This window comes from Gossypium arboreum, chromosome 3, assembly GCF_025698485.1.
Source record: "Gossypium arboreum isolate Shixiya-1 chromosome 3, ASM2569848v2, whole genome shotgun sequence".
Lineage (NCBI taxonomy): Eukaryota > Viridiplantae > Streptophyta > Magnoliopsida > Malvales > Malvaceae > Gossypium > Gossypium arboreum.
Window position 1 is genome coordinate 38,437,382 of NC_069072.1, and position 72,089 is coordinate 38,509,470.

A 72,089-nucleotide genomic window follows, 5' to 3' on the forward strand; every position below is an offset into this window, starting at 1 on the left:
GAAACGACCATATGAGCTGTATTTTAAGGGATAATCAGGTTTTCGCGAAATAGGGCCAGAACGGTTTCTGGATCCCCTGCTCCGACTTTGAAAATTTACTATAAATTAACCAGAGAGAATTAGAAGTCATGCTCTATATGTACAGATTCCCTTATGAGTCTAGTTTCTCTAGAAACAAACGGCATAAGTGTTGGAGCCCTGTACAGGAAGATATCCAAGTCGTAGTGCACAAAGGTCAGTGTAGTCGAACCCTAAAACAGGGGAGACTTTAACTAATAAACTGTACTAATTGGCTCGACCAAAAATTCTAGGAAAAAATGTGTAGATGGGATTATGAGTCTAGTTTCAGGGAAAATTTACAAAACTGATTTTCGAGTTCTGGAACTCGAGATATGATTTTTAAGAGGACAGTGGACGCAGTTAGCTAGCCCGCTCGAATGTAAATTAAATATTTCCAAGAGAGAAATAAGGGAAGTAAACCCGGTAACACCACGTGGTCAAATCCGGTGACAGTCACGGGTTTGGGGTGTTACAAAATACTTTTAAACTGAATAAGAAGTTGGTATAATGAATTAATTTAATTAAATGCTGAAAACAGAAAATTGATATTGGAAATAAAATATCATGGCAAATTACAGAGAAAAGCAAGAGTACTTCTGTTGTTGAATGAACAAGGCTGGAATTATTCAGGTGAAATGGTCATATCAAAATAACGTCATGGCTAAACATTGTCTAATCAACTACTTAAAGAATTACAATTGTAACCTGCCTCTTTCGATAACTAGATTTAAGCTAGAAATCTAAGTTACTATATATCTATAGACTCCAGATTAATAACTGCAATGAAAGATCTTCTCTGTACAATTCGCAACATATATGTCTAGAGTGTTACGAGTATTAGATCCAGTATATTTAACCTTTTCATAATTCAAAATACATCTATGTCTAGAGCTTGCGTACATGTATTTTAAATAGGCAAAAATCAAATGAAACAGTGATATAGGCAATTTCAAATAATGAACATTAAATATGGTAAACATTCACCCAAATAACTCCAACCCAGAAAATATTTAGTTCATGGGTGGAAAAGTAAACACCGAATTTATATCATTCATCAACATTTAAAGAAATTTGAATCACAAAAATCAGGAAAACTAAAGGTAGAATTGCAAGATTTCTCGCCACACTCCAGCTTCTCTTTTAACTTTCAGTCATTTGTGAATCTAGGATAGATGTCTCTTCCCCTTCTTCACATCTGTATTCTGCTCTCTGTAGTTGCTACCCTTTCTTTCTCTAAAATTCTCTAATGGAGTTTTTTCTCTATGTAGAGAGAGGTTACTGTCACCAGTCTCTTTCTCACGCAAATTCTCCTCTCATTTTTCTTCTTCTCTATCTTTTTTTTATTGGGTAGATCCATCCCATCTCAGCACACACTTTTCATTCCTCTTTTCAAGTTGGTTTTTCTGGTACACATCCAGTTGGCTAAGGGTGATGTGGATAGAGTGCTGAGTTATTTTCCTTGAATTGCCATGGCAATTCTATTGGCAATGAATCTTGCCAATTTCCATGGCAATGTTTCACTTCCTTTATTTTCCCTCTTCATCTTCTTACTCTTCTTACACCTGTATGCACACAAAACTACACATTTCCTCCCCAAGTGATAAAAGTAAAAAATAATGGCCAATGTAGTGCAATCTAAGCTTTGTCATGAAATGCTCTAAACTTATCCTAAAAATGCAGATGTATTCACTTAATTTCAAACAATTAATTCCATTTAGTGGCCGTAAATATAACTCTTTACAAGAATTATCAATATGGTTTCGGAAGTTCTTAATCGATCTTGAAGTCATTCCTGGTATGAAAAAATCTATAACATTATATTGTGATAATAATGTTGTAATAGCTAATACCAAGGAAATGAAAAGTCACGAAAGGACAAAACACATTTATTGAAAGTATCACTTGATATGAAAGGCAGTAGCTGAAGGAATTATAAATGTGGTGAAAATAGCTTCTGAAGATAACCTTATAGATTTGTTTACTAATACTCTTGTAACTAGGAGTTTTAACAAACATGTTGAGGATATGAGAATGCAAAACATGACACATTTACTTCACTACAGCAAGTGAGAGAGTGTTGGGAAATATGTCCATATTATAATAAACTTGTAATTGTTTTCTATGTATTTGAATGATGAATAAATAAATAAAGTTAATTCCACATTTCACTATTATATCTTTTGTGTTTCTATCTTTCATATTTTGCATGTATAACGAAATTGTGACAAGTAAATATTAGCTCATTAATCTTTTAAGTTCTAATTGATGATAAGTGGCACTATAAGAATGTTTACATTGCAAGAAAGACAACTTACTTCAGTAGATAATCTAAACAAGTCCGTAATCCCCTAAAAAAATCAAAGTGAGCATTTGATTCAAATACTTAGAAAGATTATTATGTCGTCTACAATTCTAGTTGGGTGGTACTAGTCTTAGCTATCGGAGCAATTGACTCCACGGGTAGAGACATAGATGTATTCATTCGAAGAACAATACATTGGACTGGACCCAAGATGAATTAATTTTAAATCCGCTTGTAAATTAATTCACTTTTGACGTTCATGATGTGATTTACCTAAATCCTGAGTTAATCATTAATCATGCGTATATAACTCATGTGCTTTGATATAAGTGAAGGATTACGCTCTAAAGATGATCGAGCCTATAGTCAGTATGTTGGGTACATGACTTGTGTATGGCATGGCTTTACTAGAAACAATGGAATTCATAGCTTGATTAAAGAGTCAATGATATCTTCTCATTGACATTGTGCAGATTGATAAACATGGAAAGTGGTCACGGTTTGCTTGTTCTCAAACAAGCAATTTATTACAGTAATTTGTTGACAGTGATTATATTAATCATTAAGAAGAGACAATAGTGACAATAGGACAAAATAGGATTGTATTGAGTGAACGGATTTAACTAAAAGGAATTAATGATATCATATGATGGTATTAGCAATAAGGAATTTATAGCTCGATTAAAGAGTTAATGATATCCTCTCATTGGCATTGTGTGGATTGATAAATATGAAACATAACCACGGTTTACTCTTGTTCTCAAACAAGCAATTTATCATAGTCATTTGTTGACAATGGTCATATTAATCATTAAGAATACACAACGGTGACAATGAGATAAAATATGATTGTATTGAGTGAACGGATTTAACTCAAAGGAATCAATGATATCATATGAGGGTAACACACACATGACGAGGTCATTGAACAAAGCAGTTAGATGAATTGCTTTCGTAAAAAGTATACAATAAGGAGTTTTCAATCATGGTACTTCTTTTGAATTGACTCTATGATTAAGTAGATTGCGAATTTTTGAAAACGATGCTTTTTAACATAATTGCAATTACTCAAACCTTATTGTATATGTTTGATTAATTCTTCCGTTAGCTTAACAAAAGCTCTATTGGACTGCATTTGAACCAGAAGAAAATTTTACGACTTTAGAAATATTTTAATTGAGCCAATTTATTCGATGTGGAATTAAATTAGGTGGTCGTGAAAATTATTTAACTAGAGAATTTGATTAAAGAATTTTCTTGAAAAATTAATTTGGAAAATCTAAGTGATTTTTGGAAAGATTAATTTTGATCAAGTAAAATTAAATTAATCAAATTAATTAAAATAAATATGATATTTTTGGAAAATAATTTTCAAGTCAGACAATTGGTCTAATGGGTAATTGAACTTGAAAATTGGATCTAAGATCAAAAATTGGGACTGAGAACCCAAAACCGAGATTGAGACCCAAAAAATTGGTCGAACCATGCCTGGTATGTGAAACCGGGTTGACGGTCCAACTGGTAGCAAGACTAGACTAGTCGGGCTGTCACTAGGCCCAAACCGATCCAACTTTGGATGTCATAATGGTGTAACACCTATAATGGCACCATCGGACACGACAGTGACATTCTTGTGGTCGACGATTGATCCTTCGACGGTTAAGCAGTGGAAGAATCACACTCCTATTGGACTCTACCGGATAATTTGATTTCAAATTAACTATTCCAAAAATAATATTATTTTAATAATTTTAATATTAAATTAAATTTAATACTTATCTTTATAGTATTTTATTAATTTACTATTAAAGTAATTATCTTAATATTTAGTTTAATAGTTATCTTGTAGATAAGTATTATATTATTTTAATACTAAAGTGATTAAGTTTAATCATAATTAAACTCTCTAAACTCTCCTATATAAAGAGAGTCATGGATTATTATTTTTCACACAATTTAATTTAAGAGAAAGTTGTAGAGAGAAACTTCTCCGAAGAAATTATTTGAGAAAATTTTTAGAGATATTTTTCTTATTTACAACTTGACCCTAAAGTTTAGAGAAATTATAAAATTACCCCACTGATAATTCTTTAGAAAATTTTCTGATTCGAAGCAAGCCCATACTCGGCAGACGTGAGCTTGAAGATAGCGAAAAGACTACTCAACCAGAGCATTCATCTTAAATGAATTGAAAAATTACAATTTTTTATTAAGTGTTTATTACTTTAGATAACATAATCAAGTTTTAGTTTTGGAAACAAATTTAAAACTTTGATTTTTCCTTAAATTTAAAACTTTGATTTTTCCTTAAATTTAAAACTTTGATTTTTCCTTTTCATTGTGTTTTCCAATAGCTTTCTCATAGCCAATGTTGGTTTATTCATCAACTCTGGCGAACTCTTAATGGTTGATACTTATTCACAAATACTTTGAAGGAAATACCTCTTTCTTCCACGTATACCCGCGTACAAGATGGTTCCACCTGTTTCTCTTACCTTCACATTTTGGCAGGACTCTTATGGGCACACTTGTCTGGGTTCCCATACACGCCATGAAACAACCCGCCCGACAGATAATGTATCAATTTACCGTTTGGTGTATAGTTATTTATGCTAAAAATAGAAAATGAGAAAGTAAAATATTTGCTTTTGATTATATGTTTGGCGCATTTTGTGGGATTCATTATTTGGCTAACTTTAGGTTTTGTCGAACTCTAGGGTTTGGCGGACTCTTCTGTTAAGTATCCGCCAACCCCATATGTTTGGGTGAACTCATTAGTTTGCTGTTCGTTAAGTTTGTTTATGTGGTTAGTATATGTTATAATGGCATGGTAAGTGATGTTAGAATTTAATTGAGACCAAGTTAGAACTGAACTAGGATATTATAGATGATTTGATGCTTAATTAATTCTTCTCAAAATTTTAAAACAATCATGGATCTTCTAACTTTCCACTAAGTTTTGTTCCTGTGTGTCTCTACTATATAAGGACATCAGAATATCATGTTTGCATGTTTTGTTTCTTTTTCTTTTTCTTCTTCTTTAGACTTTCATTGAAGCTTTAGAAATTTTAAGTTAGAGTCTGTAGTAAGGAGTTCCTATATTTAGCTAACACCGTTGTTATCACCAAATTACTAGTAATTTCTAATAAACCCTTAGGTAATTATCGAAGGAATATACGTGTTTTCAGTAATGCATGCATAAGTTTTAGAATTGTTCTTAAGGAATAAAACTTCCTAATTCTAGGTTACATACTACCAATTGGGTTACATGTTACCGATTTATGCATGCATGGAAAATTTCGATGATTTGATGATTTGATAGATATTTTTTTCTTTCTTTTAACTCAAGAAGCTAACGAAGGTCCAAGTAACAAAGGCAAAGGACCTGCTGAGTAGATTACTGTAGTAGACTTTTTGGTGAGTTCTTTCTTACTCTATATATGTAAATTCCATCATTGTATAAATTTTATAAGGTAAGTGTTATTTATCCACAATGTAAGTGTGATATTTGGTTTCGTAGTGTTCAACCAGTACTATCAGTGTGTGTATGGTATGTTTATGTTTCGATGTGTAACACCCTCCTTAATGCACAAGGCAGTACAACTAATAGGTGATACTTGATATGTGATATGTGATATGCGATGATAAAGAATAGGAATATGTTTGTGATGCCTCTGGTAGGGCAGCTCTATTGAAAACTAGACTAGCAGATCACGAGAAAACATATACGACTAACTAGATATGATATGAAGAGTTAAGGGTGTGTGTGTTTATGAATGCAATTGATTCAATATGATCCTGATTCTGAATTCTGGGTATGAGGTTGGCATAAGGATGGGTTGTGTGTAAGTTATGTTTAAGTTGAAGGAGTGTAACTGCCCATGTGTTGTGTTAAGTTGGCGTCTTAAGTCTGTCTGTATTCTATGAATGCCATTGAGCATATTGTGATTATTACGTTTGAACGTCTTCAAATTGTTGTGTATCTATATGGTATTAAAGCCTAGTCATCAATTGTATCACTACATATTAGTTGTGTTTTTCTTATGGAACTCATTAAGTTCGTTAGAACTTACTCTATTATTCTTTCCTTCTCAGGCGTGCTAACTAAAGGAAGTGATTTTGTTGAAGGGACTACACCAGAGAATTGTTGATTGTGAGCCATCTATTAAGTGATTTTGTTGAAGGGACTATACCAGAGAATTGTTTATTGTAAGCCATCTATTTAATTTTGTATCATGCATAAATTTTGTGAGGGGTGGCGTGTAGACTTGTTTTGTAACCGACTTGTATCACTATTTACCATTTTGTCAAGATATGGTTTTATGAGAATTTTTATAAACCTTTTATGTATGTGTTTAACATATTAAATTTTGTTCTATAATACTTTCTCATTGGCGTACAGGTCAAATGGTTTTTGAATGTTAATTTAATTGCCAATAATGTACAATGAAATTATTATATGACATTAACCCATATTACATTTTATATAGTCAATCAATTTATATAAGGCTTCCTCTAAATGTTTTATTTGGTGTATTGCCAGTTTGATTGTTTCATAATTGTCATTCTGAGAGTTTTGCCAATAACTCTTTTTTTTTAATTTCAAATACTCTTTGATAAATTTGTATGGTTTAAATTGTAGCACTGTTTACTCGAATTCAGTAATCGGGTCGGGTAGGGAGTGTTACATGCCATAACTGTTATGTCAGGCTTTTCGCCACTCAAATCATATAGTGATTTCTACTTATATGCCTCAACAGCTTCCCTGTTTACTGTCCTGGCGGACTTCAATTCACCATAAGGTGTACCTGTTCACCACTGGATCATGCCATGGCTCGTCATGGACTTTCGACTCCGAAAAGTCAGTGAACCTCTTTCGAGGTGTCACTTTGTAAAACCTATAGACCCTTATCATGGTGTTGCTCTGAAGAGCCAGTAAATAACCATTTTCATGGTGTCGTTTCGAAGAGCCAGTAGACTATTTCCATGATGCCACTCCGTAGAGTCAGTAAATAATTTCCAACCAGTCCTCCTTAAATCCCTTTTCAATCCGCCCATTCCTCCATTACGCCAAATTTCCTATCTTTAACTAACCTGCCAATACATCCCTCTATACTCCATATTTTATAAACATATTATTCACACACATCACTATAAGCAATGCAATTTATTCATAACATATCATGCAGTACGCCACGTTTCATTTAACATACAACTATACTCGTTTAACCATAACATTCTTACAACTTTCATACTTACACAGACCTATGCATGCATATAATCTCCATACAATCCCAGATAACAATATTCATTCATAGTCATAGAGTCTGACCAAATTCAGTAAAAAACACACAAACAACACATCAAACAAAACAACCCGAAATACCACCCAAATAATAGAGTATAGAAACTCACCTGCTATCTTTTGTCCTAAACCCTAAACGCCATAGCTCTTTCGTCCTAGAAGCTAAGCACGACAACCCATATACCAATTAAGCCGATAATATTCAAACTTAAAAATCCATAATCCAGTCTCAAGCAGAAGTTTTCTCAAATATTTCAAAAATCCTTACTTCTCTTTTTCTCAAATTCACGAATACAAAGAGATTAAGAAGCTTAACAGCTCACCAGATTCTCTACGTTCCAGACTTAAACCTCATGATCACTGGCCCATGCAGAGCTTTCCTCAACTTTCTCTTCTTTGTAGCAACCGAAGAAGACGATGCAAAAGAGAAGAAAATAAAACAAAAATGAGAAGAATTCTACCTGCAAATATATATGACCCATTTCCACGCACGACCACCAAAGCCCCAAATAACCATCCATCAATAATCATTATGCCTCCCACTAAGGAACCAGCTGGTTCCAACTTAACTAAACTAAAATTGAGATCCAACTATTTACCATTCAGCCACTAGAATTTCCAATTTTTTTAGTAGAGTCCAGCAAACCTACAAATTCTTTCAATTAACTCTCAATCTTTCTTGATTTTAGGACCTTAATTAAAACTGGGTGTGAGATGTAGACTGTTAGAAGATAAGTCTTTACGTTCTGTCCCAATCTAACACCCTTAATCCAAGGGATTTGGCACGATCAATTCGATCCAATCATTAAGATATGTTTCTCCAAAGTGAATTGATCTTCATTGACAGGCTCGAATAATTCCATAATATTAGCATAACCCAAATATTTTGTGATAATAAATTGTCAACTCTAAATATAACAAGTAGTTACCTGTCATAATGGTGATAAAAGTAAACACTTTCATTTATGCATAGCAACCACTTAAAATACTTACCTGCGCATTGAGAAATGTATTCTATAAATGGTGTTACACAAAACATTACAAGATTTTAACAATGAGTCTAATGAGGTTATGCAATAGCACAAACATTAGCCGTAATAATTAAAGTAAAAAAGTAACCTATTGTATAATCACTCAAAATATTACGTAAGTTTCAAGAAATTGTGTAACTTGATAGTGTGTTTTACACAAAATATTAATAGATCTGATGTAATAAGGCAATATTTTGTGTAATAAAATCCTTGAAATTTTAAAACCGGATTATGAGACTTACAGCTTACTATACTGTGTATGGTTTAAGCGGGTAGTGGATCGAGCCGGGCTATAGTGATGCAGCCCAAAAAATAAGAAGTCCTAAACCGGACGAATCATTATCATCTCGGAAATCCATTCCTCAAAACCATAACACAGATCAATCATATTCTTCATTCATATCACGGAAACCCTAAGAAGACCCTCTCGTTTTTATTTTGGTTCTCATCATTCACATCCCCCATGAAAAGCCCATTTAATTACCTTCCAGCCACTCCCGTATCCCTCCTCTTTCTCTCTGCGATCTCAAACCCCAACCCTTTCTTTTAATCTCTAGGGTTTGTTTAAAACAAAAATTTAAAATAAAGGAAAAGAAACACAAAAAAGAACAGAAATGTCTCTTCCTCCTATAGAGTGTATATACGTGACAGAGGAAATCATTCGCGAGAGCAAAAATGGAAACTCTAACTTCTCATTCTCTTCACCTGTTCCCATGCTTCGCTTTCTCTACGAGCTCTCCTGGGCCATGGTATTTGCTTTTCTTTTTTGGGGTCAGTTTGTTCAATTTTTATACGTGTATATTCTTTTAGTTGTGAATTTGTTACTGCCGTTTGATAGGTGCGCGGGGAATTGCCATTCCAGAAGTGTAAAGCGGTCTTGGATGCCGTGGAGTTTACGGAGAGAGTGTCGGAGGATGAGTTTGCCTCCTGCTTTGCTGATATCGTCACGCAAATGGCTCAAGACGTGAGTTTTTCTTTTTGCCGGAGATAAATTGAAGCGTTTTTATTAAGTAGGTAGAAATAGGGAAAAAATTGAAGGTGGAGACTTGCTTTTGTTTTAGTTAGCAAATGCAACTAAGGAGTTCTTCTATCCAACTTGGTTCATTGTTGAATCCACTCTTCATTGTTTCTAAGCATGTTTAGAATGGTGGGTCAGTTATATTGTAATTCTAGAGCTTGAGTCCTTAATTTCGTTTAGTTGAGGATTAAAAATTGGTGAATGCAAGTTTACTCAAGAAATGCTCCTGGATAGAGAAAAAGTGTTAGTATGATTCATTAAGCAGACCCCACAAAGGGAAAACTTTATGCTCTTCTCTAATTTCTGTGCTAAGGTTTTATATGTCACAACAATGCTTTTCCTTGCTATTTCCTATGTTTTGCTGCTGTCGCATTTTCGCTTAAGTGGTATCTATTTTTCAACTTATCTTGTTAGGCCAACTCTAATCCTAATTGAAAATTCTTAGAATATAAGGTTCTATCTGTTTCATGGAAAACTGTTGTTAGAAAATATAGAGAACCCCTTGATGAATCTACCTGTCTACGAGGTATCTATTCCTTTCTTATTATGTACCTTCTTTTGACTATCGCACTATGCTTTATTTAGTAACTGCATGGACCCTTCTGGAAAATAGAATTTTTATTTGAAAAGTTGAAGGTTTCTGTTATTTGGATAATTTTGACTGTTTTTCAGATGCATTTATATAGAAAAGGATTGATCTCCACACTTAAGGGGCCATAATTTTTTCTTTGTTTTAACTTTTAATATTAGGGGTCCTTCTTTTTTGCATTGGATCTAGAAGGATCAGTTCCATAAAAATTAAAAAATGAAAAAAATAATATAAAAACTTTATTATTAAAAGAAAGCACTATTTTAAAATGTGTTTTGACACATTAAATAATTTTTATTGTAATTACTTTTACATATTAACACACACACAAAAAAAAAAACATAAAATAGGATCAGTATACATAAATTATCATGTTTATCAAAAACAACCTGACCCATGATTTTTTCACTTAATTTAAGAAGAAAAAATAATGTTATTTATGAACATATGGGATCAATTGTTTTCTGCTTTGCTTGAGCTTTTTGAAAATGGGTTAATTTTCGTTGACATGAAGCTCATTTTCTGTCGACCAAGTTAATTGATATCTTTTTAATTCTAATTTTTTTTAAAAAAAAGGTTGATTAGGTTTGCGAGTTAGTTGTATCAAGCATTAGGATAATCAAACTTGGTTTCTCAATAGCTCGAGCTCTGCTCAATGCTAGGTGATTTTGAAGTGTTTTTAGCCAAGCTCAAGTAACTTGCCACAGCAAGTGTTTTGGGTGATGGGGCTGGGGTATAGGGACTGACATAGAGTTCTGTATTGTTCCAATGTGGTTGTTTATGCTTGTGTTGAGAGGAAATAGGAAATTGAAGGAGGGGTAAGGAGTTGGAGAGAGAACTCTGAATTTTGTTAGTCCTTGGATTTTATGTTTTATGAGTTGGGCCCTTTTAGGCAGTTCTTTTTACTGTTTTGTAGCTCACTTCATCTTTATGAACCGCAATGGTGTTCTTGTTGGTTCATTGTATCCCTGCATTATATTGGCTTTGTTATAAACAGCCAATTACTATTTCTGGAATGTATTACTTGACATGTTTAATTGTAGCTTTTGGATTTTTCTTGTTTGCAGTTTACAATGGCCGGAGAATGCCGCATTAATTTGATAAAATTGGTCAGTATATAATCTAGATGCACATATGTTCCATGCAATTTGTTTATGTTTTCTTATTCCTTATTCTTCTCTTTCTCTTTCTTTTTACGTTTTATTGTTATTAATGCTATGTTTGTTGAATGTAGTCTTATAGGAGCTCTAACTTGATCTCTTTATAGTAAAGACCTTTTTGATACATTGAAAATATAGGGCTAAAGATTAAATGCTGTAATGCTGTAAGTTCTTCAATTTGTTAGTTTACATAAGTGATCAATAAATAGGTTTGTCCACAACTACTGTAGTGATTGATGAAAGTTATTTATGTTCTGATTTGATCCATATGGTATAAAAAGCAGGCAACTAAAACTTAAATAAATTTGCACAAAGAGTCATAGGATGCTTTGTGGAACTTTTCTACTAACACGAACACTTATTAGTTGTTAAGTACTCTGTTGGATTAGGATGCAAGAAGCATGGAACTTCTGATGCAACAATTTTATTTTTTGTATGAGCTTCTTTTGTTTTTGCTTAATTAAGTGAAGAATTAGTTGTTAGATTTCAAGGACCTATGAAATTTAACTTTGATGAGATGATATATCCACAGAATTAGGAGAGAGAATTTGAAACTTAGCTGAACCTAAATTTGGATATTGTAGATTGAACCTCGATGTAGAGCATTAGTCAGTAACCTTTACGGAATTGACCAAAAAATAGTAACTCTGTAGTTGAGTGTTGGATGAGTGGGTGAGTTGTCATTTTTTGTGCAAGAATTACTTGTTTGAACATTGAAATTAAATATATAACCTGTCAATTAAGTTGGGACTTGGAAGGTGAATATTTAATGCAGTCAAGACAATTCAGGTTGAATTTTATTATTAGGAGCTGAGAGGAGGAACTGAATGAATCTCATAAATGTCTAATATCTTTTTCATTATTTTTATCATATTTTATTGAATCTAATAGTATTTTATCGATGCACAATCATATTTTTACTCTGTTCGTCATCTGCAACCAGACATGTTTTGCATCTTTATATGACCTTTGTCATTGTTTATTAAGAGAAATTTCCTATTGCTTATCTGCTGGGTTTATGGTCTTTGTTTTAGGCAAAGTGGCTGGTGGAGTCTTCATTAGTTCCATTGAGGCTTTTCCAGGAGCGGAGCGAAGTAATCTTTTTTTTTTTTTTTTGGTGAACTTGCTATGTTGTTGGTCATTTGTTGTTTATTTCTTGATTTTAGACCTCTGGGATTTTTTCCCTGAATAATTAGATCTCTGTTGACATGTTAACTTTCTACTAATGGAAATTATTTCATTCCAGGAAGAGTTCCTATCAGAGGCTGAGATGATCAAGATAAAGGCTCCAGATTTGAAGGTTAAAGAGGTAAGTAAATTTAATCTTTTTCAACATAATATGTGTTGATTCATGCTTAATTGTCTGGTTAGGCCAGAAATTTCAACTATTGACTCACATTAAATATGGAAATATAAACTTTGTTTAGTTATGTGGATAATAAATTTTACTCCCATGAACTAGTCTAGGAGTCATGTATGTCGGCCTGCTAAACTGATTAAATCAGGTACTTGCATCAGTACATGTGCAAGAAATGAGGTTGAGGTAATACTGACTTCCCTTGTCTGATATATTTCTGTACTTATTCCAGGTCAGGGTAAATACACGTCTTCTTTATCAGCAAACAAAATTTAACCTCCTTCGAGAAGAGAGTGAGGGCTATGCTAAGCTGGTATGACCACAATTTGATAACATTTTTGGAATATATATTTTTTTATGTATCACCTTTGGTTATATATTCTAGATGATGTGGGGATGAAACCTATTGCAGTGATTTATTCATTGATCTTTTGCTGCCTGTTAGTAAAAAATGTGGTCTTGCATGTTTTATTCTTTGGCCTGTTTACTTGGTGCTGTTCCTACACCTATAGGAATTTTGATTATTTTTCCTAGCATTTTGATGGATATTTGAAATTAGGTTGTAGTTGGATTCTGCATGTCATATAGACCATCGGACTTTCTATTGGCATACAAACAGAAATCCTAGTACAGAAACCAGAATTGCTTTATAGGGAAGTGAAATTTGTTTGATAGGATACTGAGGTTTGCCTCGGTAGTTTTCATAAGATTTTTATTAGGTTAGGATTTGGACGGTTGGATATCTAGTATTGATTAGTGCTAGAGGCCCATGCCATTACTTATTTTTTGGTCCTCTGAATTACTTTGATGTGCATCTGTAGGTTACTCTCCTTTGTCGAGGTTCTGAAGATTCAACTCAAAATTCATCAACAGCAAGAATAGGCATCATCAAGGTTTGACCTGTCTCTGTTTAGCATTTCTTTAATTTTAGTTGTGGTCTGCATAGTGTAATTGTTGTAACTTCTGCAGTCATTAATTGGGCATTTTGATCTGGACCCCAACCGTGTTTTTGACATTGTAAGTTTTTTCTAATCTTTGCTGATTATCTTATTCGACCCTTGATTATTCATCCTATTTTGTTGTACATTGACTCTGTTGAATGAATTTTTTAAGACAATAATTTCCTGATTCATTAGGTATTGGAGTGTTATGAACTTCAACCGGATAATAATACTTTTTTGCAATTGATTCCCATCTTTCCAAAGGTACAGGTCACTCAATTCTGGTTTGAGATGAATGACAATTTATGTTATCCTGGATCTTGAGAACCTTTGGGTTGCTTATTTGTTTGTGAATTCCTGCAGTCTCATGCTTCACAAATTCTCGGTTTTAAGTTTCAATTCTATCGGCGCATGGAAGTAAATACTCCTACCCCATTTGGGCTCTATAAGCTTACAGCATTGCTAGTGAAGGAAGAGTTTATTGATCTTGATAGCATGTGAGTTACTTGATATTCATTATCCTCTAATCTGGTGAATCCTTTTGTTCTAGTTTGTTTCTAACAGCGGAGAACTAATCCAGTATTGCTTTCCAAAACTGAAGTTAGTATTGGAACGTGTTCTTTTTGTAATAGGATCCAAACACTCTTGTAGTTACCATTTGATATTGAAAATCCATGCCGTGAAGTGGCAAAGTGATTTGTGGTGTCTATATTTATGGTGGAAATATTTATGTTTACATTCTAAAAATTTGTATTTTCTTATTGATGGCATTTCATAAACTATTTCTATCTGCAATTTCTAGCTGGTCTGATTTATACATATGTGCAGCTATGCTCATTTACTTCCCAAGGATGATGAGGCACTTGAGGATTATAACGGTTTCTCTGCAAAACGGCTTGATGAGGTATTTTTACCACTATGTCCCCCTTTCCCCCCTTTGTACTTAAATTGCTATTATTGCAAATTTGTGCTCATAATTTCTTGTATAAAAATGTGTGGTGTTTCCTTTCTTTTTCTTGAATTGTTTTTGTATCCAAGTCGTTAATATCTCTTCCTTCCCCTGCCCCCTCCAGAGATTGGTGATCACCAACAAATTGTGGTTTACAAGCTGTATAGTTTCCTCTGGATATTGTTGACATATTTTAGCCTGTAATTCACTGTATGATTACCAAATTTTTGCAGGCTAACAAAATTGGAAAAATAAATCTTGCTGCTATTGGTAAGGATCTCATGGAGGATGAGAAACAAGGAGATGTAAGGATAGACCTTTTTGCTGCTCTAGATATGGAAAATGAGGCTGTTGCTGAAAGATCTCCAGAGCTTGAGGATAGTCAAACTTTAGGCTTACTTACTGGCTTCCTTTTGGTAGATGATTGGTAAGCTTGTTTGTGGTTTTCCACTTTTTGAGGTGGTTATTGTATGTTTGTCAGTTTCCATCTGTTTTTATCCCCTCTCTCTATCCCTCTCAACTTTTTTGCCAATTTTGCTTCTTTGTTATTTCCTTGATGTTGTTAGATTTAAATAATTTCCTTACTGGCTTTGAATTTGTTTTCCTCCTGACCTTATTTTGTATTTGTTCTGGGTGGGGATTCTAGGTTTTGGCTGAAACTTTGATTTGCAATTGTCCTGGTAAATCAATGTTCTGCTTTTCAGTAACCAGCAATGTGCTTAGGTTGTATATTCTCATATTTTAAAGCAGTGATATGTGTACCACCTGGTCATCGCCATTTTACTACTAAAAGCACCAAAAACTTCACTTGAGCAATAACTATGTTGTGTGTGGACAGTGCTGTTATTATTGTTGCCAGTGACCTATTGTAGAGTGTCATTCATTTTTTGGGTACTTACATAAGCTTCAAAGTGGAGTATATTGGTGCCGTTTCTGCTTGTCTTCTGTGTATGAATTTTGTGATTTACTATGCATAGTTAAAATTTTTAGCAAGTCTTTAAAAAAATTTCTACTTAAGTTGTCATATTTCTCAGGTACCATGCCCATATCCTCTTTGATCGCCTTTCACCTCTTAATCCAGTGGCACATGTTCGAATCTGCAAGGGGTTATTTAGGTAAACTCTATGTTCCTATTTCTTTATCCTGGAGGGTGGTTGGGGATTTGATATAAGACTCCTCAATTTAGTTGCCTGGTTGTGTATGCACTTTAAGAAAGTTTACTGTTTCATTCCATATTGGTTTGTTATTGTTCATAACTATTGTATACATATTCAGGCTCATTGAAAAGTCAATCTCTTCAGCATATGATATTGTTCGCCAGACACATCTCCAAAGCTTTGTGTCTCCCTTGGGTATTGATAGCGTGGATACAAGAGGTACAATGGTTAGTAACTCCTTTATTGATCTTCCTAAGGAACTCTTTCAGATGCTGGCTACTGTTGGACCTCATCTTTACCGTGATACACTACTGTTGCAGAAGGTATTGTAGTAGTGTTAATGTGCTCAGAATCAACTTTTTCATCTATTTTGTTTCCTCCTAGAAAGGCATTGGTCATCATGCATGCTTTCGTCATTGGCAGGTATGTAGAGTTTTGAGAAGTTATTATTTATCTGCCCTTGAGCTTGTAACTAATGCTGATGGAGCCTCAAATGGGGAAATGGTTACCACTGGACATCGAAATCCTCGTCTTCACTTGAAGGAAGCTAGATCAAGGGTAGAGGAAACTTTAGGAGCATGTCTACTTCCTTCTTTGCAACTTGTACCTGCAAATCCAGCTGTTGGGCAAGAGATTTGGGAAGTAATGAATCTCCTTCCCTATGAGGTTGGCCTTCCATCAGTTATTTCATACTTCCCTTTGAGAATTTATTAGACATGGTAGACAATCTTGCTAGATGAACCTCATCTGCTTAGGTGCGATATCGGTTATATGGCGAGTGGGAAAAGGATGATGAGCGGAATCCTACAATATTAGCTGCAAGACAAACTGCCAAGGTAAAGTAGCATATCTTCTTATTAGGATTCTTATTTCTTGTCAAATTTGGTTCATAAGGGGTTGTTTTGAACCTCTGCTATTTTGTAGCTGGACACAAGGAGGATTTTGAAACGGTTGGCTAAGGAAAATTTGAAGCAGTTAGGTCGGATGGTTGCAAAACTTGCTCATGCTAATCCAATGACTGTACTGCGTACCATTGTTCACCAGGTCTCGTGTTTTTATCATAGATTATTCTCAAGTATTATGCATTGTCAAAAAATTACATGGGTCCATTACAATTTGGACGTTTTTCAGATTGAAGCATACAAGGATATGATTACTCCTGTTGTTGATGCATTCAAGTATTTGACTCAGGTCTGCATCTATTTTACCTTTCCTTGTGATTTTTCTTCCATTGCGTTACCTCTTTCCTTTTTTCCTTGTTGGTAATCATTAAAGATAATTGATGTACATCTTGTCCCCTTTTCTTGGTTATGGTTCCTTGTTCAACATGTCAAAACTAGCACTGGAATTTGGCACTTCAAATGTGGTGAAAATAGAGAAAACAATATAGAAGAATAGATTGAAACATCATAGGAGTGGAAAGGAGATAATTTAAAAAAAAAAAAAAGAAGAAAAAAAGGGTGGAAACTCTGCTAGCCACTTTTTTTCCTTTTTATTTTGATTTAATTCATAAATGACCAATTTCTTGACTGGATTAATGTATATTAGGAATTTTATCATGTATTAATTGGTAGATCACCTTCTGTTATTGTATTATCTTGTCTAATATAACAAAATTTGCTATAATGAAATCACAATATGAATCTAAGCGCAAACCAAAATCTTAGCAATTCAAATGAAAATTAATTTGTTTAAAATATAAATTTCTAAATTTGGACTTGTCCAAACATTTCTTTATTCAAGAATTTCAAACTCAAATTGCAATCAATATTCAAGTACAGATCCAAATTAGACTGAATCTGTACTTTGATTGGGATATATTCTTTTGGTTGTTGTGCACCATATAGTATCTTGATTTTTTATTTTAAATCTTTTCTTTCCGTGCAGCTTGAGTATGACATTTTGGAATATGTTGTGATTGAACGACTTGCACAAGGAGGACGAGATAAACTAAAGGATGATGGTCTAAATTTGTCAGATTGGCTTCAATCTTTGGCATCATTTTGGGGACACCTGTATGTATAGTTATCTCTTTGCAAAAGTCTGCAGTTTTTTATGCAGTTATGTTCCACCAAGATATGTTACATTTCTTGTTTTCCTGTTAGAGGTATATTGTCCAAATTATTGCAACATGAGTCTGATTTCTTGTGGTCTGAGCCATTTGTGTTGCTGTTGTATCCTCATGGTTTTTAGTGACTTTTTTTTGAAGGGGATTACTAGTTCATAACTGTACGAACTCTTTCCTTGCCTGCATTTTTATGTCCCTTTTGGTATTTTTGTTGCTGAATTTGTTAGAACATCTGAAGTATGGGTTACAATCTGTATGGAATGTAGATATGTGTTGGGTTGAGATACTTTACTTCAGTTTCCGGGTTGCAGATTAAGCTGGGAAAAGCAAGGTGACTGGAGCTGGTAGTTGGTGGACATTAGCGATTTTGACTCCCTTATTTCTGATGTCTGATAAGTTTCATCATTGTGACTTGCCAGTTAGGCAGGCATTACAAACAGAGCCACATAGACTGTAACTGAGGTTTAACATTGAAGACCATTAATTGTGAAAAGATGTTATTGTTAAACTGTGAGGTTTTCCATAAGTATCTTCTCCAGTTTCAGCCATGCAATTGAAATGCAATAAAATGAGAAAGGCACTCCTTAGAGAATTCAAATATGATACAGGACCATGAACCATGAATTCTGTTAAGAGAAAAACTGTCTCTGAAATATACTGGTATAGTGGTTCGTATTCAATCCCGTATGTTGGTGATGTTTTGCAAAGCTGTTAAGTGAATGGAAGATGTTGGTGATTAGAATGCAAAGGACGTAACCGTTTGCAATTTGGAGCTTGTATTACTGATTAATTGAAAGTTCATGATGAGTTATTTTGGTGATATAGATAAGGCTTGTTTGGCGAGAGATGTTGGTCAAAATTCTACTGTTTACAATGTGCAAATTTCCATCTGTTCTGCTGGCACCTAGATGATTAGAAATGGGACTCTGTTTTAACGTCCTGGTTTTGTGAACAGCCTAGACATAGGTTGGGCTAAGCATAGAAATCAGCTGTTTCTTTGGGTTATTAATTCTAATGCCTCCCTCCTTTGTGTTGTTCGTTCTAGTTATTGGTTGGATATGTCCTGTCAGTAGCTGCTGGAATCTTCCAGGGAACATATACTGGGTCAAATTTGATTTTTATTGGAAATTGCAGCACTGTTTAGGCTGCAAAAGAGGGTTATTCTTTCGGGAGAGATGTTGATGCGCTTACCAAATATATAAGTGATCAACAAAGCAAGCAGAACTTTGGTTCTAGCTGCCTTAACTGTTGTTTTGGTGGTGGTTCATTGGTAGTTCATGAATTTTTGGGTCCTCATAGTTGTCCAATGCTTAGCACAGCTGTGTTCTCCTGCCATTCGTAAAGGAAATGTAATGAAGTTCTTCGCCTAACATGTGAGATGGAAGAGTTTTGCAACTCTTTGAAGTAAAATTCAAGTTCTGTGGAGGCAACAATCAGAATTTTGAGGGGCGCATTTTAATTGTTAAGGTCTGTCTATCTGAGCTCGCAATGTTGTCAGGGCTGGTCAGTTACAATTATTAGGCTAGTTCTTAATGGAGCTCTGAAAATTTCCCTTGCTATACTATTGCTCTCTTGACCTGTGTGGTAACATTTGCTTTGTGTGTAAGTTTTCTGGTCATGTCAGCTTCTGTCTTGCACATATTTTTACCACCTGTCTTTCTTCCCCTCCCTTTTCTCATTTACTCTCGCTTTCCCAAGGGTGGCTGATTCTTATTGTAGTTCAGTAGATGTATTCATGGTAGCTTGTAGACTAATGATCAGCCAGTTGACTGAGTTTACCTAAATGTTTATGAAATTCTGCTCCTAAGGTGGTCTGTTTGGGTGCTATGGTTTCATTTATGAATATGGGATCTGACAGCTTTTTAGGTTTGTGTTTTTTTCTTTCTTTTCCTTTATTTAGGAGGTGGTGGAATTAAATTTTGACCACAATTTGAGGCCTGAATGAAAAGAATATGATGATAAGCTGGTGACAGACTATTAACATATTATATGGCATCTATCTTTTTTGAGTTTTGAACAAGTCCTCTGGCATGGTTAGATTCTTTCTTCTTAACAAGATTAGGATATCAAGCTGGTAGATTAGTAGGTGTCTCACCTACTCTGTCTGCATTTTTTTTTTTTTCAACGTGTTAGCATTAAGTTTACATACAGCATTGCATGGTAATATTTTCCAAATTTCTGAGGGTTTTAATTCAAATATAATGCAATTTGTTCCTTTTTCTACTGATAGTTTTATAGGCATCTGCATGCATCCTCGCACACAGACACAAAATTTGGAAATGGAATAGCACATGCACAAAGTTTCTGTGGATAACTTGAATTAGAGTGATGCTTTTTTTTTTCTTGTCATTTATACAAAACTCTGAATTTGCCTCTTTGCACGTCAGTCAGCTCCAAAGGCCAACCTTTAGCTTATTATTCAGTTGTCATGAAACCTTAGACTTTATTCATAAAGCTGTTTTGTTCGTTGGATTTTAGAGTGTTACCTTTAAAATTCATGAGATTTTATAGAAAATAAGTAATGAAACCCTTGCTCTTCTATACTTTCTGCTTGTTGTTTCATGCAGATCTTTTTTACTGTTCTATTTTTTCATTTAACAATGACTTTGATTATATGATTTTAAATTTGAGATATTTCATTATTACTTGAAATTTTACTAGATCAATTTTCTATTTGTAGGTGTAAGAAATACCCATCAATGGAACTGAGAGGTCTTTTCCAGTACCTGGTTAATCAGTTAAAAAAGGGCCAAGGAATTGAACTTGTTCTCCTGCAGGTACATAAAGATTTAGAGCTCAAGGGTTTTTCATCATTAAGCCTGAAGATTAAAGTTGCTAACTGGAAGTTTTATGATTGGGTCAGGAGCTTATTCAACAAATGGCAAATGTACAATTCACAGAAAATCTGACCGAGGAGCAGTTGGATGCCATGGCTGGAAGTGAGACTCTTCGATATCAAGCCACTTCATTTGGTGCAACTCGAAATAATAAGGCAATTACGTAAACTTTGATATTGGGCTAGTTTGTTACACAAATAATGATGTATTACCTTGTTCTCTATTATTGTTGAATTGTTGACCACTTAGATGTGTCAGCATGTGTAAATGCTGTACTCCTGTTAAAGCATATTGGTTTCTTATGATTATAAATTGTTTATGCAGGCATTGATCAAATCTACCAATAGGCTCAGAGATTCGTTGCTTCCAAAGGATGAACCTAAGTTGGCTATTCCACTTTTGTTGCTTATAGCGCAACATCGTTCTTTGTAAGTTGCACAACTTTTCTTTAGATAGTTGATACTATAATGGTTAATTGAATAGATACTCTAGGGTGGTGGTTGTTGGTTATGCAGGGCCTCTGGTGTATCCATGCATGCATGCTATATGCTATTCTCTGTGATGCAATTTGTAAATATATCTTGCACGTGTTATTTCATTTATATCCCCCATTTCTGGTTTATTATTAAGAATTTGAGGTTTTTACTGGATAGTGAGAAGTTCCAAAATTTCAAGATTTGTTTGAAACATTTGTAAATTGTTTCTGTATGCTGCTGACTTTCATTTGGCAGAACGAAAATGTTCCATGTAAACATGGTCTTCTTTCCTCTTTTCCCTTTGCGTTTCTATTGTTTTCCCTTTGTCTTTGCTCCACCTCTCCTTTAATTCCCTTTTCTTTCCTTAATTGCTTCTCTTAGTTTTTTATTTTTTGTTTTGTTCACCTTTTAAGCTTCGTCTTCGTTCTTCTGTACAGTTCTATATTATTTTGCCTCTTCCCTTCTCTTATTTCCTCCCTTTTTCATTTTGGCCCTTTGCCTTTCACCCCTGTCCCTTCCATGGACCTCTTGTTCTATATCTTCTCATGGTGTATGAGCATCACTTGTGTCTTATCCTCTTCAGGCATGTCGTATGTTCTCTTATTTCTTCTCATGGTACCCCTTTTTCTTTCATAACCTCCTTGCTTTCCCTTGCGAAAACTCCTTGATGTCTTCCATACTTAAGGGAGCAATTGACTTCTAGTTTTACTTAATTCTGTTTTATTTTCCTTTTCTTTTGTGGCCAATTGACTCCCTGTTCTCTGTTGGCAGTGTTGGTAATAGTGAAAGAAGTCTCTCTTATGTTGTTTTCCTTCCTCCTTTACCTTCTTCATTGTGCTGTGTTGGACAAGAGAGTGGGAAGAAGACTAAGAGGGATTGTAGTTAAGTAGTTGTTATTATTGTAGGACAGAAAGACCTATCCCAAGGTATCACGTTGCTCTATAAAGCTTTGTGCCAGCTTGTTCTTTACACATTCTTGTTTTCCATAATGTTCATGGATCTATGATACATGGTTATCTCAACAAGATGATCAAGAAAGAATGCTTATAAGGTTAATTCTCAACGATAAGGTTAATAGTATTGCATTTTCTCTCTCGTCTGTTTACACTGATGTTTATAACACTTCTGCAAATGCGGTTCTTGATGACTAATTATGTAGTTAGATTCCAGTCCTGCGTAAATAAATTTCAAAGAAAAGTATCTATATGATTCCTGGAATCAGTTGTTTAACCTCATTTCTTTTATCATCTTTAGGGTTGTCATAAATGCAGATGCTCCTTACATTAAGATGGTCAGTGAGCAGTTTGACAGATGCCATGGGACTCTTCTTCAGTATGTAGAATTCCTATGTAGTGCAGTGACACCAGCTGCTGCTTATGCTCAATTAATTCCCTCACTTGATGATCTTGTTCATATGTACCACCTTGATCCTGAGGTATGTTTAGTTCCCTCTGAATCGATTTGTGTTCTCCACTCTTGCTGCACCACTTTAGAGGTCTGGGAATCCGCAACATGGTTAGAAAGAACAATGTACAAAATATTTTGTGAGGTCATTTTTCTTGTTGCAGGTTGCATTTTTGATATATCGTCCTGTGATGAGGCTCTTCAAGTGTCAAGGCAGTCATGATGTTTTCTGGCCTTTAGATGCCAATGGAACTGCAGATATTACTGTGGCATGCTCAGAGTCTGAAAGTAAGGATGATTCTAGCCGAGTGATACTGGACTTGGGTCCTCCTCGGAAGCCCACAATGTAATAGTATTATTTCCCTTCCTCTGTACATGCACATTTTTATGTTTCTGAATAAAACAGCTCAACAGACACAGTTCCCAAATTGTTTTTTAATTTTATTTTTCTCTATTGCTTTCCAAAACTGTTAATTGTGCAGGTGGTCTGAACTTCTTGACACTGTTAAAACCATGTTGCCTTCTAAAGCCTGGAATAGTCTCTCTCCTGACCTCTATGCCACTTTTTGGGGGCTTACACTGTATGATCTTTATGTTCCTAGAAATGTTTATGAGTCTGAAATTGCAAAGCAGCATGCTGCTCTTAAGGCTCTTGAAGAGCTTCCCGATAATTCTAGTTCAGCAATTAACAAAAGGAAAAAAGACAAGGAAAGAATTCAAGAAGCCTTAGATCGTCTAATTAGTGAACTTCATAAGCACGAGGAAAATGTTGCATCTGTCCGTAGGCGACTTACTCGTGAAAAAGACAGGTGGTTGAGTTCCTGCCCTGATACTCTTAAGATTAACATGGAGTTCCTCCAGCGTTGTATATTTCCTCGATGTACCTTCAGCATGCCAGATGCGGTCTATTGTGCAATGTTTGTCCATACTCTCCATTCCCTGGGCACACCTTTTTTCAACACAGTGAATCATATTGATGTTCTGATATGCAAAACCTTGCAACCCATGATATGCTGTTGCACCGAGTATGAAGCAGGAAGACTAGGGAGGTTTCTGTATGAAACACTAAAGATTGCATACTACTGGAAGGTAGGAACATATTCTCCATTAAGCTCTTTCTCATATTATAATGTTAACTGAAACATTTCGTTTTATTTTAATGGTTTTTGTGGACCACTGCTTCTTTTGCAGAGTGACGAATCCATCTATGAGCGGGAGTGTGGAAATATGCCAGGCTTTGCTGTGTATTATAGATATCCAAATAGCCAGCGTGTTACATATGGACAGTTCATAAAGGTAAGTTATTATGTATTTTGGTTCCCTAAGATGTCCGTTTGGTTGATAGTGTTGTAATCTTCTTAGTGCCTCAGGTTCATTTGGGGAAACATTTAGTAGGTGGGTGTCCATTTCATGTCCTCTCTAATTCTATAGAAGTACATGAAATAATTTCATGTCTTGAGAATATTTCTATTAGTTTCTTCTAAGGATAAAACAGATGTACCAAATTGTTGTAAATGTTCTTTGTGCCTTAGGTTCATTTTGAGGAAACTTTAGTAGGTAGGTGTGCATTTCAATTTGCAGCTGCTGACTTCAAATTGGTCTAAACTTTGTCATAAGAATTTGCTTACTTACAGTGTTTGACTGAAACTTGACCTTGTTAAAACTGATGACCTGTTGGATTGATCACTTAACCAGTTTTTCCCTGAATGCTTGTATTGAGTGTGTACATGTGGGGGTTTTATGTGCACTCTAATTCTATAAAAGAACATGAGAACATTTTATGTGCACTCTAATTCTATAGAAAAACATGAAGTTAACTTTCTCATAACTTAAGAATATTTCTATTGGTATCTTCTAAGGATCCTGTCTTTTAGTTTTTTGTATGGCATTTTACTGAGTAATATTAATGATTCATGTGACACTTGCTCATGGAACAAACTTTAAACATAATTCTTTTATCCTGTCTTATTTTGGTATTTACTATTCAGAATACTCCAAAAAGTTTTGTTATTACTCAATGGAGTGATTTCACAAACATTAGACATCTACATAGGAACCTCTACTACTAGCTGTTTTCTGAAAAGCAATGCTTCTGTTTTACATTTCTAAGCTTATCTTGTGTTTTGAGAATAATTCTTGTCTGTGATTGAGTCAGAATTTTTAATTCTTTATTTCTTTTGAAAGGTACATTGGAAATGGAGCCAAAGAATCACAAGGTTATTGATCCAATGTTTGGAATCAACCGAGTACATGGAGATTCGTAATGCTTTAATAATGCTGACAAAAATTTCAAGTGTTTTCCCTGTTACCAGAAAGAGTGGGATTAACCTAGAAAAAAGGGTAGGAAACGTGTAGAACTTTCAATGGCTAATTGGATTTATTGTTTAGATCTATTTATATGGTCCTTTATTTAACCTTTTGGTTGCAGGTTGCTAAAATTAAAAATGATGAAAGAGAGGATCTCAAGGTGTTGGCAACAGGTGTTGCTGCTGCTTTGGCTGCTAGAAAGGTAAATTGCTTTCTTAGTTTTCTGCCTAGGAAGCACTGATGCAAGCATAAGATGATATGGGCACCATGATATAAAGAAAAGCTCAGGTCAAATGACTTGTATTTATGTGTATAAAGCTTAAACAGTTGGCAAAAAAGTACTAAGGTTTGATTTGTGGCTGTTGCTTTTGTTGATTGATTTTTGCCATTAAATGTAAAAGGTGAAAAGCAAAATTATTTAAAATGTAGCTAATAGCTAAAGTGGAGCATTGCATGAAAGTAAATTTGTTATCTAAAGAAGTTAAAACTTTTTAAGTTTTTGGTTATTCAAAACTATTATTTGCTTTTTGTAGCAAAATGCTCAAATACTTTTTGCCAGTTTCTATTTTGTAATTGAGAAAAATGGAGGAAAATGCAGTAAGGCAAACTAATGTGTTTCTGTTTGCTCGTGGTATCCATTCAATGCAAGAACATGTCAAATATTTTAGTTCTTTTCAGAGACAACAACAATGTCCATTTTGGCTATCTAGTGCATTTGGGGCTTGTTGGATACAGATAGAATACTTCTTTGATCCGTGCTTATTCTTATTCATATTTAAAACATGATGTCTATTCTTCCTGTTTATTCATGTGTGTACCTGTGTTGGCCATTTTTATACCCTGCAGTCTTCATGGGTTACTGACGAGGAATTTGGAATGGGATATCTTGAGCTGAAGCCTGTACCACCAATTGCTTCAAAATCTGTTGCTGGTAACACAGTTGCTGCACAGAATGGTTCATCAGTTAATGTTTCCCAGAATGAGGCTGCTGGTGGCAGGGCAGTTGCCCTTGGAACCCAACAGTCGGATGTGAATTTGGTCAAGGACCAGGTTTCAAGAACAAAACCTGATGGGCGATTGGAAAGAGCAGAAAATGCCCCTCTTGGTAAATCTGATTTGAAAACAAAAGGTGGTACATCAGCCAATGGCTCTGATGCTGCGTTATCTGTTACATTAGCTGCTTCACAAGCTGGAACAGAAAAATCACATGAAAATCAGAAACAGCCAGATGATTCTTCTAATAAATTGGATAAGCATGCAGCTAAAACTCCTGCGAAAAACTCTGCTGAATCAGAGGTATCTAATGTTCCCTTCTGGATATTTTGGGTTTTTTATTTTAGTAATTTTATTTGGTGTTTCACATTTCACAATTTTTCTTCTTCATCAGTTAAAGGCCTCTTCCAAACGCTCTGTCCCTGTTGGATCTCTAACAAAGACACAGAAGCAAGATCATGGAAAAGATGATGGCAAGTCGGGGAAAGCTGTTGGAAGAACTTCTGCAATCTCTGTCAATGATAGAGATGTTCCCTCTCATACAGAGGGTAGACAAGGTGGGACTACAAATGTTTCTTCAGCTATCACTTCCAATGGTAAAACTGTTTCTGCTCCACCTAAATGTTCATTGGAATAGATATCCTTGGTTGAGTCAAATGTAGATAATGTAGATTTTTAGCCTTCTGATATGAGGTTTTCTGCAGGGAAAGATGATAGCTCTGAAGCACCAGATGCATCAAGGCCATCTTCTCGAATTGTTCATTCTCCCAAGCATGATTGTTCTGCTACTGCTTCTAAGTCCAGTGATAAGGTGCAAAAGAGAACTAGTCCAGTGGAAGAGACTGACAGATTAAGTAAGCGCCGTAAAGGGGATGTTGAAGTGAAAGATCTGGATGGTGAAGTTCGAGTATCTGACAGGGAGAGGTCCACTGACCTTCGATCAGCAGATTTTGATAAGCCTGGAACTGATGAAGTAACAAGCTACAGGACTGGGGATAAGCCTTTGGATAGATCAAAAGATAAGGGAAGTGAGAGACATGATAGGGATTACAGAGATAGATTGGAGCGCTCTGAAAAGTCCCGGGCAGATGATATTTTGACTGAGAAGTCAAGAGATAGATCAATAGAGAGACACGGAAGAGAGCGTTCTGTTGAGAGAAGCATTGATAGGAATTTGGATAGACTTGGTGATAAAGCTAAGGATGAGCGCAGCAAAGACGAAAGAAGTAAAGTACGATATGCTGATACATCCATAGAAAAGTCTCATGCTGATGACCGGTTTCATGGGCAAAGCTTGCCGCCACCACCACCTTTACCTCCTCATATGGTCCCACAATCTGTTAATGCTACTGGTAGAAGGGATGATGATCCTGACAGAAGGTTTGGTAGTACAAGACACACTCAAAGACTCTCTCCAAGACATGAAGAGAAGGAGCGGAGACGGTCAGAAGAAAATTTGTTGGTTTCCCAGGATGATGGAAAGCGCAGAAGAGAGGATGACTTTCGAGAGAGAAAGCGAGAGGAAAGAGAGGGATTGTCATTGAAGGTATTGAACTGGTCTATTACTTTTATTATTACTTTTTTGTTTGTTTGTTTTTATGTGGTTATCCTACATCTATTATGTCTTACTTGTGGTCTTATATTCAAGTTGAGTCTCTCTACCTATTACTAATGGGTTTTAGGTTGGATGCTTAATATGCATGTCTTCCATTCTTTCTGCACAATCCCATATGAGGTTGTCCACATGTGATCCTTGTTGGAGTTTACATGTGATGGGGAGTGTTAAGTAGCGTGATCCCATATCCTGGTAAGTCTTAGGTTTTCTGTGGTCTTGTATTAGGTTGAGCCTCTAGATTACCAATTGGTGTTTGGCTGGATGCTTAACAATAATCATCAACCAATAACTAGGCATAGTTTGGTGTTCAAATGTCATATGAGCTATGATACTTGTTTGTATTCTTGGAGTATTTCGAAGATATTTGCTTGTAAATCTGGATCTTGTGGTGGTTTATTATTTGAATGCAGTTGATATCACTGTGATATCCGACAATCTACCAATTGGTGTTTGGCTGGATGCTTAACAATAATCATCAACCAATAACTAGGCATAGTTTGGTGTTCAAATGTCATATGAGCTATGATACTTGTTTGTATTCTTGGAGTATATCGAAGATATTTGCTTGTAAATCTGGATCTTGTGGTGGTTTATTATTTGAATGCAGTTGATATCACTGTGATATCCGACAATCTAGGTCATGAAGGTAAATTGTTTATGATGGGCCCTGGAGGAATGGCTGTAATTCCCTACTACTGTTTCTTCAGATTTTGCTTGCCAATTTGGATTGAATCTTTGGTCTTTTATGTTTGGGTAGTGTATGCACTTGTGACCAGACATTCACTTTAATAGGTCATGGAGGTTGCCTGTAATTCCCTACTATTTCATGAGATTTTGTTTGCCAACCTGGATCTATGCTTGTTTATATTTTGATAGCATATGCATTAGTGACTAATTCGCTATAATGTTTGGATCTTCACTGACAATCAGAAATGATAAATTACTTCATGTAGCTAAGCCAAGATTTAATGGGGCTTGGAGTGTTCCTTCGGAATGCCAGGTCTATAATGATGCCATACTAGATGTAGCTGTGTATTCTTGAGAATGATACATTACTGTATGTGCCCTTACATTGGGAGGTTGATGGGGTGTTTCTTTTGTTTCTCTTAAAACTTGATAACATATACGATTATGTATTATAACTGCCTTTGTAAATTTTGGCAACTGTTAAGCTAGAAAAGAAACAAAACCGCTCTTCTAATTTGCTCATTGGGTGAAAATCAGGGCTTTGATATCTTATAGGTAGCTTATATTTTTGGGCAAAAGTTTTTGCTTACTTTGGTAAGTGGCTCTATGTAGGTGGAAGAGAGGGAAAGAGACAGAGAGAGGGACAGAGAGAAAGCAAATGTTGTGAAAGAGGATGATGTTGATGCTACTGGTGCCAAAAGGCGGAAACTCAAGAGAGAGCATTTGCCATCAGAGCCCGGGGAATATTCTCCAGTTGCCCCTCCTCCCCCACCTCTCTCCATTGGTATGTCACAATCATATGATGGAAGAGAGAGAGACCGAAAGGGTACCATGATGCAGCGTGGGGGTTACTTGGAAGAACCAGGGATGAGGATTCATGGGAAAGAGGCAACCGGCAAGATGGCTCGTCGAGAACCAGACCCGTATCCTTAACGTGAGCTAAATTATTTGTATATTTGTTTGAGCATAACTTCATATGTTGTCCTGTGAAAGTTGACAAATTCGTGTGTTATCCGAGCTGCATGTTCATGCAAAGAATAAATGTGAATGAGCCTAGTAAATTTTGGCCTTCACATAAACTGTTGCCCTATTGCAAATAGAAAAGAAGCTATTTCCTTGATGAAAGTTTAGATTGTATGATCGGGAATGGGACGATGAGAAAAGACAGAGACCTGAGCAGAAGCGGAGGCATCGGAAGTAAGATAGGAGGAAAGGTTGTTTAATGCATAAAAAGGTAGTTTTTTTTTTTTTTTTTCTCTTCATTTACAGACGGTTGATGTTTGGTGCTGCAAATTTGGCTGTGGTTCCTTACGGCTCCTTATCTATGGTTGCCTACAAATTTTCAGATTTCTGTTTAGAATTTATGGGGCGCTTTCTCTAGCAAGAAGGTTTCATGAATGAAAAGGGACTGCTAATTTATACATTTCTTGTAGTAGGGATATTGTAAATTCTTCAGCAGTCTGTACTGTAACTGTGTAACTATAGTATGCTTTTAACAATTTTGTTGTATTTTTTTTTTTTTTGGTTATCATTTCCTTAGAAAATGAAAAAGCTGCTTATTTTTCTGCAAGCGTCAAATTAATTACTAATCCTTAGATATTAAAAAGAGCATGGCAAGCTGAGTTGTGATTGCAATTAAACTAGAAAATTTCATCAACTCTTTATTTATATATAAATACGAGCATTTTAGCGTTAATTAGTTCAATTTTGACATTAATTATTATATATGTAATAAAAAGTATTTTCTAAAGCAATAAACGGATTTTCCAGAGTCAATTGGTTGAATAAATTGCGCATTAAACGAATAATGTTTAATGAACAGATTTGCAGCACATTTCACTTTCCATGAGATTTCCAGCTTTCAATTTTCTTTATGCCTCTTCCTACCCAAGAGATCATTGTATCATAGAGTTTTTCAAGTGTTTTAGTTTATCTCAATATAAGTGGAACGATTCTATTTCTTATACTATTAAAAAGTGTGCAAATAACGACCGTGTTAAATAATTGAACTCTAGGATAAAGAACATTTAGTTTCTATTAAACTAAATGTGGCAGTTTAGTTCTTATTTTATTCAGAATTGAGAATAAAATAATTAAAACAAAATAAATGCAGTTGTGCGGTATGTAAATATGGAACTGATTGAACCTAAAAGTTAGAAATTTAAAAATAAAAATATATATAATATTCATAAAAGTTATAAAATATTCAAAATATTAAAAAAACAAATTAAAAACTAGTTTCAAATATTTGAATTTTTTCTTAAAAGTTTTCTTTAAAAAATCTTTTAAATTCTTTAAATAAAATTTAAATTTTGAAATATTATTAAAGATATGTATTTATATATATATGATCTTAGAATGTTATATAATGGTTTAAACAAAAATAATAATTTGTTTTGAACTCAGCCAATTACATATGGACACGAATAAATATTTTCACAATTGTATTTATCTTTTGTTATTTCACCATAAAATTTTATAGATATAAATAGTTAACACCCTATGAGGACAAATAGTGTCATTTAATTCTTTTTGGCACATATTGAACCATTTAATTTAAAAAGCACTAAACTGATTTTGACTTAATTATTTATTAATAAAATAATCAATGTTATAATTAATAGTTTTTTTACTCATACTATAATGATTAAATTGTTTTGTTTTTTCTTTTAAAGACTTCAGAGACTATACTACAAGAATGTGTTGGGAATTTATTTCCATTAAAAGTAAATGTCAACCATGTTTAATACCGTATTTAAAATTGTGTATGCATGAATATATAACAATTTTAGTACTGGAATTGCAAGAAAAGAATGTCGGGAGTATTTCTTATTAGTGTAGGTCAAAATCAATAGATTTTTAAATGTAGAAGGTCCTCTCATCCTGTTTTTCCCACTCTCTTCAAGTTGACATTCTCTTCCCCTTTTCTCAGTTAGTTTCTTTTTTTTTTTTCTTTTTTCTTTTTTTTTTATGTATTGTAGTTAGGAGGATTTATTATTTATTTGTGTCAAATTATAGAATAAAATTTTAAAAGTTAAAATATGCTCTAAATTATTATACACTTATATATTTAAATTTTAGTGTTTTTATTTTAAAATATATAATCCTCTACTTTTCAAATTTAAAATTTAAATTCAGTTGTTACTATCATTAAAATTTTTCTATTAAATTCACTAGTTTGACATTTTGAGATTAAAAATATAAATTTATTTGACAATCATGTAACAAAGAAAGTAATGCTGAAAATGTTGATATGGATTAAAAAACATCAATTTTAACTTGTCATGATAAGATAATTTTTGTTGAAATTGTGTAAAATTAACACAACATTTTTATTGAAATAATTAACAATATTAACTATTTAGACTAACTAATGATATTAGAAAAGTAAAGAGACGAAATTATGTAAAAAAATTAAATATATAGATTATATATCAAGTTTTAGCATAATATAAGGGCCAAAACTAAAATTCAACCATTTTCGAATGTAAAAAAAAAAAGGCAAACTCAAAAGAAATGAGAAGTTGCGTGCCTCTAAAACCCATAGGGCATTTAAATTATATATAAATACATAACATTTTAATTGAAAAGTTAATGGCGTTAATTATTTTTTTTAGTAGAATAAGAACAACATTAAGCAATTACATAATAAAATCAACTAAGGCAACATAGAACATTGCAATCAATCAAAATCAGATCTCTCACTAAAGGTGGTGGCTCCTCAATCAATTGTAGTTTCATGAAACTTATAGCAGTACATTTGGCCAAGTGATCAGCAACCTTATTATGAGTTCTTGGAATATGATGAATACTTCCAATTCCAATTCAGCAACCGATAAATTAGGCGAAGTTCTGTCATATTACTATCAGCAACTCCACCAACCAAGATCGTCTCCACGAGTAAGGCATTGTCACATTCCAATTCCAACTGTCTAAATCCCTTATCCCATGCCAAATTTAAACCTTTAAGTATCGCCTTTGCTTCAACCTTGAAGATTATATCCTCCCCAAGTCTCATTAAGAATCCACATAACCAGGATCCATTCATATATCTAAAAACTCCTCCAATTGAAGCAAAAGATCTAGATGGTGAAACTACACCATCCATATTGAGCTTAATCCAACCTACCTCCAGAACAGACCAATGTGAAGTTGTCACTTGAGGATTATTATTACAATCAGTAGAAATTGTCCTCAAATAGTTCATCATCCAACTTATATTTTTATCCACTATCACCTGAACACTATTATGGCTATTAAGGAAAACATACTTGTTCAGATTCTTTCATAATAACCAACAAATAATAGGAAAAAGAGTCTACTAATCGACTTTATTACTCCCATAGTTTATTAAATTTTGCAGATTACACATAAGCCAGTCTCCCAACAATAAGGAAAAGAAACTCACCTGATTTTAGATTGGCACTAAAGATAACCAAACCGCCTTTGAGAAGGAACAATCTCAAACTGCATGAACCCTAGACTCATAACCGATGCCGCATCTAGAGCAAAGTCCATCAGTAGTCATATGCCTCCTAACACGTTCTTCATTTTTCATTAATCTATTGTTCCACAGAAGCCAAAGAAAAAACTTTACTCGTTGGGGTACCTTGGCTTTCCAAACTAACTCCCAAACGTTAAAATTATCATTTAAATCAGCGAAGTGAAAATTCTTACACGTTTCTACAGTCGAAAATGCATATTTTTTGCCCATTTCCATAAAAGTCGGTCTGGACCTGCATCAAATGATGTAGGCAACATAATTGCTATCTGAGCAAAAATATTTTTCAGAAGATAACTCCTCAGTCGAGAGCTGTAACATACCTCACCCATATTCAATGTCGAAATAGGGTTACGGAGTATTACTGAACTTACAAAACAATTAAACGTCTATTTAGCAAACATTTACTCAATTCAAGCATTTATCATTCAATCCCAATCAATTTGTCCCTTATACAAGCCTACGAGGCTCAAAATATGCTTTGGGAGTGATTCGGGACTAAACCGGTAACTCAAGAAACTTTCACAAGACTTTGAAAATTTTCTTACAACAAGGGACACACGCCTGTATGGCCAGGCCATGTGTCTCATACGGCCACCAAACATGCCCATGTCATAGGCCGCGTGAACATTCGAAATAGGAGCATATGGCCATGTCCCAGCCCGTGTCCACCCCGTGTAACTCTCTGACTTAGGTCACACGGCCAACACATATGCCCGTGTGCTCTAAAAATGGCCATACACGCCCATGTACCAGCCCGTGTGCTAGGCCGTGCCAATCTTGTAGGGTATACTAACTTATGCCACACGGCTAAGTCACACACCTGTGTGTGAGGCTGTGTGGAGTATACCGACTTAGTTACAAATTCAATACCAGGGGAGACACAGCCGTGTAACATGACCATGTGTCACATATGACTGACATATACGCCCGTGTCTCTGTCGGTGTGGACAAAAATAGGCTATTTACTAAGCCAATTTGCCACCCTATTTTTACATACCTGTACAAACATATCATATACAAATTAAACCAATTCAACTACAATCATTTCTAAACTCAATATTCAAACGATATAACCCACCAAACATGGTATTCAAATACCTAAATTATAATCAAGCATTTTCCATTCATATACCTATCACATATCAAGACAACATTTGCATATTTCCATTCCATTAACTACTTGTCAAAACATACTATATTGAATACTTATATGCAACCAAAAAATTATACGAAGTTAAGCCAAATCACATGGCTTTGTCTTACATCACAACATGTACCAAAATCACTAGCTCAAGTAACCATAACTAACAACTTTATAACTAGCCTATACATGCCATATTTACATATATCCATGAGTTCAAAGGTACCAATCGGCAACTGGATAGTGTGATGCGTATCTCTGACTTTATCTGAAACGCGCAAGCTACCGAACCTCTATAAAACACGAAAAAGAAACAGAGTAAGCTTTATAGCTTAGTAAGCCCGTATAATTTAGAATTAAACTTACCATTTATACATAATCAATACAATAAATAAGGTATACTCAATTCAATTACCAATATCTAAACAAAACATTCATCAACAAGTTAGTCACATAAGTGCATGTAACCATCTATTATCATTTTCGCTTTTTCGAGATATGATCAATAAGCTCCTCCTGAGCTGATGGACAGTAAGCTCTATTGAGCTGAAACGGTAAGCTCTAACAAGCTGAAAACAGTAAACTCTTACGAGTTGATACGTCGGTAAGCTCATACGAGCTATGGTGAGTCCGCAACACATGTAGGATCTCGACCAAAACAGTAACCCTAGTGATATATCACTCATATCCTACGACTTTCTACAGTTCAAACGGAACTCGGTATTCAATAATTCTCATAAATTAGGCATTCGAACTCAATAATATCATTTGCTCAATTATACTTTCATTTTAAATAATTTACAAGTATTTAAAAATTTGACTCTAATTATACGAACTTACCTCGAGTTGCTCAGATGGAAATTATCGACTATTTGTCCATTTTTCCTTTTCCCTGATCTAAATCCAATCTCAGCTTATCTTGATCTATATATTATCAAATTTAACAAATTCAGCATTCGGTCTATTTAATTTAGCTATAATTTATAATTTTGTAAATTTACACATTTGCCCCTAATATTTCACATTTTTACAATTTAGTCCTTATCACATAAAATTGCAAATTCATGCAATTGAGTACAAATCCATGCTTAGTTGAATTTAATACATGTTACTAGCAGCCCATATTTTCAATTTATTCATACTTTTAACCACCACATTTCACATTTTCTCAATTTAATCACTTTTTGACATTTTTGTTGAAAATCACTTTACAAAAACTATTAATCTAACATTAAACCTTCCAAATCTATCATAATTCATCAAATTACTCAAGCATTCAACAATGGAAACATGATAAATCTTTAACAGTTTCAAAATTTAAGGTACGGGCTAGCTAGAATACGAAGCAACGATCTCAAAAATATAGAAATCATTAAGAATCGAGTCAAAATCACTTATCAATTGAGCTTTTAAGTGACCGAACCCTAAAACAACTTCTTTGGATTTTTCTTCTTAATACTTTTGGTGGAAATGAAGAATATGAAAGCTTTTTTTTTTGTTTTACTATTTTATCATAATTAATAACTAATTTATTATATTAACCTTTTAATAAAACATTAATATATCACATAAACCATGGACATAAATGTCCGCTAACCTTAACCATGGTCTAATTTCAACATAAGTACTCCCACAATTTAATTTCATAGCTATTTAATACTTTTAACTATTAGAACTCAAGTTTTACATTTTGTGCGATTTAGTCCTTTTTACCGAATTAAGCATTTAAATGGTAAAATTTATTTATGAAACTTTCACGTAATTAATCTATCATGCTGTAGACATTATTAAAATAATAGAATAAATATTTTGACTTCGAATTTGTGGTTTTGAATCCACTGTTCTGATTTGACTAAAAACGGGCTGTTACAAGACCTATCCTAACCACCAGTAATATCCATTACATTGCACACTGTGGAGTATCATCTGGTTGAAATAGAACTATATAGAAACCCCTGAGAGGCCCAATTTTTCGAAGCCAAGTATCATTCCATAAGTTTATCATACGACCGTCACCAATTGACCAATATACATTCCCAACAATATTATCCCAAACCTTCATCAAAGACTTCCAAGCATAAGAGCAATTACTTCTGACAATAGAGTTCAGCAACGCTCCATTGATATTGTACTTCTTTCACATAACTTGTACCCACAAAGCCTTAGTGTTTGTTCTCAACTTAAAACCTAGCTTTAACATATAAATTTTATTTTGATTTGCTAAGTTTCAAAGCCAAGATCCTCAGCTTCTAAAGGACTACAACAATCTTCTAATGACAAAAGTGTCAACTTTCTAGCTTCCGTGAAAGATCCCCAAATGAAGTTTCATGCTATCTTCTCGACCTCACTACACACAAACATTACAATGTGAACCATACCTATGAAATAATTAGGAATAGGAAGAATGACAGACTTTGCTAAGGTTATTCTACTAGCCAGGTCGAGCTTTTTTGCTTTCCACCCATTCAGTTTTATTACGTACCTTACTCACCACAAAATCAAAAGTATTCCTCCTAACTCTCTGATGGAGTAATGGCATGCCAAGATACAACCCCAAATCATCAACTCGTTCAAACCCCATTTCATTGTAAATATCATTTGCTAACTTAACCGGTGTATTGGGGAAGAAAAAAATTCAGATTTGTTCCTATTAACTTTCTACCCCGAAAACAGAAAATCCCCAATACGTCATTGACTAAAGTCACTTAATCCTGATCTACTTCTCATAAAAGAAAAAGGTCAACTGATAGGTGTGATAGATTCAGACCGCTCTTAGGTATACTCAAAGACTTCCATCGCCCTTGTAACAGCCCAATTTTCAGTGAAATCGGAACAGTGGTTTCGGGACCACAAATTTGACCCAAAATATATTTTATTTTTATTTTATCATATGGCCCGTAATATGTTAGAAATGACGTGTGAAAATTTTGATATGAGATTTTTATCGATCAGGTGTTCAATTACGAGAAGGACTAAATCGCATAAAATGCGAAAGTTTAATTCTAGTAGCTATAAGGATCAAATAGCTATGGAATTCAAAACTTAAGGTCCTTATATATTAATTAGACCATTAATAAAATTATGTATATTTTTATGGTGACTCATCCATGGAATTATAGAAAAAGGGCAAGGACTAAATTGGAAAAAATAAAATATTAATTAATTAAAAGATGAAAAGAATTATATCATCTTATTTTGTCATCTTCAACCTTAAAAATACATGGAAACCTTAGGAGAGAGAAAAGAAGTTTTCAAGGCCTAATTGGGTAAGTTTCCTTGTCCCGTTTTTAGTAATTTTGGTATTTTTGAAACTGGGATAGCTTAATCTCTCTATTTGAAGGATTAATTTGAAAAGTTATCAAGGTATGAAAATGGATCATGGATGGAAATTAGAAATTTATGGTAAGAAATGAAAGATTATTGATAGATAAACAATTTTTACAAAGTAATTTTTTTTGAAAACATGATTTAGGGACTAAAATGAAAAGTTGTAAAATTTGATCAAAATTTCTAAAATTTTATGAATGCATGTGCTGGAAAATTAGTAATGGGGCTTTGGTTAGGCTTGGAATAGGGAGTAATTTGTACAAGTTTTATTTTCCGGGCCTAAGGACAAAATAAAAATTTTTGAAAAAATTAGGGGCAAAATGGTAATTTTTCCTAGGACGTAAATTGAGTCCATATAAGTATGAAATGTATGAAATTAATGATTAAATTCATTTATATAGATCTAGACAACACTAATTTGAGGTTAGATCGAGGAAAAGAAAGATTTCGTATTAGTAGACTTTTACGTAAAAAAGTGTTAAGGTAAGTTCGTGTAACTTAATCGGACATGTAATTATGTTAATGGATTGTTGTGTTGTATGTAATGTGATTTATGTTGATGTGCTTCACTTGTATGCTATGATGAAAAATAAAAATAAGCTTGAAATGGTGATAAAGGGTTAGTCCCGATTGGATGTTAAATTTCGATGACTTTGTACACTTTCCGAAACAAGTAGGGTCCTGCATTTGTTTTGGATGGAATTTAGCTCGGACGAGTAATCCCAATGACCTTGTTATAAAAAGAATTTAGCCCGTACGGGTAATCCCGATATAATACCTCTCGAGCATAGGTTATGATTAGGGTTTAGCCTGGACTGGTAACATTAATTGAGCTCTTGTGAGCATACGCTATATATCCTGGACTGGTAATCCTGTTATACGACATGTGGCTTGTAAGTGTGTTCCTTGGTTAAGTATTCTAAAGGGTAACCTTGAAAAGAATTGATGAATTAATGACTCGTACACCTCGAATGTACTATTTGAGCCTTTATCTGAATTTCAACGATTCAACGGACATATAACTCTTGACATGGCATAAGAACTTTGTGATGAATTGATAATGACTTGAAAGAATATTGCTTGATGAGCTCATCTATGTTACTTGATTTATATGAATAGTTTGGTGGCTAACATGTTTGATAGAATGTATATTATTAGACCATTTAGCCAAATGGAAGGAAGCATAACCTTGTCTACCTAGATTTTAATAAACAAGATTGGTAAGTTTAGTTTCTATTATACGAACTTACTAAGCATATAATGATTACTCCTTTTATTTTTCCCCTATTTTATAGTGCTCGAAAGCTAGTGAAGGTTGGAAGATCTTTAGAGCATCGTCACACTATCGTCTAGCATTTTGGGTATATTTAGTGAAATCATTTTGGTATAATGGCATATATAGGGAAACTTGGCCAATAGTAGCTTGAAAATGTTATTTTGTAACGTAGCCATTGGGATGGCTAGTAATGGCTTATTTTGGTATGATTAAATAGATTATGATGTTATATTCATATGTGATATGTTATGAATATGTTATCAAAGGTTGCTATTGCCTAAGTTAATCCAAGGTAAATTTATAATCATTTATGCATGTAGTGGTATGCCTTGTTAAATGATGAATTTGCCTACTTTAAATGCTTGAATTGGTTGGTACTGGTTGTGTATCTCAAGTGTGGGTCTTGGGTGAAACCTTGGGTGAAAAATGGAGCTAGGAATGGCTTCATTTTGTCCACATGGACGTGTGTCTAGACCATGTGTGACACACGGCCTGGTCACACGGGCATGTGGTTAGGCCGTGTGTCCCCTGCACCTAAATTTTGAGAAACAGAATGCTCAGAATTGGGCACACGGGCAGAGACACGGGCGTGTGTCTCAGCCGTGTGAAACCTACACCTAATTCGAATTGAATTAATTAACCACACGGCTTAGCACACATGCATGTGGCATAGCCATGTGTGCAAGTCAGAGAGTTACACAGGGTCGAACACGGCCTCTAGCACTAGCGTGTTCTAGGGTCACACGGGTGTGTCCCTTGGACCACACGGGAGTATGAGCCTTGCACCTTTAAAAATTTTGTAATTTTGCGAAAATTTCTTAGAGGTCCCAACTAAGTCCCGATTCGATTCTAATGCTTGTATTGGGCCTGAAAGCCTGATCAAGAGAAGTTATGGATGATCTCGGTAAACGAATAGAAATTTACGAAGTTAGATGGAAAAATATTCTGAATGTTCTGGTAATGTTTCGAAACTCTATTCTGACGACGAGTACGGGTTAGGGATGTTACAGCCCCTGTTTAATAGCTTCTTCAATTAGATGGCCCAATCTCTCTATACACAACACAAAACGATATGGTGATAATGGGTCTCCTTGTCGAATTCCTCGTGAAGGCATAAATTCTTCTATAAGAGTACCATTCCAAAGTGTTTGAAGGGATGATGATAACACTTAAGATTACCCTAATAAAAAAATGTGGTACCCCTGCTTCCAACAAAGTATCCTTCAAGAAGTCCCATCTAATCCAGCCACAGGCCTTTTCCAAGTCAATCTTCAAAGCCATTCCAAATTCCTACCCCTAAAGTTCTTCAACGAATGCACCACCTCTTGTGTAATAATTATATTATCTAAAATGTTTCTACCCATCACAAAGCTTGCTTGGTTTTTCTTTATGAGTTTCACCAACAATGGACATATCCTATTAACAACCGTTTTCATGATGATTTTATATAATATTGTGCACAAGTTGATCGGCCTAAATTGCGTAATCCTTTCCGAACGTAAAACCTTAAAAATCAAAACAACTAAAGTTTTGTTAAGTCGAGTATCCATCTGTTGCCCTTACACCCGTCTAACCAAAGAGTAAATCGAAAGCTCAACAACATCCCATTGTGTTTGGTAAAAATTTGCATGAAAACCATCCACCCCAAGCACCTTAAAAAGGGCCATACCAAACACAGAACTACACACCTACTCACTTGAAACCACTATATATAAACTATCCTTCTCCATTGTTGATAAAAAGAGAAATCTACCCTGACATGAAAAAACTCATCAACAGTATAGTTAATGGAAAAGAGACCTTTAAAGTACTCTACAACATGTTGTTTTAATAACTCATTTTCAAAACACCATTTATCACTATCAATCCTTAGCCCCTCAATTTTGTTTCTTCTACGCCTAATTAAAGTATGACTTTGGAAGTACCTCCTATTACGATCACCATTTGCAATCCAAACCATCCTGGATTTCTAGAGCCACAAAATCTAAAGACAGAATTATGTTAGAAATTAAAATATAAAGATTAAATTTTAAATTTGGAAATAATAAAGGTACGAAAACTATTTTCCTAAAATGTAAGGAAAAAAAAGAAAAACTATCACTTGTGTCAACAAAGGACCCTCCTTTTGTAAATGGCTATATATATTTAGAGTTAATTACACTAGATATCCTTAAATTATGATCCTTATTTTAAATTGGTCCCAAAACTTCAAAACGTTTTAATTATATCTTTAAACTATTGATATTATATTAATCAAATCCTTCCGCTATTAAAATCGTTAGTTTAACTGTCAAATGGCACTTCAAATCTTGGGTAGCTAAATTTAAAATGATAAAGCTTTTGTAAATGAAGATTAAAATAACGATCTTAATAACGAAATGTCCTAATTGATATGACCTTGATAGTTGGAGATGTAATTAGAATGACTTGAAATTTCGGGACCAATTTAGAATGAGGGTCATAAGGTGCAATTAGTCCATATATTTATTTTATTGATATGACCTTGATAGTTGGAGGTGTAATTAGAATGACTTGAAATTTAGGGATCAATTTAGAATGAGGGTCATAAGGTGCAATTAGCTCATATATTTATTTTTAAATTTTGGTGATTTTTTCGTTTAACAAATTTTGATGGTTATTAGTTAAAAAGATGTGTAAAAGTTTTAGAAATATTTAACTTCAATTTTCAAAATATAAAAACATAATTATTCTTATAATTTTTTTGTTTGAATATTAGATTCATGGTCGGTTTTTGAGTTTCATGTATTGTCAATAAGCAATATCATGATATCTCATCATTGGTAAAAATAAAAAATAGTGATCTTATAAATAAATATTAATACCTTTATTAAAACATAAACATGAAATTTGAAGTTAGAAACTTGATATAAATCCTAAACATTAAAATTAAAACTCTAAACCTAATAAAAATATAATAATTATAATTATTATTTTTAAATAAAGTTACTAGTATTTTGTAAGTCATCTATTACTTGTTATTTTACTCCATGATAAGATGTCATGTTATTATTTATTGGTACTACATCAACTCTCATTAAACAACATCAGTCCGATAATGTCAAAGTTAACTTGCAATGATTAAAACATAAACTTTTCAAATATATAAGATTAATATATATTTTTAATAATAGAGGAACTAAAGTGACTGAATATGTAGTTGTAGTAAATTGTAACCCACTTAACTCCATTTGCTCAATAAATTTAAGGAAAATATAAGATATAGTAAAATAATAAACAATATTAAAGTTTGGAATAAAAAAAATACAATACTAAATCCAAATTTTAGACGAAATAATTCGAGTTTGTGATATTGCCACGTCAGATGGTTCATGGAATATATCAAATGGACAAAAGGGTCCAACTAATTTTATGTAAGAAAAATTTAAAATTTACAGTGTTTAAAGTAATATATGAAATGGATAAAATATAAATAAGTATAAAAATATTTCATTATTTTAAAAATAACAAATAAACAATTGTGTGAAAATTTCGGAAAAGCTTTGGATTTTAATAAATTGGTAAAGTATTGTTTAAACAGGTAAGATGCCATCATTACCGGATTGCCTTTTGGCTTTTTCGATTATTTTTATTTATTAACTGTTCAGATTTAACAAATTTCGGAGCATATAAAGGAACTCCTTTTATATATTCATTGTGCTATTTCATAAGTAAACTAATTTTTTTATTTTTTATTTACTACAATAAATTTGAATTTCATGACAAATATCTCAGAATCATAAATTTTAAATGTATAATAATTTATAATTTAGAATATCATTTTTAACAAATATAAATATATAATAATATTATTATGTAAATATTTTTGATATAATATTTAAATTATACATAAACTCTTATTACAATAGATAAATGTATTTAAATTTAAAATTTTTAAATTATTATAATAACAATAATATCAGCTATATTATAACCATATATTATAACCATATATACAACTTTAGCGATAATAGAGATACCTTTTATTCACATTGCTGATGCAAAAGTCGAAATTGTCCATGTTTCCAACTTTCCTACTATCTTCCGAGGGCAGATGGTGTCATGATTTAGGGTTTTGTTTTTATTTTTATTTTAGAAAAAAAAATTGAAAAGGGCTGACCTAATGGAGAAAATTGAGGCCAAAGAAAAGTCAGTCCACTAATTTTTCAAAAAAAAAATCTTTCCTTTTCTTCTTTTCAAATCAAATGATTTTTCAAAAACATAATTAATTGATAAATTATTGCAATCTTAATTTATACTTTTGATATGCTCCCATTAATTGAATTCACCTCTTTTATGTATATCTTCTTCAAATTAGTTAATACCTATTTGTAGTAATAAAATTATATTGAAATTTTATTTATTATTGTCACAAGGAGTAAAGTTATTACTACTTTTAAAAGGATTTAATTATTAATTATTTTTATTTACAAAAATCATTCATTAATAATAATTTTTTTAGATATTACCTTATTGATATCCCTAAATAAATTAAGTTCAACTTTGTCACGAAGCTCACAAGTCAAGTAAAATAAATTTAATAATTAGCGAAAATTACAGTAAAAAATCACTAATTTTTGGTGATTGAATCATGATTTACATAAAAACAACTTGATTTAAAAGAAGATTTTAACAAATTAATAGCGGTCTGATCAAGTTTTAACTCACCAATCAGAATGATTTATTGACCTTTCCCGCCTAGGGTAGGTCACTATCCTTTCCTCACCAAACATTTCTGCTGACACTCCTTTTTCTTTTTATTTTTCACTGCACATTCCTTATTATATCACTTTTTCTTCTCTTCCCCCCCCCCCCCCAGCTTCCACATTCTGTAGGCTTCTCCTCTCTCACAGTCTCTCATTTTTCTTCTTTTTCTTTTTCCTCAAATTTTCTTTTCAATTTGTGTTCATTTGAGTATTGATCAGAGAAAATAAGAAAAAAGAACCAAGGAAATTATATATCCAATTCAAAGCAAAGAAATGGTGAGAATTCCTTCTCTTTTTATTTGTCTTTTTTCTTCCAAATATAATTTTCTAGTGTTGAATGATGGGTATTTTGTTTTTGTTTTTGGTGATTGGTGATTGGTGTGTTATTTGACTATCAGAATTCAGGGTCTGTTTGGTTTCCAGGAAATTTTAGTTAAATACAAAGAAATATAATCTTTTTTGAATCTTCTATTTATTGTAGCTATTATAATACTCATTGAAAACAGCCTGTAAACCTTCTTGGGTTAATTTAATTTTGTTGAAACTTTCAACCCTTTTCATGAATTCAACTACTTTTTACTTAGTGCTTGAAATTTTGAATCTTGAATGTTGTAGTTTATTGAAATTTGCATGAATTATACTTCTGAAAAAAAAATGATATCTTTACATTAAATGTTGAATCTTTACTATTGCGTTTCCGTTGATTTAGGGTGCTTGTTTAAGCTGTGAACTTGGGAATTAATTGTCAGAAAATCAAGAATTTTGAAACTTTATTGCTTTTGAAGCTATTTGATATTAATGAAGTGAACTTGGTATTGTAGGTGGGTTGTGGGTTGTACATTAAGAAGAAAACAGATTGGATTAGTACCCTTCTGGAAAGTGAGTTCTTTAGTCCTTGCTCTGATCATCAAGACCTCAGGAAAAATGAAAAAAACGTGTTCTGCATTGACTGTTGTCTCGAGTTTTGTCGGCATTGTAAGGCTCATAGCCAGCACCGGTGGCTTCAGGTCTGCAAATATGTATATCAAGATGTCGTTCGACTTCAAGAAATGCAGAAGCATCTGGACTGTTCCAAAATTCAGGTTTTCCTTATGTTGGTTACCATTTAGCTTTGAAGACTTCACAGTAATGGTAACCGTTTTAGTGTAATTCATTAGGGTCTATTGGAATAAGTAGTATTATGGATGTGTTAATAGATTGTTTTGAGGTAAATCACAATTTAGAATGCAAGATATGGATCCTTACTAATTGTTATTAGTTTCTTCCAATTGTTACTGATATATGAATTTGTGGTTTTCAATTGTCTCTCACTTTATTTGATCTATGAAACTTCATTTCTGTTCTAATTGTTGATTGTTCATAGTAAGGAGAACAGCAAACACCAAGATTTGAAATCAAAGAGAAAAGATTTTCATATCATTATGTTTGCAGAACCATTCAAGTTGCTTTTCCCTGTTCTTTTTACAGAAATGCTTCCTCATTATTTTCCATCCACAATTTCAACTTATAATTTACTAAAGTGATTTCTTTGATTGCCTTTTGCTTTTTCTCTTTTTGAGCAACTTTAGTTATAATTGGAATGATCATCATATATACTGAAATGAGTTTTAAACGTCTGACAGACATACAAAATCAATGGTGAAAAAGCTGTACATTTGAATCCAAGGCCTCAAGCTAAAGATGCCAAACCATCAACGAAATCGAAAACAGGTGCTGCCTGTGAAGCTTGTAGAAGATATCTTCAAGACCCACCTAATCGTTTTTGTTCCATTGCATGCAAGGTGAAAAAAAACTGAAGCTTAGTACTTGAATGTCCTCATTTACAACTCAAACCACAATCTAATCAACCTTTTTCAGGTATCAGCTGTTGATGTGAAGCCTAAAGACCAAAGCCATAAAATGGAATTATCAATACAAGAATATCATGAACTTTCATGGAAAGAGAATCAAAATCTGGAAACAAGTTCAGAAGATAAGGAATCCTCACTCTCCTCAATTGATCTTTCAGAAGAGGAGACTAAAACATGGTTGGTCAAAAGTTTAAAGCCTCGGAAACGATTGCACAAAAGGAAAGGCACTCCTCTGAGAGCTCCCCTTACTTAAATACTTAAACAAAGGTACTTGAGAATACAATAAAAGGAATCCATAGCTATACCAGTTGATAAAAATGATGCTACATTTCAATGGTATTTGAAATGAAAGTCACTCTTTGAAGATGAGTCCTCATTTTGGAATTTAGTTGGTGTTAGTTGAGAGAGGACAGTCCCTATCATTGTCATGATCAGAGAAAGTTATTATTTTTTCTTGAGATTGTACAGGACATGTAAGGGAAAAAAGAAGATGGTATATTTGATGGGGAAGTCAGCAGTGTTTTAAAATGGATTTTGAGCTTTTGTATCTACCCCCCCCCCCTTTTGACAGATTTGATTGGATCTATTATGATTTTGTTTTTCTTTCGGTGGGATTTTCTTTTCATGCTTGAATAGGATATTCCTTATTGCCATAGTTTAAAAGGAAATTCACTCGTATAAATTCTACTCATGTATGGTGTTAATAGAGAATTAGATTACTCAGGGGCCTTAAGTTTTGATGGGGATGTTTCTAATTGAGTTGGCATGAGTGATTTATTTTATTGGGGGGAGGTTGTGGGCTTTGTCTCAAGCTTTGTCAGAAATGGTATGTTATTTTCGTCTGATCTTGGGGTAACTATCTAAATTTGGGACCCTCCCTCTCCTTAAATTATGGCAAGTTGGCAACAATGTCTTTGTTTATTTATTTACGTTTTGGTCAATGTGAATGTGGCGGACAAAAAGAGCCGTAAATTTTTAAAGAAAGAAAAGGTGCGAGTGAATAGGGGTAGTCAGAATCCTACGACCAAACAAAAAGCTAAGAAAAGTTATCTTGCATGTTGAACGTGAATATGGGCATGGCCCAACTTCACAACTTCCCCAATATTTTTGCAGGAATTTTGTCTATGTAATAGACCACATAAATTATAGACCCAACCAATGACATTAAGTAACGCTATTTTTTTTCATATCAGCATAAATTTCCATGTACTCCTATTTTTTTTATCAAAATAATTAAAAAAATAAGAAAAGTTTTTTTTTTTTTTTGAACTTAGCTTCATGGTTGATCTCAGAATTGAATCACCTCATTATGAATACATTTATTTCACAATATACCAAGAGTTTTAAAACCCCAATGCTGTGTTAACAGCGATGGTGGTGATGGGGCACGCAAGTATTTAGTGGTGGTTTGAGATTTTTTTCTAATCTTCATATGGTTAATCCTTTGATGTTATTATTATTATTGTGGGTTGGGATTGACAGTTGAAGTGTTGAAGATTGTTGTAGATTTTTGGTTGTTTGTTTTGTTCTTTTTATCATTTTGAGAACTTGAAATTAATATATAAAGTGTTTGATAAAATTTGCATTAGAGTTTTGTTTAGGAAGATGGTGGGAGATTGATGGAGACGATAGGCGTTTATGGGGGAAAGCAAAATGAAGGAGAAAATCTGATTTTTCTGGAGTCGATCTTGAAACACTATATTTTTTTTTAATAAAAGAAGAAATAAAGATGATGATGACGACGACTTTTTTGTTAATTACTTTTATAAAAAGAAGATTTAATTTGGATGTTTATGGAAAAAAAATTAATGTTGGTTAATATAATGGATTAAGGCCTATAAGTTCTGTATATTAGTTTCTCGACATGAAAATTTATAGTTTTTTTTTTTTTTTAAAGGATTAATTGATATTTATCAAGAAGAAGCCAAAAGAGAATGTGTGGAAAGAAATAAGATGTTGGGGGTGTCAGTCAAAGAATTAATGCGTAGATAATTGGAAATGGAAATTAAAAGAAATAAGGATATTAGATTAAAGGTTAGCCTGAAAATATTAGTTGAAACAATAAAAGCTAAATAGTTTAGAACTATAATATTTTAAATTTAAATTTTTATATAAATACATCTTCGTTATTTTATAAAATAAAAGAATTTAAATATTTATTTTAATTAAGTTAATATTTGGTTAATTCATAATTTTTAAATAATAATTAAAAATGTATTTATCGTCGTCTTCACTAGGCGTGGATTGCGTTCCATGCATGTTTTGGTAATTCAAATATTGGGCTTTTGGAATGATCGGTAAGTATGTGTTTGGTTTTTTCTTTTTTATATATCTTTAATCTAAAATTTTAAAAAGTTAAAAAGTAGAAAGTGATAATACTGCATTATATCCAAATTAAACTGAAAAGAAATTTAACCTCTTTTTTTTCTCACAAGCTAAATTGAGTGCATAATTGCATATTATGCACCATTAATAAGTACTAACAAAATACATCATCATTAAATTAAACAAAAATATAGAGAATTTGTAAATAAACACTAATAATTTTAATTAGACATAATTAAACATTAATCATAACTATTATAAATAAATATTAATAAATCTCATATTTAGAATATTGGGTTTAAAGGTTTAGGGTCTCGAGTTTAAACTTTTATTTATAATTAATTATTATTTATTTAGGTTTAAATAAAATTATTAGTATTTATTTATAAGTCTTTCACGATTTTTGTTTTATTTAATGATGAAGTGTCAAGTTTTATTCATTAATGGTGCATGAAACTTATGCACCTACAAGACATTAAATATTCTCTCAAAATAAAAATGAGCCATTCTTTTTGAAAAATGACTTCCACTTTAAAAATACTAAACAATTTTTATGTGTAAATAACTTGAATAAAATCAAAAGTGTTATATTAATAATAAAATTTAGTTTTAATTTTTACAGCATTTAAAAAATTAATATATTTAAAAATATTGAAAAATTAATCTCAAGTATTATAATTTTAAATATTATCCAACAGATATAATAAATAATTAATATAATTAATTATTTTAATAAAATCACCTAATTTTATAATTTTATTTAAATAATAAATTTAAATCTTAAGTAATATTCTTAATATTTTATTAAAATTATATTAATGTATTATAATAAATATACATTATAATTTATACATATTAACAATAAATGTTTTATGATATAAAATGTGAATATTTTAATTATATATATATATATATGAATATTTGATTAAATCCTACTTAAATTCAATATATATATATAATTAGGTTTTTTCCTATTCGATGCATGCACATATCAGTTATATGTGTCAGATATAATACATTAAATTTATTTTTAATTTTAAATAAATGTTTATTATTATAAATAGTATGAAATATTGTATTTTAAAAACAATATAAAATATTCTATATTGTATATTATTTAAAATTACATTTTAATATTGTAAAAATACAATATATTGTATAGTATTAATATTTGTTTTACTATTGTGTAAATATTGTTTAACATTTAAAATTGTATGTTAAATTATTTACAAATTGGTTTGTAACAATTGTAACAAAATCAGTTATAAAAATTATCATCATATATTGAGTGCTGGTGGTAAGGGTGTAATTAGATTCTAAATTATTATATTTTTAAGTATAAAATGTATCATAATATATTTAATTTTAATATATTATTTGGTTATTAATTAAATTAAATGTTATATTTACAAATAGGTTATAAAATTATCATTATATATTAAGTGCTCGTGGGAAGGTGTAATTAGCTAATTTTTTGAGTTTTGCTTTTGTACCAATAAATTTATATTAAAAATAATTTAAATATTAAGATAAATATTATTTAATTTTGATATTATTTATATTTATGATAAATATTATATTATGTTTTATTTTTAAATTTTAAAATTAAGCTAAATATTAAAATTAAAGTACGTGATAAATAATTTAAAAGGTAACGAGTAAAAGAAAATTTTATCAAAAGTGAATAAATACTTAAAATGAAGAATGTCACATGAAAAAAATTTATAATGTGAACACATTTATTTACTTAGAACATTGTAATATTTGATATCAAAATATTAATAATGAGTTACAATAAATTATTTTTGCAATATTATTATTTTTTACTTTATTTGTTTTAAATAGATTACTTTTTTTTAGTTGATGTATCATTTATATTTATTAATTTTAAATTTATCAAATTATCAATGTTGACATGAAATTTATATAGATAAATAATTTATTATCATTATTTTTTTAAAAATATCATTATAATTTAAAATTTTCAAGATATAATAGTTAAAAATTATATAAGTTTTTATGTCAAATTTTCATAACAAATTCCATAGTAAAAGAAAGTATCTTTTGCTTTATATATAAAAAAGATTTTTTTAATTTACATATTAACTTTTTATTTTTGATATAACTATAAAGAGAATATATAAAATTATATATATAATTTTATAAATTAAAAAAATTACTAACTTGTGCATCTCCTAAAATATTTAATTAATAAATTATAAAAATTACTTAAGATTTCTAAAATAATATTGAAAAATATTTATTATTTGAACATAAAATTACAACACAAAATGATTTTTAAAGCTTTTTAGGTTTATTATCTTTTCATATTTTTGAAAAATTTTATATATTTTTATGTTTAAGATAAATGATTAGTTAAATACCAAAATTTGAAAAATAACTAATTTATCCATTAAATTTAACCTATATAATCAAATTATTTATTTAATTATATTTAAAAATAAAAATATAAAAATAAGATTCACCACTTATAGCAAAGGTAATCATATGTAGCTTTTTATATTAAATATATATGTATATGATTGATTACTATTAAGTCTATATGAAATATTACTTAATATAAAATAAATTTTTACTTGTAAAATAAAATATTTCTATAAATTTTGTAATAAATATAAATTTTGCTATATTTGTTTTATTGAAAACAAATTTCAAAAATTACCAACAATAAAAGAAATATATTTTCAATAAAATAATTTTTAAAAATCAAATCCACTTTTTAGGGTAATTTATTAAAAAAAGCCCATTTCTAAAATTATTTATGAAAATGGGCAAATTTTTTGATTATTTACCGGAAAGGTCCGAATTCCCCGAAAGTGCTTCCACGTCAGCCCGAAGTTAGGGGATGTGTCAGTAAAACGTGTCCCTAGGGGAGCGTTTTGTCCACGTCAGCACAAAGCATTTCATTGAGGGCGCTTTGTCTGATGTGGACAAAACGCTCCCCCAGGGACCCGTTTTGCCCCACTCCAACGGTAAAAAAAAAAAACTATAAAAGGCCCCCCTTTCATTTTTTCACACAAAAGTCCTCTCATAATTCTCTCTAAATTCTCTCCAAATTCTCTCAAATTTCTTTCATATTTTCTCAAAACTCTCTTTAATTTTTGCAAAAAATTTCTGTTTAATTTTTTTAAATTTAAAAATATTCGACCGTGTTAGCAATGGTCGGAGTATTAATTCGTCTAGATAATAAACACATCTCCGTCGATCAAATGACAATGGTAAGTGATAATTTTAATTAATTTTTCAATACTATTTAATGTTTTTTCATTTATGCAATTTTAATTAATTTTTATTTTATAATTTTTTATAACAGTCTGTAGATCGGGAGTTGCAATGCTATCCGTAATATGTTTGGTCCTCCATCGCCGTTGATAGAGAATTACCTGTAGGACACGGGTTTTTGGCACGTGGCCACAATAGGCCGGGGGTGCAAGTTGGACCCGAAACTAATCAGTGCGTTGATAGAGAGGTGGAGACCCGAGACGCACACTTTCCATCTTTCATGCAGAAAGTGTACTATCACTCTGGAAGACTTGCAATTGCAATTGGGATTGCCGATAGATGGGTACGCAGTCACCGGGTCTGCTCAATCTACTGATTGGGGGGTTGTATCTATGAGCTTTTGGGTGCTATTTCGGATAATATTAACGGGGGTTGGATCGAGATGGGCTGGTTACGAGACACATTCCCGGAGCTGGATAATGATTCAACTAAACTAGAAAGAATACGATATGCTCAGGCATACATTCTTGAGATGATTGGAGGTTATCTGATGTCGGACTTGTTACGAAACCGCGTACATCTGAGATGGCTGCTGAAACTCATTGATTTTATAGCAGCTGGTGAATTTAGTTGGGGGTTTGCCGTGTTAGCAACATTGTATCGGGAGATGTACGGGGCGACGCGACCGAATAAAGCCAAAATCAGAGGTTGCTTATCACTATTGCAATCACGGGCACAGTTTCGCTTTCCATTTTTACGTCATCGAGTGAACTACCCATATACATTCCCACTAGTAACGAGGTAAATTTTATATTAGATTTTACAATTATTATGTAGATTTATAATATAATTGTATGCTAAAAATTTATTTAATTAGGTGGAATCATTCGGCGAGTTATGTTGGAATACCCACCTCTCTTGAAGATATACGGCTTCTATTAGACCAACAGTCGGAAGTACAAGTAAGTATTAAATAAAATATATATACATAATAAAATAATCATTTTGTATTTCGTATTTAGTATTTAGTATTATGTATATAACTAATATTTTTATCATGTTCATATAGTTTCAATAGACACCATACAAGGATCCGGCAATTCGGGCAGTAATTCCGGATGAATTTTTTCAAAATCTGAACATTTGGCATGTGAAGGTCCCATTAGTCAACTATGTTATCGTGGAGATACACCAGTCAGATAGAGCATTGTAGCAATTTGGATTCCGACAACTGATTCCAGTGGAACCTGAGGTGCTCGATGATGAGCACAAAGTCGACTTACGACTATTGAATACGAATTGGTCGAGATACTGGTCAGGATATATTGAAATGTGGGAAAATCAGTATGATTATATACCTATTCGGGAACCGATCATCGTTCCTGAGTTAGCGTGCGTGCTAGAATATATGCCATGGTTTAGGATCTATGGCAAGCCATATTTACTGTCAGAAGAGGAGAGACGACGGCAAAATCGTGTCCAAAGGGAAAAACGGGGCCCTTTAAATCCAAGAAGAAGGAATGACAACGCGGGCCCATCAACAACGCCTACACAATCACCGGGCCTATCAACAGCGACCACACAGTCACTGATTCTGACTGGCACCAACATTGATTTTTTAAATATATTTGTACAAAGTTTTTTTATATTGTTTCATTTAATAAAATAAAAGTTGTTTTTAATATTTTAATTGTAAATTATTTTTTATAATTTTAATAAAATAAATGTTCTTTTGAATAAGGTAATATTTTTAATATTTTTAATAAAATATAAATAATGCAACATAATTTTATTACAACAACTATCAGCTATTTCAATTTGGACATGATCGAGTTGTATGGCCTGGGTTCCTATACCATCCGTACAACTTCTGTTGGTTCACTGTTTCTCAGAAGTCCATATTATTACATATTCTAGTCGAGCAAGGTCGACCCTTTGGTTTGCGACGCAATTCTTTATCTGGTAATAGCTTAAACGGAGCAAGCGATACAGACGGCTACTTACGTTCATCTGGGACCGGTGGGAATACGTGTCTCCACACGTTGTACATGTATTCTATTTTGTACACTTCGTCGACATAGCTCATGGGATCCAAGTGGAGATTCTGACAAGCTGCAATTACATGAACGCATGGATAACATACCCAAAAAAAAAACCTAACCAAAAAAAAAAAAAAAAAAAACCTAACCCCCCAAAAAAAAAGAAAAACCTAACCCCCCCCCCCCAAAAAAAAAACCAAGAAACCTAGCCACTTTCCCACTTGTCCCATTTTTCCTCCCATTTTTGATATCCATTGTCTACCACCACCACCTACAAAATAGAAAAAGAAATAATAGAAAATCATGTAAAAGATGGCTATAAAAAACCATTCAAAAATCATGTAGGAGGGGGGATTTTACAAAGATTGAAAAAAAAAACACAAAAATCCCTTCAAATTTTGAACACAAAAGAAACATCAATAAAAAGGTTGCATCTTTTTCTTTTTTCCTCTTCTTTCGAATCTTTTTTTTCTTTTTTTGTGTTATTTTTTTCTTTCTTTATATATACATATATTGCACGGTGGTCGAGCCATGACGGCGTGCATCGACGATCGACCGTGAACGGCCCCCTTGGCCGGATTTCCTTTCCCCTCCTTCTCTCTTCTTTCCCCTTTTTTTTAGGTATTTTATATATATTATGTATATATTTTTAATGCCATTAGTTATATATTTCTTATGTATATATTCTTAAATACTATTATATATACATATATATATATATATATATTTTAAATACCATATTGTGTATATATTATTATTATTATAAATTATTACTATTGCTAGTATTATTATAACTATTATTATATTAGTGTATATTTTATGTACATACATATATATATATATATATATATATATATATTTGTACATATCATTATTTTATATTATTGTTGTAAATTTTTATGTATATATTTTTTATGTACGTTTCCTAATATTTTCTTTTATTGTAGATATTATTATTATTATTATTATTATTATTATTACATACTTTTATTATATGCATATATATATATGTATTTTTATGTACATATTATTATTTTATATTATTATTACCAAATATATCATTTTTCCTATTTTATTATTAGTACATGATATGTTTTTATTTTGTAAATATCATTATTATTGTTATTCTAATATTCTAGTATTTCATGTTAATATTTTTCATTAATGATATCATTTTTTTTCGTCCTTTATCTATTTTTAATTTCTCACTTTAGGAATATTTTTCTCATGTTTTAATTAATTTCAAAAATAAGGCAATGTACCGATTTAATATTAAGCCATCGATTTCATCGCTATGTTGGGTGAAATTGGTTGGCTTGTGTTAAAAAACAGGACACCCTTTCTAAAAAATCGAAAACTAAAATTCTCATTTTTCAATTAGATCACGATTAAATATTATATTGAACTCGTATTTTGAAAATCAAGTCAACACATGTTTATGAGATACCAATTTTGGGCGTCGTGAGGGTGCTAATACCTTCCTCGCGCGTAACAGAATCGACTCCGAACCCCAATTTTTCTCTGGACTTTCACGTAAACCTAAATTTGGCCTTCTTTTTTGTTTTTAAAATAATTTTATTAGGTGTCCGATCACACCTATAAAAAAGGATCGGTGGCGACTCCCTTTGTTAATAAAATCGAAAGTTGGTTTTCAAGTGTTTAATAAATCGCCACATTTAGCGACCCTAAACCAAAACGAATTTTTTACGTCGCTACAATCAATTTATGCATAAGTCACTCACATATTTTCCCCTTCCTCCTCTCCATTCCACATCCTTAATATATATAACACGCTTATACGTAACATTATCTATAATTTCACTATTTACTTATATTTATATTCCAAAGCTGTCCATCCGTGTCATAGTTACTAAATTATTTTTAACTTAAGCTATGGAGATCCAAATTAAGATCTACTAATTTTCCCTAAAACTAGAATTATATATCTTCTTACCATAAAATTTTTAGAATTTTTGGTTTAGCCAATTAGTACAATTTATTCTTTAAATTCACCCATATTCTGCTATCTGACAGTTCCGACCCTTCTTCACTAAAATTTAATTATCTCCTCGTACGGGATTCGAATAATGTTCCCGTTTGTTTCTCTTGAAAATAGACTCATTCAGGATTCTAAAAATATAAATTTAAGCCCATAATTATTTTTTTCAATTTTTTTATGATTTTCCAAATTCAAAACAGGAAAACTCGAAATCATTTTGACCTTATCTCACAAAATTTATTATATCTCATGATCTACAATTCCATTGCTTACATATCAATAAGATTTAATTTAATATTTTATTCATACTCTCATTTGATTTCTAAAATTTTTGGTGATTTTTTAAAATTAGACTACTGCTGCTGTCCAAAACAGTTTTAATGCAAAATGTTGATTTTCATTTTACCCCAAATTTCACAGTTCATACCATTCAGTCCTTACTCAATTAACCCCTCAATTGAGCTAATTTTTCTCAATTAATACTTTATTCTGTCATTTTAAACTACTTCATAACCCCTGAAAATCAGAACTTTAGCACTAGACCTTTAGCACTAAACTACTTCATAACCCCTGAAAATTAATTTCCATCAATTTTACTTGATAAAATCATCATATATCAAAACTAAAGCTTCAATTCTATATTTATTCATCATATGCTTCCAACACTCATCCATAGCAACTTTAAAAATTAGCCATGGAATCAAAAACTAATGACATAATAAGTTGGACCCAATTGTAAAAGTCCAAAATCTTAGAAATTTCAAGGAGAAAGCAAGAATTAAACTTACATGAAGCCAGAGTATGAAAACCAGTTTGAACCCTCTTCCATGGCTATTTTTCAACTGATGAAAATGAAGAAAAATGAAGAGAATTCTAGATATTCCAATTTGGTCCCATTTTTATTTAGCTAATTTTGGCAATTTTCTAATTTTGCCCTTATTTCACCCATTTCCTGATTTTTCTCAGCTATTGCCACCCAAAATATCTTTTTTGGGCTTATTTGCATTTTAGTTCATTCCTCATTTGACAATTGAGCTATTTAATCCTTCTAGCAACTTTTACACCTTTTTCAATTTAATCCTTTTTATTTAATTAATCACTCAAACGTCAAAATTTTCTAACGAAATTTTAATACTACCTTATTGACACTCTATAAATATTTATAAAAATATTTATGGCTCAGTTTATAACACCGAGATCTCGATACTTTTTTTTCTCAATTTCTTGACCAAATAAATCTTTATAAAACACAATTTACTATTTCAAAAATCTTTTAAAAGCTATATTTGGCTTTTAAATATTAAATAATATAATCTACGAGTTCATTTTTCAGATTTGGTAGTCTCGAACAACTATTTTTGACATCGCTGAAATTTGGGCTATTACAAATATGAGTTAGGGGTGTTACAGTTTTGATATTATATGATTTTGGTAGATACATCTACCAAATAATCACATATGTGTTATTAATTTGCAACCAGCCATTTACAAGATTGCTTGTTTAAATAATTAATTTCAGATCATGTAATTAAGACAATTCATCTTGCTAATATTGATGAGTTTATATCTCAGTTTTTTAGTGATTGAGTTTAAAAGTTTGTTATTTTATGCGTATAATGGTTTAGAGAAATTATTGATTGAACAACTCTAAATTAATGTCTAAACCATTACTTATGAGAACTAAACTTCCTAATTCAACATGAGATTATGTTGATTTATGTGTTGTACGCATCAAGCCAATTAGTTATAAATACTCCCCATTACAATTGGTTTTTGATCAAGAGCTAAATATTTCTAATCTTTGAATTTTTGTATGTGTGTATATGTTCCAATTGCTCCACCACAACGCAGAAAGATGAGTGAATCCTCAAAGAAAGTTGAGAATATATATTAATTACAAGTTTCTTTATATTATTAGATGTTTTGAATGTATTCTAGATTCAATTATAACATGATTTGTGATTATAATTTTGATTCGATAGTTTTCTCGACATTTGGGGAAAGAAACAATAACTTGTAATGAGTTAGGGAGAGAGTAATTTGAACTAGAAGTTCAATAGAGATAAATCATTACAAGTTAACTGTTAGATATATTTACAAACTTAATGAGAATAACCAAGTGTTATATACCATCTAATATTTAATTTGAATCAAAGTCTCAGTAGGATAATCAGTTAGAATAAATAATAGATTTGTTGGTTTCAAAAATAAAAATTCTTCTAGATGGTCATATAGTAGAGGCGGGTGCTCGAGAAGAGACCCAAGACATAACAAATAAGTAAAACTTCAGAAGTGATTCAAGTACCTGAAATTGAATTTTAAAATAATGAAAATAAGAGATCTCGATAATTTATGTCAATTCGAGAAAATGTGGAACCGAATAATAAAAGTGGTCGACAATGATTTTGCTTGCAATATTATTATTGAAATAATGAAATAAAAGGAAGGTATTGAATAAATCTATTGAGAAATATAGATATGGAATAAATTGATCAAAATAGAAAGACGCTACTCAAGTACAATTAAATTCGTGGAGTTTTTGGACCAGTAATCCAAATATCTAAAGGTATAAAGCTAGGAATGGTGCAATTGAAGTAGTTTTGCAAAAGAAAAATATGAAGTTTTTCACTAAGTTTTGGCATTAATTATGAAAAGATATAATATTCTTTTGTGGTGGATGCAATAACCTTTAGATATATTATTAAATTGACAATTCATAAAAGATTTAACTTGCATCTAATGGTTATTATTACAACCCTTTATAAATCACTATATAGTAAAGTTTATATTAAAATCCTTCAAGGATTTAGAATGCTAAAAGCATATTGAAATTTTAGGAAAATTATTCATTTATATGAATTGAAATAATTGAACATATATGGTAAATTTGACTTAGTCAATAGTAGTTGAAAGAGGATGATAAAATGATCCAAAATATCTATTTGTATTTTTATAGAAGGATCATGATTAAAGTTTGCTATGATTATTGTTGAAACTCTTGAAGAGATCAAAATATATTTCCCCAAAAATTTCCCTCACTCATGATTTTCAAAAGAATGGTGATATAAATGCCTAGCAATACATTCAAATAGTCATTTGAAAAACTACTATTCAAGATTAAATACGTAGAATATGAGAAAGTATGTGATGTTTTCATAAGGAGGAATAAATACACGTTGTACTCTTTTTCCCTTAACTGAGGTTTTGTCCCATTAGGTTTTCTTGATAAGGTTTTTAATGAGGCAATATATTATGCATATTATAGATTGCCTACTCTTTTTCCTTTGTTTTTATCCCACAAGGTTTTTCTTAATGAGGTTTTAACGAGGCACATTATCTACCAATGGACATTCAAAGAGAAGGGTTATGAATATCTTATGAAGTGGATGCCCATCATGATCAAGATAAAATTTTGGTGTACTTTAAATTCTAATAGTTATTAGAATTAGATATCTACTTCTTTTATACTTCTTATGCCTATAAATAGAGACTCTGATGAAAAATTGTAATCACCCCTTTCGATCAATAAAGTGCATAATCTATTGTTTTCATATTTTCTTTTGTTCTTTATTCTCTCCATCTCTCTTTATTTTATAATATAATTCTTTTTTTTTGTTACACAAAAGCAATATTTTCAGAATTGAACCGATGGTTAAATTAATTAGACAATCGATTCATGTTCTAATCAGTTCATTCGGTTTAATTGAATAAATTTATTAATGATATAAAAGAGGAAAAAGAAAAGGAAAAATTGGTTCACTCGACTTGATAGCCAGTTCAATTGGTCTAATCGATTTAACCGGTTCACGTTAGTCGATCTGATCCCTTATTTAGGACCTATACCCCGATCAACTCCCAAATCAACTAGTTGGTCTAATTCTAAAAACGACGCATAAAAATTATAATGTCAAGGTACTTAATTTTTATAAATATAAAAAAAAATTAACAACATAAATTCAATACTAAAAATTAATATCTAATTTAGTAACACTTAAAATTTTCTAATTTATCAATAGTACCTAACTTCCAAGGTATGTATACGACTCACTTTGTAAATACCCTCTCAAATGTAAATGTATATATATATATATATTTCTATGAGGGTGTGTTTGTGTTTCTATATAATAAATTCATAAATATTTGATTATAATAATATATGAACCTAAAACACCATACATGATAAATATTTAACTTTATTATTATAATCAAAGCATCAATTATTTTTATATGGATTTTAATAAATATATATTTTAATTATTTTCACCCACATGTGCCATTAATCTAGTTTACTATAGGTTTGAGTGAAAAAATTAAAAACCAAAATTGATCTAAATTGTAGTGTTTGAATAGTTTATGAAATGCAAATTAAAAATTGTGTTTACTTGTAATCAAATCAATTCTAGTTTTTATTTAATTTATAATTAAATCTAATTTTATGATATAAAAATAAAAAATTTTAAAATAGTCAAAATTATTTAAGAGTTTTGTATAAAAATATGTATTGATTATTGTTTATTTATTTGAAAAATTATTCTTTAAAACTTTATCAAATAATATTAAAAATTATAAAAATAACTTTAATTTCTCAAAATAAGTCTAAAAAAATTATATAAAAACTAAAAATCAAACCAAATTGATATCTCTTCAAAATTCGTGGCTGTCCCTCTAAAAAATGTTGTCTTCAAAATTTGAGCTTAAGCTCTTTCCTTAATAATCAATGTGCCTTCCCATTATATTCAACTAATTCTTAGTTAGCTTTTGATAATTTAAATTTAAGCAATTTGAAAAGAGTGGTTGTAGGCTTTAGGCTCCAAACTTGCTGCCCAACTCAAATTGGGCTTTACCATGACAGCCCAAAAGTTCCCCTTCTTTAATTTAATTTTTATTCATTAACTAACAATTACTCCTTCCACCTACGATTCAAAGTTCATCTCCAAACCGCAAGTCTACTCGCTCTCGTTCTTTGGCTACTGAGGATCTAAGAAGCTTCATCGCCAAATTTTACAGAGTAAGTGTTTTGGCATCTCACTGTCGCTTTTTCTTAATTTTTCTTTCCTAATAATTGTGTAGCTTTTTTTTGCGTTCCAATCTTCCTTTTTCTGTTTATTTCAATCAGGTTCATTGAAACAAATTAGCTAGTTTCATGGGTTTGTCGTCTATTGGCACTGCTACTGAAGGCATGCAACTCTGCATATTTGATTTGAGAAGAGGCCAACATGAAGGGCAAGAACTTGATAAAATTTTGTACTTCTTTCCTCCTGATTTGCCCTTTTCGACTCAACTCTCTGTGATTGGGCTCAGCGAAGGGCTTATTACATTCACGCGGTTAGTACTAAGGAACCCCTTTCGTGATCCATCGTGTTCAGTTTAAGATTAGAACAAAGTTTCTTTGTTTAGCTAGTTCTTTTTACAAAAACATTCGAGTTTTTTCTGCAGAATTTTCTCTCCGGAGGCTGCTTGCGAGGTTATAGAGGCAGAGAGGCACTCTCATGTCTTTTACGAGGCAGAGCCAGATATTTGGATGGTTATGGTATGAATGTAGTTGTGACTATCTAGTATGATATATATTTTTTCTATGTCCATTTGCTTCTGAATGATAATTTTAGGCATAGATGTACAAATGTTTGGTTATTGGTGTCAATAGATTGTCTTGAAATCTTGAAACCTTGTTTAGACGTGTTCGTTAATTACCAGCATTTTGTTGGAAAAAGAGTAAAGTACATATATCTTGGTCAACCTGTAAAATTTTGTCCCTTGATGGGAAAGTCTGATGTCTGATATCTGCTATTTATTGTTATAGATAGTGGAGAAAAGTAAGGAGCCGGAAGCCATATGGCGGATTGATGCATTAAGAGAGGTTCTCAAGGAAATTCACTCTCTTTTCATTATGTTTCATGGATCTATTAGAGCTTTGCTTGACAAAGAACCTGGCGGAGGACTAACTCGTGCTCATTTATACCCTTTCATCATGGATTATCTAAGAGGTAAGTTATGAAATTTTATGTCTGCTTGAAACTTGTGCTAAGTTTATTGTTATTTTGTCTTTGATTCAAAATATTTCATTGCAAGTCACTAATTGTCAGCATGTCAAAAGCTGTCTCCCTTGGATGAGTGCTGCTGGGGTAATGCTGAAGTTGCTGTATCAAATGGCTTTATCTGGATTTGTGCTTCCAAGTCTTGCTGAAGTAGCTATATCTCATGCCTTATGTATAACTTTTATTTTGAGGCAGATTTTCTGGTTGGGAAGAAACTCCTGTTGCCATCATTCTGTGACTGTTTAAAGGAACGAAGGACTGTACAGATGCTAACTGTAGGACGAGAGGCTGCAATTGAAGTTCAGGTTTGTGTTAAGAATTTGTGTGCATGCGTGTGTGTTTTTGCAGTTATCATATGTAGTTGAATTGCCAAAATTCTTTCACATTTTCCATAATAAGTGGTTTAAAGTTCCTACCTCCAATGAAGAAACTTATATTATGGTAGTTTCGAGTTATGTAACCTTGGAACTAAAATACTAGTGACTGGATATTAGCATACTGAATAACTGATAATAGATAGTTTCTATGCTCGAATGAATCTGCTCTGCTCTATATTTGAAGTGATAATGTAGTTTGAATTTGAGGTCTGGTGCCATCATTACTCTGTATCTACTGAACCATCAAACCACATATTTCCACTTGTGTAAAAGTTTCCCATATATTGTTCCTATCATAGATTTCTAAGTTCTTGCCTATCATAGATTTCTAAGTTCTAGCTATATAATTAGAGCAAAGTGACTCTATATTATATATTGTCGTTGTTTGTAAATTGTCTAGATCTTTTTCTCTTTTCAGTGGGCAAGTCAACGCAATCAAGCTCACCTGTAAGATCCAGAGACATGAGTCTTCTATTGAACAAACTTTTTGATTTTTCTTCTTGACTATATATATAAGGTTTAGGATTTTCATAGGAAAAACTGGTAAAGGGAGTTTAATAGAGCATTAGATGCCTCTCTTAGATTTGCTTTCTTAATTTGCCAGAGTAAGAGATATGGCATTAATGAGTGAATCTAATTGAACAGTTCTCAGTGTTTGATCTTATAAATAGTTGGTTGATTCTTCCAAAAATGAGTTTGGATAATCCTATTTGACCTTTTATACCAGATGCAAGAGTTGACAACACTGTTGCTTTCTACTGCAATTTTTAACCTGCTAACTTAAAACTATTTTAAAACCAGAGATTAGAAACTTATAGAAAATCATTCATTGCTGCTTTGCATGATTAAAACTTTATATACCTGCTTGCTACTATAAGCATAGAAGATGAACAGTACCATATGCACCTTAAAATGACAGTTGTTTGTAATTGTTATTTCTTTTAGTTTTAATGATTTCCTCTTGTTTTGGCAGACACTTGTTAGACTATTAGAATCTTCTGCTGGCAATGCACAATGCTCCTCGCTCATTTTATTTCAAGACTTGCTCGTGTCCACAACACTTTCTCCTGTATGGTCTGATCTTCAAAGCTGATGTAGCAGTTTTCTAGTTTCTCTCACCTGACTCTAATTTTATACTAAAATGAAATTAATGTTTAATGGCTAAATAAATTTTCCTGGTCAACATTCTTACAGGAACCATTCCTGTTAGATTTTATTAAAACTAAATACTAATGCTTCTAATGATATCGTTATCAGGAGGATACCGTAAACTTGTTCACGTACGCGGTTTTAAGGCTAACCCCACTTGCTCTATCCTCTGGAGCAAGGTCATGGTCCTATTTACGCAAGGGAAACACTTCATCACATGTTACTGCTGGATCTACCTTGGCCCCCTCTGGATCTGTTTCAGAACAATTTTATGGTTCACAAGATACTTCTCCTGCTGGAGATAATAGATACTGTGTTGTAAGGCCCTTGCAGCATGGCAAGTGGTCCAAAGGGAAGGATGGTTTTCTTATCACTGATATTTGGGGTGTGGATGTTGGTAGATCAGATGTAACCACTCCAATAGTTTGGCTACAGCATACGGAGGAGAGGATGTATCTATGTGCTTATCAGTACAAAAGCCTTACGTTGATCCTTCTTATCCCTCTTTCTTCTATCCTTAATGGGGAGCAAGGTGTTTCAACTGTGAAACAGCAACTTCTTGAAAATGTTGGTTCCTACATGTGCTATATATATCATACTTAGCATAAGCATTTCCATTTATCAACCAGTTCATTCAAATACTTTTTATTTTAGTTTCACAAATTCTATTCTTTTTTCACAATGTATCCTCATAAGCTCGCAGCATGTCTAATTCATTTATTTCTTATATACTTGTCTTTCCCACTTCTCATCCTTCAAAATCTTTCTTTTGCATCTTAGAGCCCGTGCCCTTACATAGCCCCTGGCCTAAGTCATTTCTGCTAGTCTAGATTGCTAACGTACGAACTTCTTATGTCCGTCTTTTTGTCTTAAACCAATGGCACTATTTGGGTTTCATATAAGCATTATCTTTGTTTCTTTCCAAGTCTTTTTACCCAAATTTTGTTTCCAATCCATTCATTTTGTTGCATGCAAAGTTTTGGCATCCACCTTTTTCAAATATTTTGGTGGTATGAACAAGGACTGGTGATATAGACCTTTCAAAAACCTTTGTCTTCTTGATAGATATAATAATATCTGAAATGATAACTCATGTTTAGGACATTTGAAATGTGCATGACTTAAGCATTAAAGCAAATTCCTAATAGACAATGATCCTTAGTAATTAGATGCAATAATTATATCAAGTTTAGAAACAATATCTTTACATAATTGGCTAGGCTGACAATCTCTTTAACTCTTAGGCCTCACTGAAGATTTTGAAAGTTGAAGAAAAGTTGTCAAAGGGATGGGGTGGAGAGAATGCCTATCATGTCAGTGGGTATCGCTACTTGATAGTGGATGGTAACAGAGACATATCCAGGGCTTCACCCCCAGCAAAGGTTACAACATTAACAAAGGTAAAGCACAGAGCTATTCTTTCAAATGGTTACAATATATTGTTTGCCTTGACCTGGAAAAAAGAAGAATGTCGAAGATCATTTCAGTGGTATAAGTTGTTTTGAATTAAATGTGTTAGCATTTGATGTGTCTTATAATCTGGCAATAATTGATTTCAAATTTCACTTTTAAATAATCTGTGAACGATATGTCAACTGATCCCATGGTGTAATGGCAAAGGACTTCCGTTGAAATGAAGTCCATGTTGGCATGAGGTCTTGGGTTTGATTCCTAGACACCCCTTAACCCCCTCCCCTTATCAAAATAATATGTGAACAATATTGTAGATAGGGGAGTATGTATGAGCTCGAGTGTGTATCTTGATATATTAGAGGTCAATGTTGCTACTTTATTTTGCTTTGTTGCTTCCTAAAACTGCAGGGTAAGTGCCCTATGTTCAAATAACCTAAGTACTAAGCATGGTTTTACTATTCTTTTTCAGTTATTTCACAGTAATAGCATTTTTGTTTAGATGATCATTTTAACAGTTGATAGCCTCTACAGTTCTATTTATCCATTCTGGTCAAATATAATTTCCAGTTGTCAATCAAATTTCATCTCTGAGAATAAATATAAGTTGTTATTGTTTCTGATGTTATCACGAAAGTAGAAGCCCTCATACCTTGTTGGAATCCATTGAGTCATCAAGATAAATTTTAAAGCCTTTGCTGGTTCTCTTTTTGTTTTATAATGCAGGAATCTTTACTTGCCTTAAATAGGCTTAGAGAAGAAGTAGATGCTGAAAAGAGTCGATCAAAATGGGATAATCCAGGTCGTGACAAAGATTTGGAAGTGTCTATTAGAGCGAAAAATAATGCTTGGGCCATTGCTCGTATTATTGGAGGGAAGGAACTTTATATGGTTTTAGAGAAAGCTAATGAAACTCTCCTCTATGCGTCAGATGCTGTTGAGAAATTCAGTAACAGGTGAGGGATTATAGCTGTGGTTCTGCAGTTGTTTTTCTACAAGATTGGTGTTATCACTTTACTGTCCATTCCTCTTGATGATTACTTATTCCTCGTACTTTAGCTTTCTTCATGCATAAGAAAATCCTGAAATATTTTCATGATTTGGGAAGTATAAAGTTGTCTTTAATGATTTCTATCAAAATGAATTTTTATTTATCAAGATTTATCAATGACAAATCTGATGCTATGTTACTTGAGCTAAAGTGTTAGTGTTAGATATGGGAATTTTCATTTTTAAAAAAAAGTTTTCTCATGTATTTGGAGGATCTTTAAAAGACCATATCTCCATTACCCATGTTGGGATATGGGTATTTCAAGAAAACAAAGAGTCGGGGAGCAACTTAGATCCTTTGTCCTGTTTCTTGTTTATTATTGACTAAAACCATAGTCCATATTATTTGAAGCACGCTTCTTCCTCAACATCTGATTTTACATGTCGTGTTTTGTGAATTTTGCAGATATTGTAGTGGAGCATTTTCTTTGGACTAGTTAAAAAGTGTCGAGGCAACTGTATTAGTATATCAATAATGAAATATTTATGTGCTGTATAAACGTTTTATTTTACTAGCTTTGACAGCCCTAGCAGATGTTACAAGGTTTGCTCAGTTTTCACTACTGATTTTTGTGGCAAAAAATACAAAAATAAAGCTAATCATCTATCAGTTGCATGCGAAAAATGCAATCGGTGAGTTGATGCATGTAATGCAAGGTTGTTTATTGATTTATTTATTTTTCTGGAGTACCTTCATATGTGTTCTTTAGACCTAGGCTTGTTATTAAGTGTTGGTTTTTTAGTCTGTACCAGACAACATGGGGCATGTAGCTGGTGAATGTAGGTAAAGGTATGAGCTGAGCAATATGATCGTCTCATACATGCTTTTGGGATATATGTTGAAAAATTAATCTCTTCCTTGTTTGTTTTGCCGAATGAAAATGCGTCATTATCATAAAGGTAAAGTAGATTTTGCCGTGTCCACGGATTCGAATACATGCGATTTTTGTAGAATTGAAATTTGAAAATGTAAATGTGCTTAAAAATGTTAATTCCTTAATAATAAACTACATTTTTAATGCTCCGCGATACTATTTAACCTTTTCCTCCACCTTTAGTTGGTCCCACGAGCATGAACAAACAAAATATCAGTTGAGATGATATTATTATTCAATTTAAAAATAGGTACGGTAGTGGATTTTTTTCACTAATGAAAGAGAACGACACGGAGAGTTTGTATCAAGCAAGTAACAAGTCGGTAGTGGGTGGTCGTGTTGGAAAGTCAGATTTCATATCATTCTTCCTACTCTCATGACTTAAGAAGAAAAGCTTTTTCTTTGTCTTCCTTATTTTCTTTTCCTTTTCTGTTTTATTAAAACAACATCTATATCCAAACAAATCGAAATTTAAGAAAAAAAATAAAAATATGAAAAAAAATTAATTGAATTAAACTTACTCAAATTACTCTAAAAAAATTATCTTCTAGCAAAAACATATTTTATCTATTTGTTTCTATATAGAAAAATAGTTACTTGTACAGTTAGAAGCGCAATATTTTGGGGGTCAGCTTTCACAGTAAACCCTGTCGCATGAGTCATACTCATGGCTGTAAAGGCTGTGAAGTGTTTAGTGCAAAAAAAAGGGCTTGTGCCATACACACGCCATTGAGCTTTCCCCCAACTTCAAAGCATTTAAATCTTCTTAATTTGTCGCATTTGCTGGAGCCCTGTGTCACCCATATGGCCTTTAATTTAAGCTACTTCATATAATCAAATCATCATTATCTTGAGTAAATGTGTTAGGCAAGAAAGTCAATTCTGTTTTGGTATTGTCTGTATCTGTCAAAATGTTCCATTTCGATAATAAATTTTATGTTTCTTTTTATATAAATTTTTGTTGGTATTGATTATTTGGTGTGTATCGATTGATTTTGTTCACATTGATTGAAATACGTGTATTAATTAATAAAAATAATTTAAAAAATAAATTATGATTTTATTATTTATTTTAAATTTATTAAATTATGGATTGTTATATATATGGTATGAGATGATATTATTATTTAATTTATGCAATAATTTTTTCTTTATTTATTTTAATTTGTTTATTAATGAATTGTATTTGTGAAATTTATTAAATAATATTTTATATAATTAAATAGTATTTTATATTTAAAATTTTATTTAATCTCATTATATGATATTTATATATAATTTTATATAATATATTAAATATATATAATTAAAAATAACGATAAATTTAAAATTACACACTATCAACAAATACTAATATTGATACAATAGTACCTATCTTGGAGTTAGGAATTAGTGGGTTGAAAATTGAAATGACAAGCTGATAGGTTTACATTTATTTGTTCTATTCTGACGTTGATTTTGTTACTCTTTTTACAGTGTCAAAGCTCCAAAAGGTATAACCGATGAAAATGATAAAATAATGCGTGATTTTAGGTGCGGTCATGATGCGAGGAAGAGAAAACTTTACATGTGGTATTGGCTTTAGAGGGTTAGAATTGGTTAACGTGGAAAGTAGGCCTAGAAACTATTAGTGGAGCCCAAGTCATTGATACAACCCATATTATTGACTAAAAATTGTCACTCTCAACATTTTCTCTTGTTTGAAGTTCCTTCTTAGGTTTTCTTCGAATTTTCTTAGGGTCATTTTGGATAGACGATTGCCTCCATTGCAATGCGTTTAGCTTTTTTAGAGTAGTGACTTTAAGGCTTCCTCAAATAATGTAAACATGCAATATCAAATTAAAGTTGAGCTCCATCCCTTGAACAATGTTCGGTAAGAAGAGGACCAATTATCTATTTTGATCAAGAAAATCTCAACATCATCAAAGCACATTGGAGTCACTCTTTCATCATTTTTTTCATGACTTCAGACAATTTTCGATTTGGTTCTTACAACGTAAAATAAATAGAATTTGGCATATTAGGGGAAGTGTTACTATGTGATACAATTGGAAATTGAGAGAAGAAAATAACAAGAGAAGAAAGTAAAGAATGGAGAAGAAAGCACACGAGAGATGAGAGAAACAAATTGGAAAAGTGATTACCAAATTTCATAATTGCCTTCCAATCTTGATTGGTGGATAAATAGGAGAATAACGACTTACATACAACTGTTAACAAATCAGTTCAATATGCAAACGTATTGTTTTGTACCAGACAAACATCCCCACCAAAATGCCCCATTTTATTAAAATTTATCTAAAACACAACATTTACATATTAAACAAAATTAACGAAAATAAACAGAAATTCAAAATAGGTGACCGTTGTTTGATCGTTGTTGACTTTTCCTACTTGTTCCATAACAATTGCTCCCCTCTCGAATCGAATCCTTATCCTCAAGGATCAAAACCTAGAAATTGCTGTTGAAGCTCCTGTAAGTTCTCCCAGGTTGAGTCCTTAGGAAAAGTGTTGGCCCACTCAACTAAAACTTCAGTAGCGATATGATCACCTTTCCTTACCATCATTCTATTGAGAATTTTGACTGGTTTTTTGTTGAGTGCTCCATCAGTACCCACTAGAGGCAACAGGGGTGAAGTAAGAGCTTTGCCAATATGCTTTTTAAGTTGAGACACATGGAAAGTGGGATGAATCTGATATCCTGCTAGTAGTGCTAATTTGTATTTAATTGGTCCCACTTTAACTTCTACCAAAAAGGGTCCAAAATACTTTGGGGAAAGCTTTTGATTCCTTAACTTCCTTATAGTGTGCTGTCTATAGGGCTATAGGCTTAGGTATACCAAGTCACCAACAACAAATGCACGATCATATCTTTTCCTATCAGCTAGTTGTTTGATTATTTTTTGAGACCTCTTAAGATGGAACTAGAGAAGCTTCCTGATTGCTTCTTAATTCTGAAGGCTACAATCAACTAATGCCACTGGTGAGGACCCAACTAGGTAGGGTAAATGAAGTGGAGGGTTTTGGCAATAGAGTGCCTCGTAGGAAGTAGTTTGTATTACCGAGTGATAGGTGGTTATACCACCATTCTGCCAGAGGTAACCATAACGACCATTCACTAGGACACTCACTAGCCATACATCTCAAATACCATTCTAGTGTAACAGCTCGATGTTGGGGCTAGTCGGAATAGTGGTCTCGAGACCACAAATCCAGATTTGAGTAAATTATTTTATTATTATTTTAGAGTCATAGTATGATTATGGGAGTGCATAAAAAAATTGGTGAGTTAATTTAACGTTTGTGAGCACAATTGTGAAAAAAGACTAAATCGCATAAGGTGTAAAAGTCTTGAATTGATAGCTAAGGGTGTTAAATAGATAGAGAACCAAAATTGGGGGTCTTTAAAGGGCAATTAGCCCCTTAAAAGAAAGCATAGCCAGCCATGGGAGACAAATTGGAAAGAAGGTCAAAATTAAGTGAAGCTTAGTTCACCAATTTTGACTAGTTGTCTTTTTAATAAAACAAAATGGAAAAGCTATCATTTCTCTCTCTTCTTAGCCGAAAATATTAGCCATTGTAGGGGTTTCAAAGCTTCAAAAATTTTAGCAACTTTGAGCCCTCTCAAATCAAGAATTGTCAAATCCGAACCTAGACCGGGGGAAAGCCAAGCAAGTCGACTGAACCGACTAGTCGTATACGTTTTGTAATCTGAGGTAAGTTGTATATAAATAATACAACTACATTACTAATGTATGTGTTGAATTATATTTGAATTAATATGGCATGAATTGCTTGATTGTGAAATTGGGATAGCATGATGATAATAGAGATAGTAGAGTTCCTGTTTGAACCTAGGAAATAAATCGAATATTCATGCCGTGACATATGGGTTATGGTTGGCTAGTGTAAGACATGTCTGGGACATGTATCGGCCATTTTATGAGAGCTAGTGTAAGACCATGTCTGGGACATGGCATCGGCATTGAGACGAGAGCTAGTGTAAGACATGTCTGGGACATGCATCGGCTACGAGATGATAGTCAGTGTAAGACCATGTTTGGGACATGGCATCGACTTGAGATATGAGCCAGTGTAAGACCATGTCTGGGACATGGCATCGAAACCTTACCCACGTCTGAGGCTTAATGAATATCTGGTAGTGTTCCAAATGGTTCAACGGTGAACGTTATGTTCTAAGCTAATGAGGAAAGTATAACCTTGTTGTGAGTGGTACAGGTACCTAATTGGTACGTATGAGATATGAGCTCATTGAAAAATATGTGACTAGTATGGATGGTAATGAGTAAGTTATGCCTATGCCTACTTTGTATCATGAGTATGTGGATCATTGATAAAATGTTGTTGTTGTGTACTTACTTATATGCAACTTACTAAGCTTTTATGCTTACTCCCTTTCCTTTCCATTTCTTACAGTGCCGCCTATCTAGCTCAAGGATCATCGGAAGTTAGAGATATCGATCACACTATCAATCGAAGCATTCGGTATAGTTGGATTTATATTTTTGAATATGGCATGTATAGGACTTAGACTTTATTATTTTGTGTTTTTGAGAATTGGCCAAATGTGTTGGCTTGGGTTGGAAGCCCTTCAATTTGTATTATGCCTTGAATAATGGCTAACATTCATTTTGGAATTTATAAAAGATGCATTATCATGGTGGAATGAATGTCTATTATGGTTGATTTGATTTTAGAAATTGTGCTCTTTTTAGCATTGGTTGGAATTTGTATGGAAATAGGCAAGTAAGGGTCGCAATGAGGCTTGGTAAATAGCCTTATATTATCCACACGGGTAGACACACGAGCATGTGTCTAGGCCGTGTGTGACACACGGTCTGCACCATGGGCGTGTAGTTCGGCTGTGTGTCCCCTGCACGTAAAAATTTCAAGTCAGTATGCATGGTAATAAACACACGGGCAGAGACACGGCGTGTGGAGGACACGGCCTAATACACGGGCGTGTGCTATGGCTGTGTGTCATTTTGGGAATGCTGACGTCAGAAACAAAATACCCAAATTTTTGCACACGAGCTAGGACAGGGAGTGTCTTGGCTGTGTGAGGGACACGGGCCAATGACACAGGCGTGTGTCTGGCCGTGTGAAAACCCCTGTAAGTGTGAATTAGAAATTAATTCCACACGGGCGTGTTGCCCTTCCACACAGGCTTGTGCCCTGTTTTAAAGACAAAATTTTCATAGTTGGTTTAAGGACTCAGTATAGTCCCAAATGGTTTTCAACGATCGATTTGAGGCTCGTAGGCCCATAATAAGAAGTTTAAAGTAGAAATTGAAAAAGTTTAATTTGGATCGAGTTTAGGTGACTTGAGATTGTTTGTATGCATGAGATCTAGTAAAGGTAATGCCTCGTACTCTGCCCCAGCGTGGGTTACGAGTATGGGGTGTTACATTTAGTGGTATCAGAGCTATAGTTTAGTCAGTTCTAGGGCTAACCTAGCGAGAGTACGAGTCTAGCTATACATGCCATAATTGTATATTGATAGTGTGACGATCTTTGACTATTATAAATTATGTTTCATATAGTAAATGAATCCGGATAGAGCCACGGAGGATGATGTAGAGAGTAACACGTCGGCTCCCGCCGAAAGGACCGCGCTAGTAGAGAGTAAGTCCGTAACTATGGGCCAAGTTGAAGGAGTTAGAGATGTGACAACCTGAATTAGGGCCTAATCGGAATAGTGGTTTCGTGACCACAAATCCGAGATAAAAATAATTGTTTTATAATTATTTTGGGGTTTATGATATGATTGCATGATTGTGTGAAAATTTCGTGATGAAATTCTATACCTAAAGTGCTTAAATTGAAAGTAGGGACTAAATCGAATAAGTTGCAAAATTTGCATCCCGGAAGTTTTAGTATGAAATTGTTTTGGAATATTAATTAGGAGGTCTTAAATAGCAATTTGACCAATTTTAAGTTCATGGACAAAATTTGGACATGGAAGGAATTTTGAAAGTTTAGTAAGGAGGGCATTTTGGTCATTTGGATATTAAATGAAATAAAATGGGAAAAATAACACAAAATTGATCATCATCCTCCTTAGTTGCTGCGAATTCTCCCTCTCTCCATAGCTAGGGTTTCTTCAATTTTCAAGCTCCATAGTAAGTGATTCCAAGCCCGTTTTAATGTTCTTTCGTTTTGGAATCCGGAAACTCGATTAAGCTTATGCTAGTAATAATTTAACCTAGGGTTCATATTTGGAAAAATACCCATAGGTGAAATTTGTGTATTTTGATGTTTTATGATAGAATATGAGGTTTTAAATTATGTTAAATAACTTGTGCTACTCGGTTTTAAGTGAAAACGAGTAAAAGCAAGATAATCGGTAAAAATACCTATTGTTCATAACTATATGATAGAGTGAGAATTTGATGTTGTTGTAGAAGAGAAAAATGTTCAGCATATCATAAAACATAAGAATAAGGGCTGAAATTAAATTTCCGAGCCTAGGGGCAAAATTGTAATTT

The 72,089-nt window shown here is 32.6% G+C and overlaps 3 protein-coding genes across 5 annotated transcripts; all 3 read left to right on the plus strand.

The window, feature by feature from the left end:
* Positions 1–8,946: 8,946 nt before the first annotated feature.
* Positions 8,947–29,807, plus strand: LOC108475909 (THO complex subunit 2). 2 transcript variants are annotated; one of them, XM_017777888.2, is made up of 34 exons: positions 8,947–9,447; positions 9,537–9,662; positions 11,373–11,414; positions 12,500–12,559; positions 12,712–12,774; positions 13,055–13,135; positions 13,644–13,715; positions 13,792–13,839; positions 13,959–14,027; positions 14,127–14,260; positions 14,592–14,667; positions 14,946–15,139; positions 15,747–15,827; positions 15,988–16,192; positions 16,293–16,535; positions 16,625–16,705; positions 16,794–16,913; positions 17,001–17,060; positions 17,757–17,884; positions 20,618–20,714; positions 20,801–20,929; positions 21,099–21,202; positions 22,505–22,685; positions 22,819–23,000; positions 23,137–23,743; positions 23,846–23,950; positions 24,839–24,994; positions 25,083–25,163; positions 25,808–26,257; positions 26,349–26,550; positions 26,659–27,500; positions 28,869–29,179; positions 29,388–29,490; positions 29,603–29,807. In XM_017777888.2, the coding sequence occupies exons 1-33, from the start codon at positions 9,313–9,315 to the stop codon at positions 29,455–29,457; spliced, it is 5,535 nt and encodes a 1,844-aa protein (XP_017633377.1). In that variant the 5' UTR covers positions 8,947–9,312; the 3' UTR covers positions 29,458–29,490; positions 29,603–29,807. The 2 variants fall into 2 exon arrangements, with proteins under 2 accessions (XP_017633377.1, XP_017633378.1); XM_017777889.2 differs by having other exon boundaries at positions 26,349–26,511.
* Positions 29,808–43,194: 13,387 nt separating this feature from the next.
* LOC108475486 (protein RGF1 INDUCIBLE TRANSCRIPTION FACTOR 1-like) lies at positions 43,195–45,606 on the plus strand. Its single transcript, XM_017777455.2, has 4 exons — positions 43,195–43,504; positions 44,050–44,310; positions 44,851–45,009; positions 45,086–45,606. The coding sequence occupies exons 1-4, from the start codon at positions 43,502–43,504 to the stop codon at positions 45,329–45,331; spliced, it is 669 nt and encodes a 222-aa protein (XP_017632944.1). The 5' UTR covers positions 43,195–43,501; the 3' UTR covers positions 45,332–45,606.
* A 13,838-nt stretch (positions 45,607–59,444) lies between these two features.
* LOC108476165 (vacuolar fusion protein CCZ1 homolog B-like) lies at positions 59,445–65,395 on the plus strand. Of its 2 annotated transcripts, XM_017778283.2 has the most exons (11): positions 59,550–59,692; positions 59,801–60,009; positions 60,121–60,214; positions 60,485–60,668; positions 60,768–60,806; positions 60,915–61,024; positions 62,070–62,165; positions 62,354–62,812; positions 63,490–63,645; positions 64,382–64,611; positions 65,112–65,395. In XM_017778283.2, the coding sequence occupies exons 2-11, from the start codon at positions 59,828–59,830 to the stop codon at positions 65,140–65,142; spliced, it is 1,581 nt and encodes a 526-aa protein (XP_017633772.1). In that variant the 5' UTR covers positions 59,550–59,692; positions 59,801–59,827; the 3' UTR covers positions 65,143–65,395. The 2 variants fall into 2 exon arrangements, with proteins under 2 accessions (XP_017633774.1, XP_017633772.1); XM_017778285.2 differs by lacking the exon at positions 60,768–60,806 and having other exon boundaries at positions 59,445–59,692.
* The last annotated feature ends 6,694 nt before the right edge of the window (positions 65,396–72,089 follow it).

Bases quoted from the DNA above. Each gene is read 5' to 3' on its own strand.
- LOC108475909 (XM_017777888.2), top strand. From the start codon at position 9,313: ATGTCTCTTCCTCCTATAGAGTGTATATACGTGACAGAGGAAATCATT. The intron at 9,448-9,536 runs GTATTTGCTTTT...GCCGTTTGATAG, and splicing joins ACGAGCTCTCCTGGGCCATG to GTGCGCGGGGAATTGCCATT. The intron at 11,415-12,499 runs GTCAGTATATAA...TCTTTGTTTTAG, and splicing joins GCATTAATTTGATAAAATTG to GCAAAGTGGCTGGTGGAGTC.
- LOC108475486 (XM_017777455.2), top strand. The intron at 44,311-44,850 runs GTTTTCCTTATG...AACGTCTGACAG, and splicing joins TGGACTGTTCCAAAATTCAG to ACATACAAAATCAATGGTGA. The intron at 45,010-45,085 runs GTGAAAAAAAAC...AACCTTTTTCAG, and splicing joins TTTGTTCCATTGCATGCAAG to GTATCAGCTGTTGATGTGAA.
- LOC108476165 (XM_017778283.2), top strand. From the start codon at position 59,828: ATGGGTTTGTCGTCTATTGGCACTGCTACTGAAGGCATGCAACTCTGC. The intron at 60,669-60,767 runs GTAAGTTATGAA...ACTAATTGTCAG, and splicing joins CATCATGGATTATCTAAGAG to CATGTCAAAAGCTGTCTCCC. The intron at 60,807-60,914 runs GTAATGCTGAAG...ATTTTGAGGCAG, and splicing joins CTTGGATGAGTGCTGCTGGG to ATTTTCTGGTTGGGAAGAAA.